Below are 72,089 nucleotides of genomic sequence, written 5' to 3' on the forward strand. Positions count from 1 at the left end.
ACAGAGTCCCACAAAATTCATTTGGCCACAAAAAGTGCTCTTCTGTCACATCCCTTATTCACTTGGCCACAAAAAGTGCTCTTCTGTCACATTACTTGCAGGACATTAAGAAGCATCTCCACTAACAAGTTTGTATTCATTTATGAAAACATGCACATTACACAGAAAAATACCTAATATCACGCCTCTCAGCTGTCCCTGATGTTGGTAGAAAATGCTGCCCTCTCTATGTTAGAACCAGAAATTTTGGAAGAAATAATAGACTATACTTAATAAAAAATTACTAAGTTACAGACTTCTTTTACTTCAGAAAATGCATGTTAATTCACATTCACATATTGTATGAACTTTTCAAGTCAACAGTACTAAAGTATCCCCCAGTGATTTCTGCTTTTATCCCTGATTCTAGATGCAAGAGGTTTCAGAGCTCTTTCCAGTACTGACAATTAACATTAATCTTTTGCAAGGAACATTATTTTGAAACTAAGCATGATACAATGTTCAGTGCATTAAACCATTCAGCTCTTCAGAGAAACATCTTAGCTCTATGCATGATCACTTGGCCTGATCACAAATAAACTCTTTTCCAACACTATGTATCATAGCAGCACATTTTTTCTTGATTAGAAACACATTTCTGAAACCATAATTGCACAAAGAATTACAAAGGATGAAGTGCTGATCACATGGGATCATCCAATACCATAGTCAGAAATCTAGAAGGAAGAAAACCAGATCATGTATTTAAAGAAAAAAGAAAGGACAAAAATAGCATTGCCAATTAACAGTTAACATATCACAGTATTAAAGTAGAACAGAACACACCCAAGATGAAATGTTAAACTCAACAGCTTGTTAAGAGAGCAGAGAGCACTCCCAGTGAAACAGTTAACAGATCACAACACAATGGACCAACAGCATATCTCTCAAGTGCACCTGGGGAGTGTTCCTCATTTTGAGTCTTAAAATCTCCATGTTCCTCACAGATCAACATTGAAAGAGTTTCTCACGTATATAGTGTTAATTTAAGTGATATCCATTTTATATTATATTCATAGCTGCTTTAGGCATAGACCAACATATGACAATAAGGTGGCCACCTAGGGTGCCACTCTAGCTGGGGTACTTTTCCAGTATTTGTTTATTTTGTTTTGTAGTAAAGAAGTGGTTTCTTTAAACTATGTTGAATGAATTCAGAAAAAATGAAGATTAAGAAAAACTGTTAACCACAAACATGAAAACTAGGAAATTCAGGAAATAAAAGATGGAAGTCTAAAGCACCACAGTCATCAGGTTTAATCTTTGATTTTGTGCTTTTGTCTCAATGTAACAGACTTCTTCAGAATAAATAATCATTGCAATTGAAAGTTTAAATGCATGCCCCTACCACATGATAGGCTAACAAAATCCTAACTCCACCCACTTGTTATACCAGTAAAAACATTATAAAACATGACACTAAATTACACTAATAACTACATTAAAAACAGTAAGCAGATTTAAGTTTCAAGAAAAGACACAAGGAATTTTTGTCATTCAGACCAGATGGAACAGTGGCATTCAGCCTAACCTGCCATTTCATTTCCAGGAATTCCAGGTAGTCTTCAATTGGACCTCCCCTTTCCCCCAAATCAACATGGCTAATAACACAAAACTTAAAAGAATGAGTAGGGAACTCATTAATATGTTTAAAAAGGGCATTTTGTCATTTTTATTCATAATGTCATACAAATGTTGGTAAATTCTCTGCTTAATAGTCCTTTTTGTCTTCCCTACATAAAATCCGTCACATGACTGACAAAGACCAACATAAACAACCCCCTTTGAATAGCAATAATACTTTTTCTTGGGTTTAATTTTCCGATAGTTCTTAATGTGAATCTGAATCTTATCAATCATAAATTTACATCAAGGGCATCTACCACATTTAAAACTACCACCGTTCTCTACCCAAGATAGTGTTTTTCCAGTAGTCCCTTAAAGGAGGCTTCCTTCTTACAGACAATAATGGGAGCTTGTCCTAAAATGGACAAGGTGGCACCCTTAAGATTGAAAATGCTCCAATGTTTCTTACTGATTTTTCGAATGACATAAAAATCAATGCTGTATGGAAAAATAACAGCTCTCCCAAAACCAACATCGCTGTTAGTGGCACCTATCTGTCTTAGTTCCCAACTAGTACCTAGAAGGGTACATTAGGTCCCTTCCAGTCTTTTTTTCTTCACTTCCTCCATAATGTCCCCCACAAATTTTTCTGGAAATCTCCTCTTGGTCAACATACTTTGTAATACTCGACACTCACTACAGAAACCTTCAAGGTCAGAAATCATTCTGGCTAATCTGACATTTTTCCCCTTCACCAAGGCTTTATTTTGGTGAATGGGGTGCCAGGTACTGTAGTGCAAAAGCAAGTTAGAGTAGGTGGATTTTCTATATAACAGAGAGGAAAAAACTTTTTTGTCGTAATCCTTTTTTAATGTCACATCTAAATAATTGAGTTGATCCTTGTCCATACTCATAGTGAACTTTAAAAAAGAAGTAATGTTGTTAATGAATTCAAAGAACTCACCCAACCTGTCCTCCCCATCTTTCCACAACAATACAATATCATCAAGGTAACGTCCGTAAAGTGCCCACATGTCTTTATAAACTGAATCCAAAATATAAAGGTTTTCCCATTGGGACAGAACAATATTGGCAAACACATGGGAGCAGCATGCCCCCATTGCTACCCCCTGAGTCTGCCTGAAAAGTTGTCCTTCAAAAACCAGAAAGTTGCTTTCTAAAACCAATTCCATACAAGTTCTTAATGTAAGGATAGTACTATGATCAAAGTCAGTGTTACACAAAAAGTCATAGAACCATTCTAGCCCTTGTTCATGTGGGATTACTGAGAATAAATCATAGATATCAATAGTAACCTTTAACAAATTGTCATCATAGATTTCCTGTCTTATCTTGACAAAAAAAACATGAATCATTCAACAAATATGGGTTATCATCCAAGACATGCTTGACCTTGAAATCAACAAACTTAGCTAAACAGAATGTCTTGGAAGCCTTCTCGTCCATTATTGGACGAAGTGGGGGTCTGGTGATACATTTATGTATTTTAGGGATCCCAAATATGGTAGGGATCTGAGGATGTGGAGTTACTAAAAAAGAATGGTCATCTACAGTGATCTGTCCATTTAACAATAGATCGTCCAGGACAAGGTCTACATTTCTGTAAGTTATATTCAGTTCATTGCAGGAAATTTCAACACAAGTATCACTATACAAATTTCTAGCATCCTGTTAGTACAAACATCCACATCCATGATCACCAAACCCCCACCCTTGTTTGGTTTCATGACCCTAATCTGCTTATTAGAAATAATCTGTTGTAGCAAACTAGTTTCATCTTCAGTAAGATTATTTGGCTCATGTTCCATTGTTTGTCTCAAGAGGCTCCTAATATCTGTTTTACTTAACTTTTCAAAAAAGATGGACAATAGCGTGTATAGTGTAGGAAGATTAATTTAGCCCTATTTTTTAAGGACAATAATGGGGAAATGCCTATTAGACAGAATTGAAAAGGTCCAGTATTTTTAATACCCCTGTACACGCTATGGTCCATCTTTTTGAAAAGTTAAGTGAAACAGATATTAGGAGCCTCTTGAGACAAATAATGGGACATGAGCCAAATAATCTTACTAAAGATGAAACTAGATGAAACTAGTTTGCTACAACAGATTATTTCTAATAAGCAGATTAGGGTCATGAAACCAGACAAGCGTGGGGGTTTGGTGGTCATGGATGTAGATGACTGTACTAACAGGATGCTAGAAATTCTGTATAGTGATACTTCTGCTGAAATTTCCTGCAATGAACTGAATATAGCTTACAGAAACATAGACCTTGTCCTTGACGATCTATTGTTAAATGAATAGATCACTGTAGATGACCATTCTTTTTTAGTAACTCCACATCCTCGGATCCCTACCATATTTGGGATCCCTAAAATACATAAATGTATCAACAAACCGCCACTTTGTCCAACAGTGGACATGAAGGCTTCCAAGATCTTCTGTTTAGCTAAGTTTGCTGATTTCAAGGTCAATCATGTCTTGGACGATCACCTTTATTTGTTCAAGGATTTATGGGATTTTTTGTCGAAGATAAGACAGGAAATGTATGATGACAATTTGTTAATGGTTACTATTGACATCTTGTGATTTATTCTCAGTAATCCCACATGAACAAGGGCTAGAATGGTTCTATGACTTTTTGTGTAACACTGACTTTGATCATAGTACTATCCTTACATTAAGAACTTGTATGTAATTGGTTTTGGAAAACAACTTTCTGGTTTTTGAAGGACAACTTTTCAGGCAGACTCAGGGGGTATCAATGGGGGCATGTTGCACCCCAGTGTTTGCCAACATTGTTCTGTCACAATGGGAAGACCTTTATATCTTGGATTCAGTTTATAAAGACTCCTGGGCACTTTACAGATGTTACCTTGACAATATTGTATTGTGGTGGAAAGATGGGGAGGACAGGTTGGGTGAGTACTTTGAATTCATTAACAACACTACTTCTTTTTTAAAGTTCACTATGAGTATGGACAAGGACTGAATGAATTATTTAGATGTGACATTAAAAAAGGATTATAACAAAAATGTTTTTTTCATCTCTGTTATATAGAAAACCCACCTACTTTAACTTGCTTTTGTACTACAGAAGCTGGCACCCCATTCACCAAAAGAAAGCTTTGGTGAAGGGGCAATATGTCAGATTAGCCAGAATGATTTCTGATCTTGAAGGTTTCTGTAGTGAGTGTTGAGTATTAAAAAGTATGTTGACCAAGAGGGGTTACACAGAACAATTTGTGGGGGACATTATGGAGGAGGTGAAGAGAAAAAGACTAGAAGGGATTTATTGTACCCTTCTAGGCACCAGTTGGGAATTCAGACAGACATGTGCCACTAACAGTGATTTTGGTTTTGGGAGAGCTGTTATTTTGCCATACAACATTGATTTTTATGTCATTCGAAAAATCATTAAGAAACATTGGAGTATTTTCAACCTTAAGGGTGCCACCTCGTCCATTTTAGGACAAGCTCCCATTATTGTCTATAAGAAGGACGCCTCCTTTAAGGGACTACTGGAAAAACCACTATCTTGGGTAGAGAACGGTGGTAGTTTTAAGTGTGGTAGATGCCCTCAATATAAATTTATGATTGATAAGAGTCAGATTCATGTTAAGAACTATGGGAAAATTAAACCCAAGAAAAAGTATTATTACTATTCAAAGGGGGTTGTTTATGTTGGTCTTTGTCAGTCATGTAACGGATTTTATGTAGGGAAGACAAAAAGGGCTATTAAGCAGAAAATTTACCAACATTGATATGACATTATGAATAAAAATGATAAAAATGCCCCTTTTAAACATATTATTGAGTTCCCTACTCATTATTTTAAGTTCTGTGTTATTGGCCATGTTGATTTGGGGGAGAGTGAAGGTCCAACTGAAGACTACTTGGAATTGCTGGAAATGAAATGGCAGGTTAGGCTGAATGCCACTGTCCCCCTTGGTCTGAATGACATTTCCTTGTGTCCTTTCTTGAGACTTAAATCTGCTTACTGTTTTTAATGTATTTATTAGTGTAATTTAGTGTCATGTTTTATAATGTTTTTACTGGTATAATAAGTGGGTGGAGTTAGGATTTGGTTAGCCTATCATGTGGTAGGAGCATACATTTAAACTTTCAATTGCACTGATTATTTATTCTGAAGAAGTCTGTTACATTGAGACGCAAGCATTAAATAAAAGATTAAACCTGACGACTGTGGTGCTTGGGACTTCCATCTTTTATTTCCTGAATTAAGAAAAACTGTGAGAAAAAGGAAGAAAAAAGTCATCTGGATGGTGTAGGTAGACCAGGATGGGGGCACCTGGTGGTGTGGGGGGTGCTGTGGAACTCTTTTGCCTAGGGCACCATTTGACCTAAGGCCAATCCTGATTATACTAAATCACATTCATTTATCAAAAGAGCTTTTTGAAGCTATAAAATAATGCATTTTAACCATCCTGTGAGTTTCCTGGTTGAAGTTGTTAGTAGTCATTAGTAGGTGTTGCACATTTTGCCCATTTGTTCCACATTATGAAAGGTAGTAATACCCATTTTGGAGATGGATGATTGAAACCACTGGCCAACAGCTCACCCCCAAAATTAATCTTTTGTGAAAGTAGTGATGATTTTGCACTAAGCAAATAACTCTGACCTGGCACTATGTGCAAAACTACACATTATTCAGAGGATACCACCTGGTTATGAAGGGTGCACTCAGCTAGCAACATTTTAATTTTGCTACAGGTAAGTCAGTGGTATCCAAGCATGAAACTGTTAGGACAGGTCTTACATAAATATAGTTTTGATAGACTAGATCCTACATAAATACAATATTCTCTTTGAATAGGGTTGGAAATACGCCCATTTTAAGCCAGGCCTAGATCTTCATTTTATATTTCACATTTTATATGCAATTTCAGTAAATGCAGTTTGAGTGAAAAGCTAATAAACTTCAGGCCAAAGCACTGATAAATATGAAACATGCAGAACTCACACATTCACATGGGAATGTTACACAATGTGCAGAAGTCTCTCTTTCTCAAGGGAACATTTTGCTATATGTTAAAAAGACGTTACAGAAATAGAAACAGAAGACATTCACGGATAAAGCACCTGAGATAATAAACCTTATTTAGATGGTACAAGGCCTGAAAGCCAAAGCTGACAGAGAAATTTTAGAGTTCATAGGATCATAGAAGGTTACTAGTGTAATGACCCTAGGGCCTTTACAAGCCTAGTCAAGTATAACCCCTGTTCCCAAGAATATCAAGGTATTAAGTAGAACTAAATCAACTACTGCCCCTGTCCAAGAGGAACACAGGTGAAACTCCTGGGGTAACTTGCAGTTTCCCATCCGGTTATCCAAATTACACTTAAATAGGGGCAGCAAGTGGCTCTGCTTCACCTAACTTGGAAGTTTGTTCGAGAGGAGAGAAGAGGTAACCTCTGTGAGAGCTATCTGGCTCACCAGCAAGTCCTGTTGATGTCACATACTAGGTTGAATTCCCTATAACAAGTGCATTTTATACCACGTAATTTAGGAATGTGCAGCATTTCCATTACAGCTGGATATGAGATTGCATTATATGCAAGGCAGAGATCACCTCTGAGTAGTCTGTAAGATACAGAGTACAGTGACAGTGATTTCAGTCTGTCATCATATGACATATGCAGAAAACCCTGAATTCTCTTTGTAAGAAACCTTTGAGGTCTTTCCAGTTGCTGCAGGTGCTTGGTAAGGTACCATTGTACTCTATTATTGACTTGATGAGTGAGGAGTACAGGGGGTTATAACCTCTTTTGTTCTGGATGCAGTGCCCTTACTTATGAAGTGGGTGATGTAGAAAGCCTTTCTTATCTTTTTATATTTTTTATTAATTTTTAAATATTTTTTATTTCTGGAGCATTTCTCCCCGGGCCTCCACTGAAAACAGGATCTGTGTAACCTAGTCGGACATTCCCGGTCAACAAATGTTAAATAAAAAATAAATAAATAAATAAAAATCACTGTGTAGACATGGTGGTCAAAGGAAAAGTTGCTGTCAACCTGTGTGCCCAAATCTCTTACCACTGATTGTGTGCTCAGGGTGTTGTTATTAATGCGGTAATCTGCAGTGATATTGCCCTTGCTGAAGGGGATGATAATGCATTTCTTTGCATTGAGTTTTATCCCATGACTTTGGCATCAGTCATTTGTCTGTGTAAGTCCCTCTTGTAGGATGTTAATACCATTTGGGGACTTGATGACTGCACCCAGTTTGCAATCATCAGAAAACTTTTTTAGACAGAGGCCTTTTGTATTAGCCTATACATCCAAGAAGTAGATTCCATACAATAGGGGCCCCAGCACAGATCCCTGTGGAACTACACTGGTTACAGGTCTGCTGGTGGAGGTAGAGTCACCTATTTTGACTGTTCATTTTATCGGTGAGCCAGTTTGCAACTGACCTAACAATAGTTGGGTATTAAGAGATGATACCTTCAAGGCATAGGTTCAGTTTCAGTTTGAGTATGCAGTTTTCAGTTCTTCAGTTACAAAAGTCTTCAGTTTGAGTCTTAGTTCAGAATTTGTTCAAATCCCGTCTGAGTATAATTCAAAAAGTGCCAGTTATATGATATCATCTGTGCTGCTCTAATTGCTATAATATATTGCTGCTCACTTTATAACATCATCTCTGCATGATGAACTACATTAATCTAAGATAAGTTCATTGTAACTTCTGAAAAGTGCATTGAACTCTAAAGCAGTGAGATATGGCACTTTTTCAGTATGTTCTACAGATAATTGGTTCCTATCAATGGTGCCCGAACAGGGTCAGAGGGGTGGGAGTACTGAAGTGCAGTTCAAGTAATTCCCAGAACCCCTTTTCATCTCTGTGTCACAAATAGGTTTATAGGGTGCACTGAGTAGGCAGACTATATCTTAAAGAGCAGTGTTGTTACTCCAGAAGGATTGATTTAGTGTTACTTCAGAAGGATTGTCTTAGTGTACCTGCAAAATCAAATATCTCCAGGGAAGAAGACTTCCCTGCTAGTTGCCAGTGTGACGAGGGAATCCTTACAAGAGGAAGTGCAAAGAATTTGCAAGATGACCAGCCATGGACTCAACACTTATTTGATAAAGCTTAGGTAAGCATTCATTTTTATTACAGTGGACATTATAACCAAGTCAGACAGTAAATGTTAGAAAAATCTAAAGACATCTACAGTAAAAACACCAGTAAATATGTGGTCTAAAGTTAAAAATTGGGTAAAGCAGAAATGTAAGCAGTCTAATAAAAAATGCATTCCAGAAATGTAAATTCTAAAATTATCAGTTCAGGAATGTTAAATATTTCCAGACACAAACAGGTTACAAAGCAGAAGCAAGCTGTAGTGAAGGAGGTTAGCAACAGTATTTTGGCTTCTGATATCAGTATAGTTTCTGATTTAAATAATATGCAAATTGTAACAAATTCTAGCTTACAAGCTTTGGCAATCAGTGTAAAGGCTAGAGCACATGTAGTTCAGAATTTAAAGTTAAGTTACAGTATAGCAAATACAAAAAAGCCTGATGTAAATACAGCCTATGTACATGACATGCACATTTCAGGAAAGAACACAATGAACATATTTTTGATATCTTAAGTTTATGTTTTCAATATAATTTAAGATATAAATAATGTTCAGAATGTAACAGATTCAAGTTTGTTGTTTTCAGAAGGTAGTGTAAATAGTGTCTATATTAGAACATCAACACATTTGTTAATCGAACAGCTTTATAATCGAAAATGCTGGTATAAGAACGCGCTTGCCCCCCACACCTCCCTCTAATTATATATACCAACTCCGAGATCGCACTACAGTGAGGAAAGGGCACATTTTTCAATCTTCACTGTACCACAATCTCACAAAATATACTTCTAGTACTTTTTGAGTATAAAGCCGTTCGAATAACGGCTTTGTCGATGTTCTAATATAAACCCGTGCAAATACTGCACTAAGGGGGAAATCAGAGTGCATAATTTGAAAGCAATTCTATAGAAACAGATCAGTCTGATATTGTAAAAACTAGTGTGAATGACACTCAGACTTCAGGGCAAAATAAAAAAATAAACACTTACAGTAGCTCTGTAACAAGTTTTATAGAAAATTACTTTCAGAATATCCATGAAGGGTGTGGTAGTCCAGCAGCAAACCAGCTGATTTGTTTGACATCCTTTAAGGTAAAAAGGGATGGCAGATCAAACATTTTGTTGTTTACATAAAATGAATTATGTAATAATGTATTGATTGATACAAGGGCATCCGTTTCAGTTACAAACAGACCTCTCTGTCAGAGGACCCAAGTGCAGTTATAATGCAATCAAGATTTAAAGGATTAAAGGTTACAGCTGTGAGCAGTCCTCAGTGTGACAGCACCATACTAGGTATGGCGATGTTGTCAGAGTTAGATGTTGTTTTAGACTTCAATAATACGATTTTATGTAGAGACAAAGATGCTGCAATATGTACAGTAGTGCAAATGGAAGAAATGTGTAAGAAAGTTTGTGCAGTAGATTGTGTAGATATTGCACAAGGTTTAAAAGATCAGTTACTACAGAAATACCCAGATTCATGGACTAAAGATGAGACAGACTCTGGTTTAATTATCACAGATGAAGTACAGACAGACCACAATAAAAATAAGTTACCACCTTATCAGAAACAGTATTCCATCCCAAGTAAGCAATAAGAGACATTTGTGAATGTATTACAGACCGGAAAGAAAATGGTAGTACAGTAAAGGAATCAAGTCCATCAGTGCACCTTTTTGGGCAGTAACGAAAAAGGATGACAGTTACAGACTAGTAAATAAGCACATCATCCTGCTAACATGTTGTACCAGGTGTACCAGAAATGAGAGTCAGGTTAAATCCACCAAAGGCATGATTTACAGTTACAGATATGACAGATGAATGTTTTGCTATTGAATTGTTTCAACAGGCATTGTCATGAGTGTTAAGACTGTTGAATTATGGAAACAAAGTGTTGCACTGTATCAATAATATACTGATACAGACAGAAACAGAAGGAAATAATATACAGATATTAAATAATATTTTACTAGTGTTACAAAATGCAGAATTTAAAGTCGATGTTAAATTTTGGAAAGTGACAGTACAGTCATTTGCAATGTAATTCACTTTATTAGAAAACTTGTCATTCTTGTAAAGGACAGATAAATAAAGCTTCAGAATCAGATCAGTAATTCTAGTAGCAAATGTGTATATGTAAACGGTTCAAGACTGTATACATTTCATGTAAGATTTGCAGTTTACACAGATAGTACACCAGAACCACAGACTCACATGATTTAGTTGTCAGGGCATATATCACCTCAGCGAGCAGAACTTGAAGTCAGTACTGTATGCTAGAAAACTGTATAGTAAAGATCAGTTAAATATTATCAGTGACAGTTGTTATGCAGTAACAGGTCTTACTATTTATCTGGAGATTTGGAGATTTGGGCTACAAGAAATTTGTAGACAGTAGTAGTAAACCATTGCTGTACACAGAATACAGATAAAGCTAAATGACTTAAATAAGCATTTTATCTCAGTAAGCAGCGATAGCTCTACACCATAACTCTCAACTGTCCAGATTTTCTAGGAATGTCCAGATTTTTCCCTCATACTTTTTGTCAGTTGCTTACAAAATTTGAGGGTTTCTGGCAAATCATTGGAGATTGATTTCACTAAATAATGACAGGCATTTAAGTTTCAAACTTCATATCCTTCAGAAAATGCATGCTAATACAAAATATGTTACTCTAGAAATGTTCTAAGGTTATAACAGTAATAGTTCAAATTTTACCCTGATTTTGGATCATTTACCCCCAATATGTTTGCTTTCTCCACATTTATTGTACTAAGAAGTTGAGAGGTATGTTCTACAATAAGTGCAGAAATTCCTTTGTATGAATTATAGTCTGAGGATCATGAAGTAAGAGTAGTTACAGATGCAGTACCAGAAAATTCAACAGTTAAGATTTTTAATAAATGAGCAGAAATGTTACAAATGTTGAAGAATTAGCACAGTGCTAGATTTTCCATTTGATCCAGTAATGAGGCTACAGCCTTTCTATGTCACTATAGCACATTGTCAATCTGATATAGACCAACAGAAATGTATAAATAATATCAGTTTGTGGAGATCAAAGATGGAGCCAAACCTGTAAACACACATTTAGCATGGCTCTGTAAACTGCACACTTCAGTTAAATCAAGCCAAAATACGCATACTGGAGACTAAAAATGCTTACAAAAACTGGCTTAAATGTACACTAACCAGGAATACTTAAAAAAAACCCAAGCTATTTACCTGCGCAAAGTGAATAACTTACCTCATTGTGACCACGGCCTGCTGAGCTGAAAGAGAGAGAAAATAAAACTATTACTGAAGAGTAATGTACACCGGCAAATAAAACAGAAACAATGGACACACAAATAACTAAATCTAAGATTTCAGCAGAAAGTATCTCCGAACAACTGAGAATGATGAGACAACTAGAAAACCAAAAGGGTACAAATAAATCAAAAACAGACCATTTCCCCAATATAGAATATTTCAAAATGGTTTTACAACCACTGCAAATGGTGATTCAACAATTCACAGACCAACTACAAAATTTTGGTAAGACAATAAACCAAATAGAAGCCAGGTAAAAAAAACAGAAGCTGAAACTGTAGAAAATGAAATTAAAATGAATATGTTACAAAAAGCTTCATAATCTAACAATAAAACATTATGGAATTACAATAAAAAAAATTAGACCTAGAAGCAAGAAGAAGAAGAAATAATATTCTAATATGGTGGGGATGTACATGATAAATATGGGGTCTATATTAAAAGACCGAAGAGGTGTTTCAGCGAACACCTCTTGGTCGACACGAAATGAGCGAATGCACTAATGTGCGAACACTCAAAACAGCGATTTCTTTCCCTGTGTTTGCCCCTTTCCTCACTGTAGTGTGATCTCAGAGTTGGTATATTTAATTAGGGGGGGTGGGGGCGAAGTCCCCCATGTTGTTATGTTTTAAAGTGTGTGTGTGTGTGTGTGTGTGTGTGTGTGTGTGTGTGTGTGTGTGTGTGTATGTGTGTGTGTGTGTGTGTGTGTGTGTGTGTCTGTGTGTGTGTGTGTGTGTGTGTGTGTGTGTGTGTGTGTGTGTGTGCGCACGTGTGTGTGTGTGTGTGTGTGTGTGTGTGTGTCTGTGTGTGTTTGTGCTAGCAGTTTCTTTCTCAGGGAAAGAAACTGTTGTTTTGAGCGCTCGTGCTTTAGTGGGTCCGCTCATTATGTGTCGACCAAGAGGTGTTCGCTGAAACATCTCTCAGGTCTTTTAATATAGACCCTAAATATGAGCAAGCAAAATTAATGGAAATTATCTACAAGATTATAGGCTGCTTTTTGGAAGACAGGACAAACCCTAACCAGATCATCATAGAGATAGCACATTCTGCACTTAAGCTGCACAAATAAAGGTGAAACTGAGAGAAATCTATGTCAGACTTTTAAACTAATAAGATGCTTTTAAAATTCTGGCAACAGCAAAAAAGAAAAGAATTATAACATGGAATGTAAACAAAATTACATTTGCTCAAGACCTGCCCTACAAATTAAATAAGATAAACAAAAACTGTCACCATTTTGTACATTTTTGGTCTCAAAAAGAATTAAATTCCAAATGAAATACCCTTCCACTCTGGTATTTCAAAAGAAAGGAGTTAAATATTCAGGCAGAATGAACAATGAAGCTCTGTAAGCCTTCATTAATGCCTTTAATACTACTCCCAAGTGAAGTATGACAGAAAAGGGTAAGAAAGAAATTGATTCAATTGATTCCATTGACATAATGGAGAAGGCCTAAACCTGAAGAACATAGGCCTGTGAATGAATGATAATTGCAGGAACTAAAAATAATGGTTTATGTACTTGAATGACTGGTGGGGACAATTTTGTGCCCTTTGTGGTTGTGGAGGTGTCTGGGTCATTTTCCTGCTCAATGAAGAATATGCAGTGTTTCTAAATAAGTAATAATTTGTACAACAGCTTGCATGTATTGGCTTGCATGCACTGAAAATATTTCTAATGTGAGAAAGCAAATAGTAAAGCTGTTTTGCTCTTGCACTTATAAAAGGGCTGTATGTATTTTTTTTTTATATCTTAAATAGAAGAATTACTATCATTTTATTGAAGTGGACTCGGTCAGATGATCACATTATCGATTCACGTCCATCAAAAGTTACTTTGACAAATTCCAATATAGCCAAAATACACTCTGAATTTGACCTATGAACAAGGGTTAACATGGACTGAAATAGCGGTGAGATTTGTACTTTAGAAATATCAGATTTCAATGTTGTTAATGTTCAAGTCTCAGACTTTGCGTAAAGTGATTCGAGAGTCCACTTCAATAAAATGATGGCAAACCTAAATAGAATGAATATAACATGTTTTTATAGTGTTCTTATAAATGAATATGACTGCATTAGATCAGGGGCTGAGTGAAAAGCTATGCGAATTTATAGGAAAGTTAAGCTATTCTCAACCTTTTCTAAAATACTTTTTACACTAATTAACTTGGTTAAAATGTTAAGACACAAAGAACATAAAGGGGTTCATGATTATTATGATGGTTACATATACAGTTCTTTACACATTGTTTATTGTTTATTCTCTTCCTGGCTGTATGGGGGTGTGGCTAGGCACTGGGATTTAGCAGGAACAGTTAAGTGCTATGTGTCAATCTTGCTAAATTTGTGTATTATAAAATGGAACATATGTTATGGTGATATACCAAAGTCCCACCCAACCATATTCTGATAACAGAGGTACTAAATGTGGATAATAGATTCACGGAATGTTAAAGGTTTACAAATGAAAAAGAAAAGAAATTTATTTTTTCATTTAGCATTTTAATCAAAAGTGGAAATAATATTTGTGCGAGAGACGCAAATGATGGGAGGCTAATGGACCCATAATATGGGGAAAGGATGGACTAAAGCAATAACTGAATCAGGCAGTAAGTCGCGTAGTTCAGGCATGGCAAATATTATTAAGAAATCTTTAAATGATATTATATTGAGACAAAATTCAGATACTGAAGGGAGATGGTGTTATGTAATTATTAAGAATACATCTTTTGATAAACTTATTCTGTTACTGAATTTATATGCACCCTGTATCAAACAACAGGAATTTATCATGTCAATCTATAAAATATTAAGTTGATATCCTAACTGCTACTATATCATAGGGGGCATTGGAATGCAGTTTATGATTCCACAACAGATAGGTCAGGTAGAAGTAAAATGTACAATGCCTATGCTTCAATGGTGATCTCTGACCTAAAAATAGTTATAACTCATTTGATCATTTTTATTTTCAAAAAAGGGATGCGCAATCAGAGAAATTTGCTTTCTATTCTCACTTTCATAAAATTGGGGCTTGTCTGGATTTTTTCTTGATATCAGATATATTTTTAAGAAACAACCTCGACTTTTGTATAGAACCAAGATATTTTTCTGATCACTCTAGAATTATGCTGACTATAGACTGGACTAATAAATGCAATACCAGAAAATGTAGTTATAACTGGACTTTAAAGCCTACCTTACTCCAGAAAGATGATAGTAATAAAGCAATTAATGAGGTTCTGGATGAGCTTCTATGCAAATACACTAGCTCCCAAATTGCATTAGACTTGCAATGGGCTGCCATAAAAACACAAATCAGAGGTATACTTATTAACAAGGCATCACATCACAAAAAATGTCGACTTCAAAAGAAAAGAAACTAAGATATCTGCAGACTAGAGAATAAACTATAGATACACTATAGCACAAAAACAGTAAAACATGATCTTCAAAAATAACTGTATTTGTTATATACCAAGCAATTATCATTTAATGAGATGAAAATGTTAGCTAGATACTTTGAATGGGCTCAGACTCTGTCAAAACGTCTAGTGAGAATGATAAACATTAACAAATCCTCCCCTAATAACCAAAATAACATATAAAAACAAAATTTACAGCATGAATGATGAAATTGTCCAAAATTTTGAACAGATATATTCTCAGACATATTGAAAACAGAGCTTATTATTCTCAATCCAGGAAAATGAACAATTTTTATACCAATTAGACTTTCCAAAACTCTTCCAAAATAAACAGGATGCTCTTATAAAACCATTTATCTAACAATAAAGCCTATACATTACACAAAATCTTAAACCAGGCAAACCTCTGGGACCTGATGGCTATATTGCAGAGTTTTATAAAACATTTAGTCAAAAAAATCTTAAAAATCCTGCTGCATTTATTTAACTATATAAAAGTAAATGGTATCACAGGCCTATGTCTTAACAACTCTAGAACAATTCTTATTCCAAAAGCAAACTCTAAATTCCAAAAACCCTCTAAATTGCAGACCAATGTTTCTTATAAATATAGATATCAAAATATTTGCTTCACTACTAGCTAACAGATTGAAATCCTTGCTACCAAATATAATCTCACCTAACTAATCGGGGTTCCTTAAGGGCAGACAAACTTGTGATCACACAATAACACTAGATGCAATGATTTTACTTAATAAATAATATAATAATGGAATCTTTGTACTCACACTTGGTGCCTTTAAGGCCTGTGATAGATTTAACTTAGACTTTATTTTTTCAATTATACCATATTTTGACATACTGCAAGACTTTATAAATTTAATAAAAGCTTTATATGCCAATGCTTGCACAACCTTAAATATAAATAAAACTCAGTCCTCCCCAATAAAAATTATAAATGGAACAAGACAAGGTTGCCCACTATCCCTGTACTTATTATTTAATATATAGGGCCTTTTTTTCTTCTCATAACACAAAAAAGTTTCATCATATTCCTGTATTAAAGACAAAACTTGTACTAACTTCCTTTGCTGATGACCTAAATCTCTATTTTACTTTACCTAATACTGATCTTCCAAAATCTTACATTTTGAAATTGAGATATTTTCAGAATTTTCTAATTATAAACTTAATTTGAATAAATCCTATATATTTTTAAATCCTAATTGCAATCTAATCAACTGCTTTCCAGAAAATGAGATTAAATTAAAAGATTAGCTGAAATATATAGTGATAACATTGTTATGAGGATTTTCATTTGCTTTATCAGAGCAATTTAATAGAACTATGTGCAAACATTGAACAAGACATTCTTAGACAGAATAAATTAAAATTCCTTTTGTTGCTGAAATTAGCAATTATCATGATGAACATACTACCAAGATTGCTATTTCAATTTAATGTATTCATTATAATAATTCCAAACAAATTCTTTAAGACTATTATTAAAAGTTGGGCACCCAAATCAGTTCATATTTGTTAAGAAAAACTAATTTGTCCCAAAAAGGTTGGGGTTTGGGCCTCCCAGACTTTATAAACTATATTAAGATATAATAAACATTTGTAGAATTATAGCAATTTCAGATTATAATCCAGTCAAAAATGAATGGAGCCCAACCTGGGTTAAGGTCTGGTATAATCATATAGTCAACTATAAATATAATCCTAAGGCCTTACCTTTTCTTACCAAGCAAAATATCAAAGAAGTTAAAATAAATAAATATATAAAAAATAAAATAATAACTTTTCAAAAAATAATTGAATCACTTAACCTGACAAGTCCATTCAAAATGTTACAATCAATTCACCTCAATCCAAATTTTAAACTAAATAATTCTATGCTTAACCTAAACAAGTATCAATTAATCAAAGAAAAGATTCTACTAGACATTTATATGTACATAAACATTTCAATTAATCGATTGAGAAACACTTGTAACTTTCCTAAAAATTATTTGATCATGCTGAGACAAATAAAAGAAATGACCTCAGCCTTACTAGAGGAGCAAAATGTTAACAACAACAACATAAAGCTATGTAAGATGTTATGAAATACCTTTGTTCAGAAAAAAAATGATATTAAGCACATATAAACTAACTGCATCAGTCAAATACCAGGATGCTATTCTATATTCTAATTACTGGACCAAACTGAAACCAGCAATTCAAAACAGAAAACTTAGTCGATCCAACAATCTCTTAAACATCTCCCTTTCAAAAAAAATGTTTATATACCCAGCTAATGATAAACAACAATACATACTTAACTCCCATGATACTTAAATGTTACTCCACACCCTCCCAAATTATTTATACTGCAAAGATCAAACAGCTGATATATTGCACATTTTTTGGAGTTGTAAATGCTTCTGTAAATTATGGTGTTCATTAAAAGTCAAGATAGAGAAAATGAGCTATGAAAAATCCACTGCCTTTTGGGAATTTGCAATTTTACACATCCCTCATATTGGTCTAACCAAGCAAAAAATGCATGTTCCGATTACCTTGTTCTCACTATTGAAATTGTATGTAACACAAAACTGGCTTGACAGATCTAAGATGTTCTGGGATGGTTTTAAACAAGTGGCAATCAAATATAGAACAATTCAGAAGGTTATAATAAAAAACATAGCAAATGTTCCTACTATTTACAATTTTGGAGTACACTTCTTGATCATATGCTGCAATAAATTAGTATTCTTAATTAACTACAACCTGAACTAACTTTTTTAATAGACATGGTATGAAGGATCTAAACTTAAGATTGTTGTCTTAATTTGCTTACACTAGATCTTCAGTATATCAAATTATTTATGACATATAGCACTTTTTGTACATAGTATCTATAGTACTGTTTGTTTTTCCAGTGTGTTAATCAGATTATTTTTCTGTAAAATACTCATCGGATGGTCGATGAAGTCTGTAACTATGATATTTTAAGTTTAAAAAAATAAAATCTGATAAAGATATTTAAAAAAATAATAATATACGTCCGCAACAAGCAGGTGAAATGTATATAGTTTAAACTACTACAGTTAAAATCAGGGCAACAAGTAATGCTAAAGACATCTAAATCAGCTTAAGATTATTAAAGCTGCAGGTGTCACTGAAAGAATTCAAAATTGCTTTTATATATTTTTACAAATATTCAGTACTAATTGTATTCAGATATTCAGTAATAATTGTACTGGGTTTAGGGTTGATTGATGGGGTCTTTAGCCTATGGCTATTTTAGATGGAAACATGTGACCTAACAAGTTTTATATTTAATCAAGTCTTTGATATTTTTAAATAATTCTAATGAAGTCCTGAGGCGAATGCCAGACGAAAGCACTTAATAATAAAGAGGCTCAGTGGTTCGACAGAGAGTCTCCTTGCTTTATTAATTTCTTAGTTTATGTGTGCTTTGGACTTTTAGTTTATAAGGAGGAAGGAGTCAGAGTGGATGCCACTGGTATAGTTCCCCTACAAGAGCTGACAGCGTCTATTGGGAACTTGTCAGCATTGATCGAGGTGCTGACTGCACAGATTACTGGCTTGGGGAGGAAGTTATCGGTTGTTCTTACTACCTTTGGGCTGAACAACAGCCCAACACAAGGTACGAATGCATCTCAAACTGCTTCTATCCCCCTAGGGCAAGGAAGCCCTATTTTCTCATCAACACGAGTGAGCAGCTCTTCCATTGGCTACAACCTTGCGGGAGGTGGGAACAACAATGGCGGCCACAATGGAATGGACACTGCCACAGTATTTTCGTTTTCTGAGTGGATTAACAATGGTACACAGTGAGACTTTGGGGCAGAAAAAAGCAGGCAAGATCGAGGAACCTTGGATCAACAAATAAAAGGATTCAAAAAAGAGGTGACAAAGCTGCGTAAGCTTCAGATGGAGAACTGTCACCTCACAGAATGTGTTCACAGGCAACAAGTTCCAAAGGGACTAAGAACTTGGAAATTTCCTACATGTACTGTCTCTGGGTCTGATTTATACAACAAATTACTTGCCATGTTCAACAGGCATGGATGTGAGCTACTTGGAGTGCTTATTAGAGACAATGACAAGAAAATGATCAGTTTAAAAACTAGAATTGATGTCATGAATGAAAGGTTGCATAATGACTTGTTGTTTCAAACTAAAGTTAATGAATACAATGCTGTGTTGGTTAATGTAGATAAAGTTATGACTGTGTTAAAAATAAAAAGGGTAAAAAATTAGAAAGAGATAAACTTGATTATGAGCAGGGTAGAGCTTACCCATTACCCAATAACAACACAACAAGAGCACAGGATAGGGGTGTTGACAACTATACTATGGGGGACACTGGTATGACTAAAAAAATTATGAGTGAGGCAGTAGAACAAACAGCCCCTTTAGCTATGCCCTTGAGGAGGTCAGAGTGCCTCCAGAATTGTCAACAACACTATTACAACCAGGAGAGAATGGGCAATGGCAATTCACATAATTACTATTCCAACAGGAGCAGACCATACAGGGGGAGAGGGAAAGGGATGCCGAACAGATGGTAGGAGATGAAACAAGACAACCCTGCACTATTGTTACAAATGAATTTGGGGATTTTAAAATATATAATTACAGTGATGTTGATATCAGTACATCATGGGCTAACTTATTTCAAAAAGGTTTGAACTTTGTGCTCACTAGAACATCTAGTGTAGAAAGTTCTTTACTTGAACTAACATTGTTTGTTAGGAAACTTAATTTTAGGATGTACTTTGACAATGACAATAGATACAGGAATATAGGAGAAGGTAAAAAACCACCCTTACATCCAACCCTACATGTATTCAAGAATTTATGCATGGAACAAATTAGAAAGTTACATTACAACAAAAGGATGGAGGGTTCACCTAATCTCTCCGACAGTGAAGTTGACTTGTTAAACAAAATAGTCAACAGTAGTTCCATAAGGGTGATGAAACTGGATAAGGGTGGGGAACTGGTTATCATGAACCCACATATGTGCACAGATAAAATGCAGACACAATTGTTTACTGATTCTTATGAGGAAATACCAAAAATGAATTATATATTTCCTATAGAAACATCAACATTTGTTTAAATGACCTGTTACTGAGCAACCAAATTTCTATCAGTGAGCATGGTTTCTTAACACAAAAGTATCCACGTATCCCCACGACTTTCGGCATCCCAAAGATACATAAGAGTATGGTTGACTCCCCCTTAGGCCAATAGTGGATGCCAAAGCCTCAAAAACTTTTAATTTAGCAAAATTTATTGACCATAATTTAAAACATGTTTTAGATCAACATATGCATGTATTAAAAGATTCCTGGGATTGTCTTAAAAAAATACAAGGGAACATATATATGGACAACATGATATTCGTCACCATGGACATAAAAGATCTTTCACAGTGATACCCCATGATGAGGGTATCAACATGTTTTGCGACTACCTGTATACCTACTCCTCACATTGTCACTCTAGGATTTCAATGTATAGGACTCTTATGGAATTAATCCTACACAATAATTTCATCGTATTTGAAAACCAGATATTTAAGCAAAAAATAGGAGTAGCAATGGGGGCTGCCTGTGCCCCCCTTTTTGAAAATATTAATTAATTCAGTGGGAACTTAATATAGTGTTTAAACATGAACTTTTCAAACATTGTAGATTCTATGGGAGATATCTAGATGATTTATTAATTTTCTGGGATGGCACAGGTGATCAACTGCAGCATTTTTTTGGGGTTCTTGAACTCGAGTATTGGGTTTTTAAAACTCACCGTGGAATCTAATTTTGAGTTTATCAACTTTTTGGACATTACTATACAAAAAGATACATATAGTCATAGATTCACTTCCACGTAGTTTAGGAAACTAACATACTCTAACACCCTGTTACATTTTGACAGTTGTCATCCTATACACCAAAAACAATCTCTGGTAAAAGGACAGGGTGTTAGATTAACAAGGATGATAATTAAATTCACTGTGTTTATACAAGAGATGGACAACTTAAGGACAATGCTTGGTAGGAGGGGTTACCCAGTGACATTTATTGATCCAATTTTGGATGAAGTAATAAGAAAAAGAAGTAGTGGTCACTTTGCCCCACTTTTGGGAGTATTGTCTGATACTTCACCCAGGGGGGGGGGGCAATGGTTAATTTATCGATTGACACCCAGGAAAGGGGTATTAAACCCTTTATGGATGCTATGATTCTCACATTTAACCCTTGTACTATAACATTAGAGATGTTCTACACAACAACTGGAGGATATTAACTACAGCTGAACTTTGTAAATCAAGATTAGGTGACAAGCCTTGTGTAGTACACAGGAGAGACTTATGTATAAAAAAATCTCCTGGAAAGTAACCATGCAAGACAGAGGGAAGGACAAATGAGAAAATGTGGACACTGTGCAAAATGTCCTTATATAATTGAATCTAGCAGCATTTATATAAAGGGGTATGGTAAGGTTTGTTTGCATAGAAAATTCAATTATCAAAGCAAATGTTTAGTGTACATTGCAATCTGTCAAGTGGGTGACCAATTTTATATTGGTAAAACAATCAATAGCTTGAATAAGCGTATCTATCAGCATGCTTATGATATTAGGAAGGGCAATGTGAACAATGCTCTGGCCAAGCATATAATGGAGTTCCCACAGCATTATTTCAAATTTTCTGTATAAGAACAGATACAAACAGAGGGTAGCAGGGGAGGGCCAGTAGATTTATTCCTTGAATACAAGGAACTACTCTGGCAGCTCAGATGTAATGCTACAAAAAACCTGGTTTAAATGACATGTTGTCTTTTTCACATATTTTGAAAATCAAGTCTGAGTTTCATTTGTAGCAATTGTTATTATATTAAGCACTGGGTCAGACACAATGTTTTCTAGGTTAATTGGAATTTTAATGTAGGTTAGAGTTGTTTTTATGACAAAAAATATATATTTTAAATTGTATTATTATAAAACAATTTATTTGCGATGTGTTTATATTATAAGGTCGAGTTACAGGCCAATGTCAAGTGTTTTAGGAACTGCATGTTAATTAATTATTTTGTTTACCTGCTTTGGGTTTTGAATGATATTGAGTACTAATTGTACTGGGTTAAGGGTTGATTGATGGGGCATTTAGCCTACGGCTATTTTAGATGGGAACACGTGACCTAACAAGTTTTATATTTATAGGTTCATAGGTAGGTAGGTACTAGGCTATCTGCCCGAAGGCATTTATAAGCTTAGCCAGAATGTGTTGGCTTTCGCCGCCCCCTTAAATTAGTTCCCCATGCCTCTGTCCAGCAGAGCCATTGAAGTGATACCCGGGGTAAACTTTCCGTTTCCCATCCACTCGTCAAGGTTTCTTTTGAAGAGTGTTAGCGAGGAGCTCTACCTGATGTAGATAGGAATCTTGTGCAAAGCATGGGAAGTCTCTGGGACAGGAATCTATCCCTCCAGCACATCCCATTTATTGTTGTGGTGAGGTTTAGATCCCTAGAGCATGTGGCTCGAGGGGATAAGGTTTTCTTTAGATGGAGCATGTCCATCAATTCTGGGTTGGACATGGCCTTGTATGTTAGACAGAGATCACCTATGAGTAGGTGGTATGCAATCGAGTACAGCTGGAGTTTCTTCAGTCGAGCTGCATAGGGCATCTGTTTGAGGCCAGTGATCCTCTTGGTGAGGTACTTCTGTGGCCTTTCTAGCTTTTGCAGGTGTCTTGTAAGGTACATCCCAAATGGGGCATTGTACTCTATGATGGGTCTGATGAGTGATGAGTAGAGGGGTACAATGACCTCTTTTGATCTGGATGCGAACCCTTTTGTGATTAGGTGGGCCACGTAGAACGATTTTCTAACCACTTTGGCAATGTGATTATCAAAGTTGAGATTACTATCTACTTGGGTCCCCAGATCCCTTATTACGTCTTCCGTATTTAGGAGACTACCACCTATGTGGTAGTTTGTGGGTACTTTGTTTTTTCCAAAAGGGATGACTATGCACTTTTTGGCATTTAGCTTGAGGCCATGATTTTGACACCAGCTGTCCATCTCAGTGAGACCCTTTTGGAGGATGTCTGTGTCAGCCAGAGAGTCAATTATAGCCCCTAGTTTGCAGTTGTCTGCGAACTTGGTCAGCCATAGTCCTCCTGTGCTTGCCTGTACCTCTGAGAAGTATATGCCGAACAGGAGGGGTCTTAGGACTGAGCCCTGGGGAACTCCACTTGTAAGCAATTTAGAGTCGGACCTAGCTCCTACAACTCTCACCATGTGGGTTCTGTCCATGAGCCAGTTGGCAACCCATCTTGTGACGTAGGGGTTTATGTTCAGGCTGGTGAGCTTGTCTATAATACCAGAATGGGGAATGGTTTTGAAGGCCTTTGTGAGGTCTAGGTAAGCTAGACTCATCTATAGCCTTGGTAACTGTCTCGAAGAAGTCCACCAGATTTAGGAGGCATGATCTGCCCTTAACAAAGCTGAACTGGGTAGGGTCCAGTGTTTGGAGGTTCCCAATGTCTCTGTTAATGAGTTCCATGATGATGCACTCCATAGCCTTACAGACCAAGATAGTCAGGCTTATAGGGCGATAGTTCGGGGTCTGTTGTGGCTCCACCTTTGTGGAGCAGAATAAGCGCTGCTGTGCACCACTCTATGGGTACATAGCCTGTGGAGAGGCTGAGTTTGAACAGTGTGTTTAGGTGAGGGGTTAGTTTGTCTTTGAGCTCATGTAGGACGCAGCCTGGGACGCCTTCCGGTCCCATTGATGCTGTGTGTTTGGCTTTGGAAAGGGCTGTTTTAACCTGAGTGTCTATGATTTCAGGGACTCTACATTCTTCTGGTATGGTTATGGGCCCTCTTGGGGGTGAAGTTTGCGCTGAACCTGTCTGCCAAGATGTTGGCGATATCGGTCGGTTCAGTGTATTTTGTGCCGTTCTGCACTAACTCTGAGCAGATCTGAGCATTGCCACTTAGATTCTTGACCTAGCTAAAGAATGCCTTTTGGTTATCTTTGGAGTCCTTGGCAATTTTTCTTTCAAAGCTCACCTTGGATGATTTTATGAGGGCTCATAGTTTTGTGCTGATACTGATCAGGGATGTCTTCTCTTCTTGGGATTTTACTCTTTTCTGTACTAGTTTCCTCCTTCTGTTGTATAGCTTGTTTATGGCAGGAGTCCACCAGACTGGTTTCCTTTTCTTGGAAGAGTGAGTCTTGGTTTTGCTTGGGATGGCATGATCCATGCATTCTTGTAGGTGCCCATAGAATGCATTAGTAAAGACTTTTGCAGCTTGGACAGCGTTATCCTTCAGCATGGGGCTTTGAAACTTTCCACCTCGGTCTTAAGTAAAGTGAAGTTAGCTTTTGAAAAGTTTTTCACTGTGGTTTTCTTGTCCAGGGTGGGGTCGGAATGTGGATATCCAAAGTGATTTGTTTATGGTCAGATCAAGTCAAGTGAAGTGATTTGTTTATGGTCAGATTTAATCAAGTCTTTGATGTTTTTAAATCATTCTGATGAAGTTCTGAGGCAAATGCCAGATGAAAGTGCTTAATAATAAAGAGGTTCAGTCGTTCGACAGAGTGTCTCCTTGCATTATTAATTTCTTAAATTCTTTAAGACTATTATTAAAAGTCGATCCAGATTTTTATGGACACCCAAATCAGTTCATATTTGTTACCAAAAACTAATTTGTCCCAAAAAGGTTGGGGTTTGGGCCTCCCAGACTTTATAAGCTATATTATGATATAATAAACGTTTGTAGAATTATAGCAATTTCAGATTATAATCCAATCAAAAATGAATGGAGCCCAACCTGGGTTAAGGTCTGGTATAATCATATAGTCAACTATAAATAAAATCCTAAGGCCTTACCTTTTCTTACCAAGGAAAATATCAAAGAAGTTAAAATAAATAAATATATAAAAAATAAAATAATAACTTTACAAAAAATAATTGAATCACTTAACCTGACAAGTCCAGTCAAAATGTTACAACCAATTCACTTCAATCCAAATTTTAAACTAAATAATTCTATGCTTAACCTAAACAAGTATCCATTAATCAAAGAAAAGATTCTACTAGACATTTATATGTACAAAACATTTCAATTAATTGATTGAGAAACACTTGTAACCTTCCTAAAAATTATTTGATCATGCTGAGACAAATAAAAGAAATGACCTCAGCCTTACTAGAGGAGCAAAATGTTAACAACAACAATATAAAGCTATGCAAGATGTTATGGAATACCTTTGCTCAGAAAAAAATTATATCAAGCACATATAAACTAACTGCATCAGTCAAATACCAGGATGCTATTCTATATTCTAATTACTGGACCAAACTGAAACCAGCAATTCAAAACAGAAAACTTAGTCGATCCAACAATCTCTTAAACATCTCCCTTTCAAAAAAAATGTTTATATACCCAGCTAATGATAAACAACAATACATACTTAACTCCCATGATACTTAAATGTTACTCCACACCCTCCCAAATTATTTATACTGCAAAGATCAAACAGCTGATATATTGCACATTTTTTGGAGTTGTAAATGCTTCTATAAATTATGGTGTTCATTAAAAGTCAAGATAGAGAAAATGAGCTATGAAAAATCCACTGCCTTTTGGGAATTTGCAATTTTACACATCCCTCATATTGGTCTAACCAAGCAAAAAATGCATGTTCCGATTACCTTGTTCTCACTATTGAAATTGTATGTAACACAAAACTGGCTTGACAGATCTAAGATGTTCTGGGATGGTTTTAAACAAGTGGCAATCAAATATAGAACAATTCAGAAGGTTATAATAAAAAACATAGCAAATGTTCCTACTATTTACAATTTTGGAGTACACTTCTTGATCATATGCTGCAATAAATTAGTATTCTTAATTAACTACAACCTGAACTAACTTTTTTAATAGACATGGTATGAAGGATCTAAACTTAAGATTGTTGTCTTAATTTGCTTACACTAGATCTTCAGTATATCAAATTATTTATGACATATAGCACTTTTTGTACATAGTATCTATAGTACTGTTTGTTTTTCCAGTGTGTTAATCAGATTATTTTTCTGTAAAATACTCATCGGATGGTCGATGAAGTCTGTAACTATGATATTTTAAGTTTAAAAAAATAAAATCTGATAAAGATATTTAAAAAAATAATAATATACGTCCGCAACAAGCAGGTGAAATGTATATAGTTTAAACTACTACAGTTAAAATCAGGGCAACAAGTAATGCTAAAGACATCTAAATCAGCTTAAGATTATTAAAGCTGCAGGTGTCACTGAAAGAATTCAAAATTGCTTTTATATATTTTTACAAATATTCAGTACTAATTGTATTCAGATATTCAGTAATAATTGTACTGGGTTTAGGGTTGATTGATGGGGTCTTTAGCCTATGGCTATTTTAGATGGAAACATGTGACCTAACAAGTTTTATATTTAATCAAGTCTTTGATATTTTTAAATAATTCTAATGAAGTCCTGAGGCGAATGCCAGACGAAAGCACTTAATAATAAAGAGGCTCAGTGGTTCGACAGAGAGTCTCCTTGCTTTATTAATTTCTTAGTTTATGTGTGCTTTGGACTTTTAGTTTATAAGGAGGAAGGAGTCAGAGTGGATGCCACTGGTATAGTTCCCCTACAAGAGCTGACAGCGTCTATTGGGAACTTGTCAGCATTGATCGAGGTGCTGACTGCACAGATTACTGGCTTGGGGAGGAAGTTATCGGTTGTTCTTACTACCTTTGGGCTGAACAACAGCCCAACACAAGGTACGAATGCATCTCAAACTGCTTCTATCCCCCTAGGGCAAGGAAGCCCTATTTTCTCATCAACACGAGTGAGCAGCTCTTCCATTGGCTACAACCTTGCGGGAGGTGGGAACAACAATGGCGGCCACAATGGAATGGACACTGCCACAGTATTTTCGTTTTCTGAGTGGATTAACAATGGTACACAGTGAGACTTTGGGGCAGAAAAAAGCAGGCAAGATCGAGGAACCTTGGATCAACAAATAAAAGGATTCAAAAAAGAGGTGACAAAGCTGCGTAAGCTTCAGATGGAGAACTGTCACCTCACAGAATGTGTTCACAGGCAACAAGTTCCAAAGGGACTAAGAACTTGGAAATTTCCTACATGTACTGTCTCTGGGTCTGATTTATACAACAAATTACTTGCCATGTTCAACAGGCATGGATGTGAGCTACTTGGAGTGCTTATTAGAGACAATGACAAGAAAATGATCAGTTTAAAAACTAGAATTGATGTCATGAATGAAAGGTTGCATAATGACTTGTTGTTTCAAACTAAAGTTAATGAATACAATGCTGTGTTGGTTAATGTAGATAAAGTTATGACTGTGTTAAAAAATAAAAAGGGTAAAAAATTAGAAAGAGATAAACTTGATTATGAGCAGGGTAGAGCTTACCCATTACCCAATAACAACACAACAAGAGCACAGGATAGGGGTGTTGACAACTATACTATGGGGGACACTGGTATGACTAAAAAAATTATGAGTGAGGCAGTAGAACAAACAGCCCCTTTAGCTATGCCCTTGAGGAGGTCAGAGTGCCTCCAGAATTGTCAACAACACTATTACAACCAGGAGAGAATGGGCAATGGCAATTCACATAATTACTATTCCAACAGGAGCAGACCATACAGGGGGAGAGGGAAAGGGATGCCGAACAGATGGTAGGAGATGAAACAAGACAACCCTGCACTATTGTTACAAATGAATTTGGGGATTTTAAAATATATAATTACAGTGATGTTGATATCAGTACATCATGGGCTAACTTATTTCAAAAAGGTTTGAACTTTGTGCTCACTAGAACATCTAGTGTAGAAAGTTCTTTACTTGAACTAACATTGTTTGTTAGGAAACTTAATTTTAGGATGTACTTTGACAATGACAATAGATACAGGAATATAGGAGAAGGTAAAAAACCACCCTTACATCCAACCCTACATGTATTCAAGAATTTATGCATGGAACAAATTAGAAAGTTACATTACAACAAAAGGATGGAGGGTTCACCTAATCTCTCCGACAGTGAAGTTGACTTGTTAAACAAAATAGTCAACAGTAGTTCCATAAGGGTGATGAAACTGGATAAGGGTGGGGAACTGGTTATCATGAACCCACATATGTGCACAGATAAAATGCAGACACAATTGTTTACTGATTCTTATGAGGAAATACCAAAAAATGAATTATATATTTCCTATAGAAACATCAACATTTGTTTAAATGACCTGTTACTGAGCAACCAAATTTCTATCAGTGAGCATGGTTTCTTAACACAAAAGTATCCACGTATCCCCACGACTTTCGGCATCCCAAAGATACATAAGAGTATGGTTGACTCCCCCTTAGGCCAATAGTGGATGCCAAAGCCTCAAAAACTTTTAATTTAGCAAAATTTATTGACCATAATTTAAAACATGTTTTAGATCAACATATGCATGTATTAAAAGATTCCTGGGATTGTCTTAAAAAAATACAAGGGAACATATATATGGACAACATGATATTCGTCACCATGGACATAAAAGATCTTTCACAGTGATACCCCATGATGAGGGTATCAACATGTTTTATGACTACCTGTATACCTACTCCTCACATTGTCACTCTAGGATTTCAATGTATAGGACTCTTATGGAATTAATCCTACACAATAATTTCATCGTATTTGAAAACCAGATATTTAAGCAAAAAATAGGAGTAGCAATGGGGCTGCCTGTGCCCCCCTTTTTGAAAATATTAATTAATTCAGTGGGAACTTAATATAGTGTTTAAACATGAACTTTTCAAACATTGTAGATTCTATGGGAGATATCTAGATGATTTATTAATTTTCTGGGATGGCACAGGTGATCAACTGCAGCATTTTTTTGGGGTTCTTGAACTCGAGTATTGGGTTTTTAAAACTCACCGTGGAATCTAATTTTGAGTTTATCAACTTTTTGGACATTACTATACAAAAAGATACATATAGTCATAGATTCACTTCCACGTAGTTTAGGAAACTAACATACTCTAACACCCTGTTACATTTTGACAGTTGTCATCCTATACACCAAAAACAATCTCTGGTAAAAGGACAGGGTGTTAGATTAACAAGGATGATAATTAAATTCACTGTGTTTATACAAGAGATGGACAACTTAAGGACAATGCTTGGTAGGAGGGGTTACCCAGTGACATTTATTGATCCAATTTTGGATGAAGTAATAAGAAAAAGAAGTAGTGGTCACTTTGCCCCACTTTTGGGAGTATTGTCTGATACTTCACCCAGGGGGGGGGCAATGGTTAATTTATCGATTGACACCCAGGAAAGGGGTATTAAACCCTTTATGGATGCTATGATTCTCACATTTAACCCCTTGTACTATAACATTAGAGATGTTCTACACAACAACTGGAGGATATTAACTACAGCTGAACTTTGTAAATCAAGATTAGGTGACAAGCCTTGTGTAGTACACAGGAGAGACTTATGTATAAAAAAATCTCCTGGAAAGTAACCATGCAAGACAGAGGGAAGGACAAATGAGAAAATGTGGACACTGTGCAAAATGTCCTTATATAATTGAATCTAGCAGCATTTATATAAAGGGGTATGGTAAGGTTTGTTTGCATAGAAAATTCAATTATCAAAGCAAATGTTTAGTGTACATTGCAATCTGTCAAGTGGGTGACCAATTTTATATTGGTAAAACAATCAATAGCTTGAATAAGCGTATCTATCAGCATGCTTATGATATTAGGAAGGGCAATGTGAACAATGCTCTGGCCAAGCATATAATGGAGTTCCCACAGCATTATTTCAAATTTTCTGTATAAGAACAGATACAAACAGAGGGTAGCAGGGGAGGCCAGTAGATTTATTCCTTGAATACAAGGAACTACTCTGGCAGCTCAGATGTAATGCTACAAAAAACCTGGTTTAAATGACATGTTGTCTTTTTCACATATTTTGAAAATCAAGTCTGAGTTTCATTTGTAGCAATTGTTATTATATTAAGCACTGGGTCAGACACAATGTTTTCTAGGTTAATTGGAATTTTAATGTAGGTTAGAGTTGTTTTTATGACAAAAAATATATATTTTAAATTGTATTATTATAAAACAATTTATTTGCGATGTGTTTATATTATAAGGTCGAGTTACAGGCTAATGTCAAGTGTTTTAGGAACTGCATGTTAATTAATTATTTTGTTTACCTGCTTTGGGTTTTGAATGATATTGAGTACTAATTGTACTGGGTTAAGGGTTGATTGATGGGGCATTTAGCCTACGGCTATTTTAGATGGGAACACGTGACCTAACAAGTTTTATATTTATAGGTTCATAGGTAGGTAGGTACTAGGCTATCTGCCCGAAGGCATTTATAAGCTTAGCCAGAATGTGTTGGCTTTCGCCCCTTAAATTAGTTCCCCATGCCTCTGTCCAGCAGAGCCATTGAAGTGATACCCGGGGTAAACTTTCCGTTTCCCATCCACTCGTCAAGGTTTCTTTTGAAGAGTGTTAGCGAGGAGCTCTACCTGATGTAGATAGGAATCTTGTGCAAAGCATGGGAAGTCTCTGGGACAGGAATCTATCCCTCCAGCACATCCCATTTATTGTTGTGGTGAGGTTTAGATCCCTAGAGCATGTGGCTCGAGGGGATAAGGTTTTCTTTAGATGGAGCATGTCCATCAATTCTGGGTTGGACATGGCCTTGTATGTTAGACAGAGATCACCTATGAGTAGGTGGTATGCAATCGAGTACAGCTGGAGTTTCTTCAGTCGAGCTGCATAGGGCATCTGTTTGAGGCCAGTGATCCTCTTGGTGAGGTACTTCTGTGGCCTTTCTAGCTTTTGCAGGTGTCTTGTAAGGTACATCCCAAATGGGGCATTGTACTCTATGATGGGTCTGATGAGTGATGAGTAGAGGGGTACAATGACCTCTTTTGATCTGGATGCGAACCCTTTTGTGATTAGGTGGGCCACGTAGAATGATTTTCTAACCACTTTGGCAATGTGATTATCAAAGTTGAGATTACTATCTACTTGGGTCCCCAGATCCCTTATTACGTCTTCCGTATTTAGGAGACTACCACCTATGTGGTAGTTTGTGGGTACTTTGTTTTTTTCCAAAAGGGATGACTATGCACTTTTTGGCATTTAGCTTGAGGCCATGATTTTGACACCAGCTGTCCATCTCAGTGAGACCCTTTTGGAGGATGTCTGTGTCAGCCAGAGAGTCAATTATAGCCCCTAGTTTGCAGTTGTCTGCGAACTTGGTCAGCCATAGTCCTCCTGTGCTTGCCTGTACCTCTGAGAAGTATATGCCGAACAGGAGGGGTCTTAGGACTGAGCCCTGGGGAACTCCACTTGTAAGCAATTTAGAGTCGGACCTAGCTCCTACAACTCTCACCATGTGGGTTCTGTCCATGAGCCAGTTGGCAACCCATCTTGTGACGTAGGGGTTTATGTTCAGGCTGGTGAGCTTGTCTATAATACCAGAATGGGGAATGGTTTTGAAGGCCTTTGTGAGGTCTAGGTAAGCTAGACTCATCTATAGCCTTGGTAACTGTCTCGAAGAAGTCCACCAGATTTAGGAGGCATGATCTGCCCTTAACAAAGCTGAACTGGGTAGGGTCCAGTGTTTGGAGGTTCCCAATGTCTCTGTTAATGAGTTCCATGATGATGCACTCCATAGCCTTACAGACCAAGATAGTCAGGCTTATAGGGCGATAGTTCCCGGGGTCTGTTGTGGCTCCACCTTTGTGGAGCAGAATAAGCGCTGCTGTGCACCACTCTATGGGTACATAGCCTGTGGAGAGGCTGAGTTTGAACAGTGTGTTTAGGTGAGGGGTTAGTTTGTCTTTGAGCTCATGTAGGACGCAGCCTGGGACGCCTTCCGGTCCCATTGATGCTGTGTGTTTGGCTTTGGAAAGGGCTGTTTTAACCTGAGTGTCTATGATTTCAGGGACTCTACATTCTTCTGGTATGGTTATGGGCCCTCTTGGGGGTGAAGTTTGCGCTGAACCTGTCTGCCAAGATGTTGGCGATATCGGTCGGTTCAGTGTATTTTGTGCCGTTCTGCACTAACTCTGAGCAGATCTGAGCATTGCCACTTAGATTCTTGACCTAGCTAAAGAATGCCTTTTGGTTATCTTTGGAGTCCTTGGCAATTTTTCTTTCAAAGCTCACCTTGGATGATTTTATGAGGGCTCATAGTTTTGTGCTGATACTGATCAGGGATGTCTTCTCTTCTTGGGATTTTACTCTTTTCTGTACTAGTTTCCTCCTTCTGTTGTATAGCTTGTTTATGGCAGGAGTCCACCAGACTGGTTTCCTTTTCTTGGAAGAGTGAGTCTTGGTTTTGCTTGGGATGGCATGATCCATGCATTCTTGTAGGTGCCCATAGAATGCATTAGTAAAGACTTTTGCAGCTTGGACAGCGTTATCCTTCAGCATGGGGGCTTTGAAACTTTCCACCTCGGTCTTAAGTAAAGTGAAGTTAGCTTTTGAAAAGTTTTTCACTGTGGTTTTCTTGTCCAGGGGTGGGGTCGGAATGTGGATATCCAAAGTGATTTGTTTATGGTCAGATCAAGTCAAGTGAAGTGATTTGTTTATGGTCAGATTTAATCAAGTCTTTGATGTTTTTAAATCATTCTGATGAAGTTCTGAGGCAAATGCCAGATGAAAGTGCTTAATAATAAAGAGGTTCAGTCGTTCGACAGAGTGTCTCCTTGCATTATTAATTTCTTAAATTCTTTAAGACTATTATTAAAAGTCGATCCAGATTTTTATGGACACCCAAATCAGTTCATATTTGTTACCAAAAACTAATTTGTCCCAAAAAGGTTGGGGTTTGGGCCTCCCAGACTTTATAAGCTATATTATGATATAATAAACGTTTGTAGAATTATAGCAATTTCAGATTATAATCCAATCAAAAATGAATGGAGCCCAACCTGGGTTAAGGTCTGGTATAATCATATAGTCAACTATAAATAAAATCCTAAGGCCTTACCTTTTCTTACCAAGGAAAATATCAAAGAAGTTAAAATAAATAAATATATAAAAAATAAAATAATAACTTTACAAAAAATAATTGAATCACTTAACCTGACAAGTCCAGTCAAAATGTTACAACCAATTCACTTCAATCCAAATTTTAAACTAAATAATTCTATGCTTAACCTAAACAAGTATCCATTAATCAAAGAAAAGATTCTACTAGACATTTATATGTACAAAACATTTCAATTAATTGATTGAGAAACACTTGTAACCTTCCTAAAATTATTTGATCATGCTGAGACAAATAAAAGAAATGACCTCAGCCTTACTAGAGGAGCAAAATGTTAACAACAACAATATAAAGCTATGCAAGATGTTATGGAATACCTTTGCTCAGAAAAAAATTATATCAAGCACATATAAACTAACTGCATCAGTCAAATACCAGGATGCTATTCTATATTCTAATTACTGGACCAAACTGAAACCAGCAATTCAAAACAAAAAACTTAGTCGATCCAACAATCTCTTAAACATCTCCCTTTCAAAAAAAAACATTTATATACCCAGCTAATGATAAACAACAATACATACTTAACTCCCATGATACTTAAATGTTACTCCACACCCTCCCAAATTATTTATACTGTAAAGATCAAACAGCTGAAATATTGCACATTTTTTGGAGTTGTAAATGCTTCTATAAATTGTGGTGTTCATTAAAAGTCAAGATAGAGAAAATGAGCTATGAAAAATCCACTGCCTTTTGGGAATTTGCAATTTTACATATCCCTCATATTGGTCTAACCAAGCAAAAAATGCATGTTCCGATTACCTTGTTCTCACTATTGAAATTGTATGTAACACAAAACTGGCTTGACAGATTTAAGATGTTCTGGGATGGTTTTAAACAAGTGGCAATCAAATATAGAACAACTTACAACATTATAATAAAAAACAAAGCAAATGTAGTTACAATTTTGGAGTACACTTCTTGATAATATGCTACAATAAATTAGTATTCTTAATTAACTACAACCTGAACTAACTTTTGTAATAGACGGCCTGAAGGATCTAAACGTTAAGATTTTTTCTTAATTTCCTTACGATCTTCAGTATATCAAATTATTTATGACATATAGCACTTTTTGTACATAGTATCTATAGTACTGTTTGCTTTTCCAATGTGTTAATCAGATTATTTTTCTGTAAAATACTCATTGGATAGTTGATGAAGTCTGTAACTATGATATTTGAAGTTTAAAAAAAATAAAATCTGATAAAGAAATTTGAAAAAAAAAATATAAGTCCATAACAAGCAGGCGAAATGTATATCGTTTAAACTGGTACAGTTAAAATCAGGGCAACAAGTAATGCTAAAGACATCTAAATCAGTTTAAAATTATTAAAGCTGCAAATGTCACTGAAAGAATCCAACACTGCTTTTATATATTTTTACAAATATTATACCAGAAGGACAAATTTGCTACATAAACTTTTTGAAAGTTTAAAAAAATAAGTACCCTACAGAACTAGAAAGTAGAATTATTATATTTTCGTATAGCCTTGCAATAGAACTGGGGGTAGATTCTGGAAAGCTAGATTAACAATAACTCATGAAAGGACTTTAAGGTGGCTTTCCCAGTACCTTAGCAGTGACTTGGACAATGCAGAGGCTTAATCTATTACTTTTTTATTTATTTACATATTTTTTTTTTATTCTGCAAGTGTGGACAAGTCAAGTATCTAGACTACTGGAATATGTATAGAAAAGCCAGAAGGGAAGACCATAAGTATTTGTGAACCAGTTTTGTATCTGCACTCCATTATTTTTATAAATGTTTCTTTAAATATTAATGAAATTTAGTAAACTTCATCAATTATTCAGTACATGAATATGATGATAATCAAATTTATCTATTCAAAGAAAAGTATTCTTTAGAGTTAGGACATGTGTATAGGGCAATTATGCATTCATGCAGATTAGTGATGTCACAACATGAAGTATTGCAAGATGAATTTAAAATTTAAGTTATGTCCATAGCATGGCAAAAAGAAAGTATTTCATTTCAATTCATTTTTCTATTTGTGTTCAGATGTTACTGTCAGGAAATTGTATTCCTTTAGTGTTAGATTCAGTTAGTTTTTAGGATATAACATTTATACACAGCTATTTCAGATGTTCAGTATGATAAATTTCTAACAGCATTATTAGTCAGTTTCTACAACATGCATAAATAGCATGCATATATAATTAAGACAGACTTACATCATAGCTCACATTACTCAGACATAAGCTTTAAGGGTAAAGTGGCAGAATTATTTGATTCAGGCTTATCAAGACAAAGTATATAATTATCAAAAGAATAAACAGAAATGGTTTTGAAGTTATGGGGCAAGAGTCATGGAAGCTAGGTTAAGAGGAGAGATGATGATTAGTGATCAGCAGTATGGTTTCATGCTAGGAAAGAGCACTACAGATGCAATGTTTGCTCTGCGAGTGTTGACGGAGAAGTGCAGAGAAGGTTGGAATGAGTTGCATTGTGTCTTTGTGGACTTAGAGAAAGCATATGACAGGGTGCCTAGAGAGGGGCTGTGGTATTGTATGAGGAAGTCGGGAGTGTCAGAGAAGTATGTAAGAGTGGTACAGGATATGTACGAGGGTAGTGTGACAGCAGTGAGGTCTGCTATGGGAGTGACCGATGCATTCAAGGTGCAGGTGGGATTACATCAAGGATCAGCTCTGAGCCCTTTCTGATTTGCAATGATGATGGACAGGTTGACAGACTAGATCAGACAGGAGTCCCTGTGGACTATGATGTTTGTGGATGGCATTATGATTTGTAGTGAGAGTAGAGAACAGGTTGAGGAGACCCTCGAAAAGTGGAGATATGCTCTAGACAGGAGGAGAAGAATGAAGGTCAGCAGGACTAAAACAGAATATTTGTGTGTGAATGAGAGGGAGGATAGAGGAATGGTGACATTGCAAGGAGTAGAGTTTGTGAAGGTGGATGAGTTTAAATACTTGGGATCAACAGCTCAGAGTAATGGTGAATGTGGAAGAGACATGAGGAAGAGAGTGCAGGCAGGGTGGAGAGGGTGGAAAAGAGTGTCAGGAGTGATTTGTGACAGACGGGTATCAGTAAGAGTGAAAGGGAAGATCTACAAGATGGTAGTGAGACCAGCTATGTTGTATGGGAGGGAGACGGTGGCACTGATGAAAAGACAAGAGTCAGAGCTGGAGGTGGCAGAGTTAAAGATGTTAAGATTTGCATTCGGTGTGACAAGGATGGACAGGATTAGAAATTACTATATTAGAGGGTCATCTCAGGTTGGACGGTTTGGAGACAGAGACAGAGAGGCGAGATTGCATTGGTTTGGACATGTGCTGAGGAGGGATGCTGGGTATATTGGGAGAAGGATGCTAAGGATGGAGCTGCCAGCTAAGAGGAAAAGAGGAAGGCCTAAGATAAGGTTTATGGAAGTGGTGAGAGAGGACATGCAGGTGGTTGGTGTGACACAGCAAGATGCAGAGGACAGAAAGAAATGGAAACAGATGATCACTGTGGTGACCTCTAATGGGAGCAGCCAAAAGATATTTAATAATGGCTAAAACATGATGGATTAGTCTTCATTGTTAGAGAAGAAAGTGCATATTACATAACGATGACTGTACATTAGACAAAGATTAAAAGGACACTGACAGAGTATACATAAAAAATAGATCAGGAATGCAGAAAATATAGGTTCTAGTACTACTACAACACTTAACAATCAGGAAGGTAAATATACAAAATTGTTCGTAAACACCCAGGTTAATCCAGTATATGGTAATTATGCTTTAAGACATATATATTATCTGTGTAAAAAGAGAGTTTATCTTATTGCATAGAATATGTAATACAATCAATAGCACATTTTAAAGAATTGCCCAATCAGATTAGCTTTAGAAATTATAAGGTTAGAAGAGACTTAAATATGGAAGATTTCAAGTGACACCTAATAGTCAAAAATTAAAAATTACAAGTTAATTTACCAGATGGAAAGTAATGATTTTGTAGCTGCTATATTATTATTATAGTATCTTTTTGCAGACTATATATTAACATATCCATAAAGTAATTACAGAAGCAAGTCCCTGTTCAGGGATTACAGGAGGAGTTGTAAGGATACAAATATAGTTTAATTAGACTCTATCCTACACAAATATAGTATTCTGTTGACATAGGCTTTACAATACAGGCATTTTAAAACACGTCTATATCTTTATTTTATAGTTTACATGTTACATGCAGTTTCAGTAAATGAGTTTGAGTAAAAAGTTAATAACTTTCAAGCCAAAGCATTGATAAGTATGAGATGTGCAGAACTCACACATTTCCAAGGGAATATTACAAGATGTGCAAAATTCTCTGTTTCTCAATATAACATTTTATTGCGTTGCAGAAAGACCATACAGCAACAGAGACAACAATTAGGGGACATTCACAAATAAATCTTATGTAGGTGGTACAAGGCCTAGAACACAAGGTTGAGAAAGCATGTAAAACTGACAGAAAAATATTACAGTTTGGTACTAAGAGATGTTACTTTCAAGACAAAAGTTTAGTTTCCATTTGGGTTTGCAGTTTTCAGTTCTTCAGCTACAGAAGTCTTCCGTTTTAATCTTCGGTTCCAGTCTTCGAACGGGATTTGTTCAAAACCTATTTGAGTACAATTCAAAACGTTTCGGTTATATGACTACCTATGCAGCTGTAATTACTCTAATATATTGCTGCTTACTACATAATATTATCAGAAGCACAGGTGGCTCAACCAGTGCCCTGTGCCAGTGCCAAGAGCTAGTTCCCCACTCACCACTAACTCAGTTCTTCAAGTGAACAAAAAAATGACTCCTGCAAAACTGCAGAGCCTTGCTTTGAAGCCAAAAACCTCCTCCAGCTCTTCAAGTGAAGAGCAAAAAAAAGTCTCCTTCTTCTCTGGTACACCAACCAGATGGCTAGATAGAAGACATGCCCCCTCCCTCCTATCCCATCTCGCCTTCCTATCATTTTGTATAAAAAAAAAAAAGAAAAGAAAAGAAAAAGCTTTCTTTTAAACCGGAGCAAAGTGCTTGCTTGTAGCAAGCGGTTGCTACAGTTAAGACCAGAAAAGGAGTGCTCCAGCACTCAGTTTTAACTGCAAATGCAATACCACCTTTTAAAAGTTGATATGCATTAAAGAGGGATTGGAATCAGACAATTTCATCCCCCAACACTTTGTACCTGGGCCAGTTGCCCCTTCACCCAACCATAGCTATGCTACCGAATATTATTCCTACATAACAAACTGTGTTATGCCAACTAAAATATGTTTGTTTTGACCTTTATTCTGAAAAGTGCACTGAAGTGTAAAGCAGTGAGATCTGGAACTTTTTCAGTCAGTTATGGACAGGTGAGTTCTTTCAGAAACATTACTACAATTCAGAAACACACATAGCTTACTCACAATTTGAATTCCATACCTGGTTACCTGTTTTATCCTATAGCTTAATTAATTTCAATAGTAAGCCAGTCAACTTCCTTGTAAACTGCTATTATAAATAAACATTCAAACGATATAACAGAACCTCCCTATGTTTAGTGATTGAATAACATGGTGAACTCACTTGTGGAAAGCTTAGCCAAGCATGGAAACACAGTGTGCTATAAATTAATTCCTAGAAACTAATTTCTGAGACAAACATTAGGCTGGAGTTTTCCATTGAATTTGAAGGATCTGGGTACTTAGTATGCCTGTAAACACCAACAAGGCTTGATCTTCCAATGTTTTAAAATGAATACAAGCAACTATAAAGTCACTCATCAGTTCTTCATTTACCAGTTATAAACATAGTCTCTTTATTTGTAAACCACTGGTCTCTCTCATACTGCAAAGCAAAAAAAAGGAAAGTATATAATTTATTCTAAAGTATAAGAAAAAGTAGTCTGACAACTTAACAAAATATCATCAATGATAGCAGCCAAAGAGGAATGGGAACAGCAACATGTCGTCTTCCCCAGACTCTGCTCAGTAGCAGTTCAGCTTGATTCTGCAAAATAAACAGTTTCATCTTCCCCTACAAATTACTTTATAAAGAAAAATAGAAATCTTTTAAACAAGCAGCTAGTTAACCCATCCACCCTGCCCATTCACCTAATCTCGTCACAAAAGAATTCTGAGCCGATTGGTATGAATTTCTAGCAGATTAACATCAAGATAGACCCAAGGTGTGATATGCCAAAGTAATTTACAATTTTGTGTATGGTATGGTTTTGTGTGTGAGTGTATGTGTGTGTGTGTGTGTGTGTGTGTGTGTGTGTGTGTGTGTGTGTGTGTGTGTGTGTGTGTGTGTATGTGTGTGCGCGTGCACGTGTGTGTGTGTGTATATGTGTGATTACAGCTGTGCACATAAACACACAGTTAAAAATAAAAAAGTAAGTCCACTGTCCAAAATCAACGCTGTTTAATACTTAAAAACAATAAGTACTTTCAGCCCTTCATCAGACAGGGTATTTTTCATTTTTTTTAAGTAAATTGCATAATTATGCTCAGAAACCATTCTGCTCAAAGTTATCTTTGTTCTCCCCACATAAAAAGCCTCACAAGAAATACAAGAAGGCATATGAATTAAGTTGGTGGACTTACAACTAAAATAACCAGGGGCTTCATAAGATCTCTGTGTTTGGACAATAAAAAGAAAGGTAATTTGTCATAAATCTACATCCTTTACATGAATGACAAGCTTATATGCCCTTACTTGTCCCTTTTAAATTTATTGAAAAACTGTCTCTTTCTGCCATATCTTTAAGACTGAACTTCTTATTTACAAAACAGGGGAGTTTGCCTACAGTGTCATGTATCTATGTGCTGTCTGCCAAAATGCCCTGTTTAAACCTTCTGTTGATTTTTCCATCTTTAAAAGTTGTTTTGTTTGTTGTTTGCTTGTTCGTTTTGTTTTGTTTTACAAGGGGATGCAAGTGATCTTAGGTTTTTCAGAAAAACAGAAGACAATCCAGTGAAGAAGATTTGGGACAGACAGGAACAAGGTTAGAAGAAATGAGGACATCCAGCAAAAAGATGTCTGGATTGTGTGAAAGAAGATCTGTGACAATCAGGCATGAGTGTCAAAGAAGACAGGAGTATGCCATTGAATCAAGAGAGATGGCAACAGTTAACATGATACCCCAGCGTCATGTAGAAAATGAGAAAAATGGGGTTGATGATGATGCTATTAATCCTTGGTCTTTTTGATTTAGAAGACCAATTTAATTCTAGGGAACATTACTGGCAAGTTCTGTTGAATGCAACGGTACCTCCAGGTATCAATGACCATTTAAATTTTAAGACCGTCTTAAAAAAGAGGCAGTTAAAACACAAGTAACTTTATTGGATGTGATATAATTGTTAAATATGTTATTTGATTATTAAATGTTTTTGGTTCTGTTACACTAGTCTGATGAAGTCTCCTGTGATGGACGAAAGTGCTTACTGTTAACTATTAAACAATGTTGGTTTTGGGCAGTGGTCGTACTTTTTTTTTTTTTTTTTTTTAGTATGATAAACATACAGTTACTTGCAGAGGTCAATGTTATTACACCCCTACCTTTTAAAAAATGTTTGCATCTGCGTAGACTATGTGTACCTGTGGATACCCATGGAAAGTATCATATATCCCAAGTTGCACAGCACATTCTTCTAAGTTTTTCAGTAAACTTGGGATTCCTAACCAGTTTCTCATGAAAATTACATTCACATGTCTCTTTTCTTCTATCCACACCTTTCTTATTTTAGCCAAGATTTGAACATGGTAAATTGGTGAATGTTGGAAAATTGTTGGAAGAATTTAATTTTAACAATCTTCTCTGTTGTTGGGAATATGGGTCTGTAAAGTGTTTTACCATCACTCAAAGATTTTCCCAGGCAATTTTGAGAAGAGCGGGGAAAAAGAGCTTCATAGAAGTGACTTCTTTTTAATTTATCCACCCTTCTTGCCAACAATAGATTGTTATTAACCATTTGCTGGAAGGGTATATCAGTTATAGTATAACCAAAGAAATAATGTGCTAAAGTAAGTCCAAACACTCAGAACTGAAGTAAAATCCTTTAATGAAATCACAGTTAAGCATTTTGTCCTTAGAGTGTTTAGGACTTCATCAGAACTTACAAGAAACTTGCAATCCACCATTAAATAACATTTAAAAAGTCACGTGATCAAATGTCATGTAACAACATCACACTAAACATGTCTGTCTATATATGTCAAAATAAATACATAAATAAAAGAACTGAATACTAAAAGAAACAACAAGATATTTAAATATTTGGCATTTTATCACGTACAAGATTAAAAGTAATTTTGTAGCTTCAGTATGATGGATATTAATAAGTCACATGGAAATCATCATCTAAACATACGTGGTACCTAGTTGCGTGCTTATTTTGTGTAAAATGTGTATCACTGAGGTTTGGAATATTTTGGTAGGAGTTGCCAACAAAATTTTAATGGGGCTTACATTCTCGGCAATGTTATACATGGATTCCACCATGAAGGCTCTTTATTGCAATGCGATGTACATTAGGCTGAGGGATATAACCACCTGTATGATCATGTAGGTGAGTGAATATACCTGCCTGAACACTTTTTTAGATTTTTAAAATGGGACAGAGTATGTAGTGCTAAGTAAACAACACCCACCATCTGCACTTGCTGGACTGCTTTGTTTATGCAAATGTAATTCACAAAAATCAAACAAATAGAAACACTCACAGTTTATGTGGAGAGCTAAGTAAATAAGTCTAAACAATCAAAAGCTTAGCTCAATATGACATGGAAAGTGAAAAAATAATTTTAAAACATCTAACAGAGAGTAATACATAAACAATAAATGCAAACAAGCTTCACTTAAAGTTTCATTAGCCATACCTACCATTCAGAAAACATTATCTGATATAGTACTTGTTGAGTCACATATATATACACCTTCCAATATAAAAAAGCTTTCTAAAACTAGATTGTACAACATCCACAAAAAACATGACTAAGAAAAGCTACCACTGGAAGTATAACTTTAAATGAGATGAAAGGATCGATCATAGTTGCCTGGCAGTTTGTAACTGGGCAGAATAGCTTAGCACCTATCTATCTAGAAGATCTTGATAGGCAGTGACACCAGTGAGATGTGTGTATGCATATACATATATAAATCACATTGTAGAAGGAACTAGGATAAAGATGTTAAAAGTAAGCTGAAAATGAGTATTAATGCTGTAGAGATTGCAGTGTGCATGCAGTGCGTGGGAAGATATGAAAGGGAGAGTACTAAAGTTCAATCATTCTAGGAGAGGGCTTTCCCAATGTTATCTTTAGTGCTCACTAATATGTGCATATGAGGTAAGAGTATGTTCTTGAAGTCAGATTTATATAAGGGGAGAATCTTTGCCTTAGTTAAAGCTACTGTTGCATATGGTATATTTTGCAAACTATTTCATTATTGATTTTGTACACTTTACCCCAAAAAAGTTCATTTAAGATTGAAAACGTGTGTGTGTGTGTGTGTGTGTGTGTGTGTGTGTGTATGTGATTTAAAAAGTTTTAGAGTGTCCACCTCTGTGATGTAGAGAGATGAAGCCCTAACATTTACATATGAAGGTACTGAAAGATTTGTCATAGAATGAGATTGCCTGTAGGTGGAGAAGAATTATTCTTCTACAAAAAGAGAATGAAAGCTGGAAAAAAGAGATGTTTGTTTCTCTGTGTATAAGGATCGCAAAGGGATGTAGTCAGCAGTCTGGTCAATTGTATATATATATATATATATATATATATATATATATATATATATATATATATATATATATATATATATATATATATATGGGTCTACCTGACAACACCGACACATCACAACACCGACAACGAAATCACCGACACCACATAACCGACAGTTCACAAACACGAAACCTCACATGCCCGACAACGAAATCACCGACACCACATAACCGACAGTTCACAAACACGAAACCTCACATGCCCGACACACCATAATAACGACAATCAACAAACAAAACAAATCCCCTGTCCAAAATGCACACACACAACACAAGCACACCAAAATCCTTACAAACCCACACTAAACCTCACATACACAACTATCTACAACCTTAACCCAAACCCTAACCCTAAGGTCCGTCACTATCGCACACTCACCTTACCCGCCCCCTAACCCTAACTCACTTAACCCGCCCCTAACCCAAAGACTATCACTACCGCACACTTACCTAACCCGCGCCCTAACCCTAACTCACTTAACCCGCCCCTAACCCAAAGACTATCACTACAGCACACTTACCTAACCCGCGCCCTAACCCTAACTCACTTAACCCACCCCTATCCCTACAGACCGTCAATATCGCACACTTACCTTACTCGCACCCTAACGTCCGTCACTACCGCATACTTACACAGCCTTTTCCCATGTCGGTGTTCTCAGCATCGGTGTTTTCATCCATCGGTCTTCTCAGTTGTCAATCTTCTGGCGTCGGTGTTCTCAGTGTCGGCGTTCTAAGCTGTCGACATTGTCAGGTAGACCCATATATATATAGATATATATATATATATATATATATATATATATATATATATATATATATATATATTTATATATATATATAGATATATAGATGAAAACCTAATATTCAGCCAAGGGCCTGCACAACAGAGTTATTCAGGTGGACACCTGGGATCAAGGCAAGGGACTCTTCACGAGAGGAATTTCACAGTCCCAAGCTAAGGACAACCATAAGGCCTCCTTTTACAATGTCTGAACCTCAAAGGCAGAACACAACAGGGTGCTGAATTGTTGGTAAATGGAGCTGCATTCACGGAACCAGGAAATACAGCAAGTCTTTTGTTTAACAAGTTCAGCTCCAAATTTACGCCCCATCCAGGCCACCACCCAGGAAATACCATCTAACATAATCCCTCCGACTATCAGTAGGGAGCAGATCATAGATGGTCTCACTCTCTCTATGGCCAAGAATACAGCTTTGATCAACCCCCAACTCTCCACTATAGACTTGGAATCATACATGACTTCTAACTTGCAGGCTCAGAGATTTTTCTACTTTATCAACACAAATGTCCTAGACCGGCCATGTGTCCACTAAGAGGAGTCAGCCTTCTTGGGTACTCCTCATCAACATATGGAAGTGACTAGCCCTTGCAATCACCTATGAATTTATGAACCTATAGAAATGTAGGTGTAATAACTAGTGAAGCATGAAAGAGTAGAGGCTAGAGTAGGAGGCAACATGAAGCCTGCAGACAGGATGGAGTGGGAAAAGTCATGGGGAGAAAGGCAAAAGACTCTAAGGAGAATAGGCAAAGGTTGTGACCAGTGTACAGGTAAGTGGGAGGCACATATTAAAGTTAAGGGAGAGAATAAGAGATGTAACCATGAAATGGAGGGAAAACAGATGGAAGACAGTATGAAAAGGAAACAAAGAGCAGACACAAGTGATAATGAAAAGTCAGAACCATAAGCGACCAAACCGGAAACAACATTGTAAGGTAAACAAGACAGAACTGTGTAGAGAGGAAAAGTCTGCCAGATGGAAGGGAAGAGGGTAACAGAGGCATTATACTGGGAAGGTCATATATCAATAACAAAGAAGGGATGAGGAAGACCTTACATGCAACAAAGGGAGAGAGGCAACCAGCACAGACAGTGCAAAGACTGAGAACAGTGGAACTGGAGTGGGAAATTTTTACAACTAGAAAGGCTAGTGACATGAGGCAGGAAGCAAAGGAGTGTAGAGCTAATGTGGGGAAGAGAAGAGGGTTTTGGTGACTGGAAAAACTCAAGGAAATCATGAGTCTAAGCAAGTGAGAAAGTGGAGACCAGAGCTCAGTACAACCAGATTACAGCTTAAACTGTGTAAAACACGAGAGATGGTGAACAAAGTGACCATCTAGGGAGAGGGAAGAACACATATTATGATGCATTTCAACATCACTAATATGTCTCAAGAGAAGCTGAGTGGCAACAAAAAGAGTCAGGGCAGAGAGATGATTCAATGTGTCCACACCAGTGACCAGCATGCAGCAGGAAGAGAAGATTAGGGAGTATAATGAGTGACTGCAGTAGTGCACAAAGAAGGAAAGATTAGGATGTGTAGGGAAGACCTGGCAGAGATACAAGAACCAGGAACCATTTTAGGATGTGTAGGGAGGACCTGGCAGAGAGACAAGAACCAGGAACCATTTTAGGATGTGTAGGGGGGACCTGGCAAAGGCACAAGGTCCAGGCACGATTTTAGTCCAGAAAGGATAGTTATGCTTAATGTTGATTGGAAAGGTACATCTCAGTGATCATAAAAGGGAAGGAAGTGTGCAAACCAGAAAAAAGACTGAATGTTTAAGAGGGAGATGAAGGTCAAAAGACATGCAGAATGTGGCAGAGGAGCACAGAAGGATTACATGGGCTGGGACTGGGTATTCTCCTTCAGTGATGCTAGGAGATTGGTGAGGAAGATGATGGTCCTGTAAGCAGTAATGTTTGAGACTAAGGTGGACATTGTTGGTGTCACCAAAACATAGACCATTGACAGGACATAAAGCTGCGTAAATATAACTTCTTCAGGAATGATAGAGAATGGAGAGGTGGAGGCAGAGTCACAATCTACATAAAGGAGGGCATCAGGTGTTGTCATACAGGAAGAAGAACACAAAAACAGCAAAGTCACAAGAAAAAAAATAGGGTTAGTAGTTAGATTAAGTGCCATGGAAGCTAAAGCAAAGAAAGGCAGACAGCTCATAGGTGATTATTTGGCTAACGGCTTAAGGGACCTTACAAACCAAGCCATTATTATACAAATATTAAACAATTTTGATCCCTAATGACTAGAGGATGGTTAAGGCCTATGAATATTTTACAGACTGCCCCTGGCTGTAAGAGACATGGGTTCCACCCCAGAAGTAAATTGATGATTCTCCATTCATTGATCATAGGAAAGTTCTACTTGTATCAGGATTATATCACCCTAGATGGGTCTTGAACTCACAGTCCTTGACTTAGGAGGCTAATGTCTTATCCATTAGACCATTCAGGTCTGACAATGGTTGAATGATATAATTCATTATCCACTAGACACAAACAACAGAGTAAGATGAAAGACTGGAGGAAAGAATAAGTGAATGGGGTAGGAAAAAGAGGATAATACACACTGGGGATCTGAATCTACCTGGAGAAGAGGTGAATATTCTAAGTAGAGAGAGAAAAGTGGAGTTAGTTGAGGTCTTGGACTCTGAAGTGTTCAGCCATCTGGTACAGGACTTTTCTGTAAAGGATAGAACTCTGGATACATCCTGACCAATACATTAGGTGCTTTGGGTATCCAGTTTTTTGAGACTGTTAGCCAAGAGTGATCATGAAACAAAGAAGGCTAATAACATTTTTAGAGAACAGCAATCTCTAGGACAGCAACAATAGGGTTCATAGCAAGTTTTATGGTTAGATTACAGGTGAATTTGACAGGAGAATACTTGTAGGCATAGCGTATTAGACTTCAAGCAAGGCTTTAAATGCTGTCCCACACTGGACAGTCGGATCATGGATGTGAAATTAGATAGCCTCATGGTTGAATGGTAGGACACAAAGGGTTGTGATGCAAGGCAGACTGCCTGTACTTAGGGAAGTAAGTAATAGAGCACCACATAGGTCAGCGAAAGATGGCAGCTGACATTCAAAGCAAAGAAATACAAATCACTTCAGCCATAATGATCCTGTTGAAAAGTATCAGCTTGGAGTGGTGGAGTGGATGGCACCACAGCAGGAAAAGGATCTGCTCCTAAGGTTCACATAGAATCTGGGTCAGTAGGAATAGAGTAAGAAGCCAGTAGCAACAGCAAACAGAATGCTGGAGCATAACTTAAGGGGATCGATTACAGAAGTAAAGAGAAGATGCTTTACTCTTCAGGACCTTAGCCACACCACACCTTGAGTATTTTGTACAGTTCGTCAGGTTCTATAAGGAAGAAGGCTATCAAATAGATATGTAGGACATAGATGCAAGAATATGACAAGAGAGTAGAAGAATTAGAGATCTTTTCACTTGAAGTCATAAGAAATGGAAGGATATGATACTGGTACATGTACATGACAGGGATATAAAATGAGTCATTCTAAATAGGAATACCAGAGGAAGAATGAGAGGTCACAGGCAGAAGATTGCAGGCATTAACTAGGGATTACATCTACAAAAGTACTTTTTTAATAGAGAGATTTGGGGGCCCAAGGAATGGACTATTGGAATGGGTAGTAGACAGGAAACCCACTGAGGCATTAAAGAGATCATGACACAGGTGAATAAAGGGGAAGGTAGATGGAAAGGTTACAGGGGTTGTAGAATGTAAAGGTATTTTAAAGAGCAGATTAGATAGGCTTATTCTCTCCTTCTTCCATTGAACAAATGTAGTGTAAAAGGGACCTGGTAGGATCATGCTTCCCCCTGTCAGGAGCATGTGTGGTAAGTCTTCAGTGTCATTTGGTGGCAGCATCACAAGTGGCCTGAGCTGCATTACTGTTGTTCTGAGAAGATGCACATGAGAACTGTATGTATGTATGTATGTATGTATACTATCCTGCACTGTCTTGCACTGTGGCACCTGCTTGTGGTAGTTGTTTGCCAATGGTGTATCTGTGTGTTATGTATGTCTTACTATGATAGTACTACATGGCTGCACTATAACTATCATGCATGATAAAGCTCTAAAAGTGTTATCAAAAGCTAAAACGACTGCATCGATGGGATGAACATAAATAGCATGAATCAAGCACTGCATTGTGTACCACAGTGCACAGATGAGCCAATACCCAGGAAGGAGATGATGCTTAGGGAAATGGAGGACTCTGTTTACTAGGTCATTGAAAGTGCTTATTCTTTCCTAAGTGTACTGGGAAGGCTGCAAAAGTGCAATGGTCTCAGCATTTAGGAGCCTCTCTATGGGCGAGTAGATCATTGAGAAAACATGTTTGATCTGACTGAATAGACACATGACATACAGCAACACATTTGTTTCCTCAGACTTTTTAGTGACCTGACAGGAGGTGACAAGGTCATTACCTTGGGGGACCTTGGAGGATCGCAGGGTCTCAAAGCTTACTCCGGTCCTGACCATGACTGTTCTGACAGAGACTGCTCCCCATCTCAGGCAGCAGTGACCACAGTGGTCACTACCTATCCTGCTATCATGGCTGACATTGAACTGCTCATCATTACACCTTATCTGTCACTCGCACAAGGAGAGGCCTGAAGATGTCATTAGTGATCATTGATCAAGGCCCCTGGCAAGCCAACTGACATGAATCCAGGGAAATAATGCCTTATGGTAACATAATGTAGTCTATACAATTTGTTAGTGTATGCATTATTAGTTATTGCCAAATATAAACATTTAACATTTGCATATACTCTTGGTGAATTGTCACTGCTGGGATGGTTATTTGGTGATGACTATTTCTTGGTTACTGTCCTCTTTCACATGTCCGTGCTTTGTGGTAACTGATAAATGCTCACCAGGGCACACATGTGCATGAGTCTATTTCTGGGTATTGATCTGCTTCACTCTATGGGGTCCTACATTATGTTTCCATATATGAGGTATCATGGCCTTGCCACAACACTAACTTTTTCCACAATTTTATCTATGCTACTCAGTGATCTGCTTTAGAAGGGGGTGATGAATCTTCCCTACCTGATACATAGATACTGTTCTTTCGCATGTGGATTACAGAATATGCTGTTTTTTCTACCTTATGTGAAACTTTAACACATTAGGCTGCCAGCATACACCTTTTCTGCATGGTCAGATGTCCACTGTGTATTTACATGTTCATGTGGTGGTGGCTATCTTCACTCCAACTCTTCCATTTCTTGTCCTGTGTTATCCTGATGTTCGCATAATGATTGCCAACAGTAATTTGGGTATAAAGCTTTTCTATAGTACTGCAATCTGGGGCATGATGGGATATGTGCATTGCTCTGTGCCTCACAGGTCATATACACACATGCTTACACACACGTGTGCGTGTGCATGTGCTTGCACACACACACACACACACACACACACACACACACACACATGCATACAGTCACTTCTTTCATTAGTCTAAATCATAATGGCATCTTCCACTGTCACTTATGCTTAACCTGATCTAACGGTACTGCGTCCACAGATTACAGATAACATGCACATTAGTATGTTATCATTATCTTGAGGTGTGATTATATTCCTTCTGTAACCTGACTTCCATCTGTGGTGGCAGGCATGTATTATCCAGTCACTTTCTTGTTGTAAAATTGATAATGGCCGTGCTGTGCATAGTTATATACCTCACTGTCTAAATTAAGAGCTGCTCTCTTTGTGTGCTAACATATTTGGGTTGACTCTTCACATGTGGAATAGGACTGAAAGGTTTTAAATATGAATACAATGCTTTACATTTGCATTCTGGAATCTATACACGTAAACAAGATAAATAAAATGAGTGTGCATGTATAAAAGTACACACACACACACATATATATATATATATATATATATATATATATATATATATATATATATTTATATATACACACACACACCCACACACACACACACACACACACACACACACAATCGGTTCCATATAATACAGTCTTAATTCAGAGCTGTAAATACAGCAACAGAGCTGTAATCCACTAATCGTATTTGTCAATTTCAAAATTCAGTTGTTTGTAAAGCAAACCATTAAAACTTTGGTGATCTCTAATGACAGGAATGTAGCTTTTATTAGTTTGCCTGGATTTCAGCTTTCAAATAGTCAGTGCTGCAAGAACTGTCATAAACTAATATGATAACTGATACCAGAAATACAGTTAACACATCTTCAAAGTGTTAACTGTTTTATCTTTCTTTTAAAAATTCTGAACTTTCAAAATTATTGCACTGAAATCTGCTCAGTGGTTACAAAGCACATATACAGTTTGTTTAATAATTGTCTAGAGCAGGGAATAGAAGACACATAGTACTAAACCATTGGCAGTGCTGTACAAAATTGGGGGAATACCATCTGGTCACAAGGGGACATGTTGATTACTCATGTGCAGGTGTGAAAGGCAACAAAGGAAAACAATAGTTTCTTTCTTTCTGCAAAATGATCTTGTGCACAGAAACTGATCTTTTTTAAAAAAAGATGAAACCAATAAAGTCTATAAAATGCAAATTCAGTTTTTACCTCTTTACTCATGCCAGCAAAAAAAAAAAAAAAAATATATATATATATATATATATATATATATATATATATATATATATACATACATACATACACACACTTGAGAAATAAACCTTCTTCCATGAACATATGCTAAAAAAAGCATGACAAATAAACTGAAAATCCAGCTATAAAGTGTACCTTTTATGAGCAGTTTTTAACAGTTTGAGAAAATATGAGAAGTAAAAAAATGAGGTTAGGCTTTTCCTTTATGTGTTTAAAATGTTTGCTTGCTGTTTGACAAATAGGTAGTCAGGCTGGTCAGTTAACCGTTTTCAGTTTTCAGTCATAGTCCTGGCCCCATTTGAGCAGCAGAACAAAAAATAAGATATTTCTGAGAATTTATTAGTACATTTACAATAAGTGGAAGATGTAGTGGTTATATAAAGATAATGAGCTTGTTATACACACACACACACACACACACACACACACACACACACACACACACACACACACACATTAATACTCAAAGTATGTGTTAATAAAATTAACAGTAACATTAACTACATAATCAGTAATGACAATGTAAGCATATTTGCTGAGAAGTAGTGTTCAGAGCACGCAGCACATCTGAAGAAGCCATTATTACACTGTGAAAGCATAAACACGTGGGTTCTTTAAGTAGATGCTTTTTCAGTTTGGCCTTAGAGACACCTAGGGTCTGCTGTTTCCTTACTTGATTTGGTAGTGTTCCATATAGCTAGTCCCTTCCTGGAAGATACCTTTTTCACCCATAGTTGATTTGAATCTGGGTTTAACTAATGTGATGGTATTGTACTGTCTATCTCTGAAAGAGTATCACTGATCCATGACTGATAGATATGTTTTTAGAGGTGGATATTGGCCAAGTATAAGAATTTTAAACAATACTTTTGTAAGTAATAGTGTCACTTTACCTGAAACTGGTAACCAGTTAAAACCATTAAAAAGGCGGCAGTGATGGGTATGCGCAATGGTAAGCAGCACACACCTACATATTTTATTGTGGAAGGGGATAAGCTTAAACAAAGTTTCTTCAAACTGAACATGATACCAAGAAAAGACCCTAACTGAACATAAGGACTGTAACAGACCATTAACTAAAAGACACAACTAAACACAGAACTGTAAAGATTAGAGTTCATCCATCCAAGATTATGAATTCCAGATAACTCCACCAGCAATGCCAGAATACTCACAGACCATCCACAGACTTTACTAGGCAAGGAGGGAAATGGAAATAGATTGCCTAGCCTTTCTTATGCACCACACACACACACACACACACACACACACACACACACACACACCTCTACCTACCTAATAATCAGGACACACACACACGCAGACACACACACACACACACACACACACACACACACACACACACACGGACACACGGACACGCACGGACACACGCACACACACACACGCGCGCATGCACACACACACGCACACACACACACACACACACACACACACACACACACACACACACACACACACACACACACACCAGCAAACAATTTAGAAGTCGCCAAACTGCTTGATACATGTTTTTGGAATATAGGAGGAAACCAGAGCACACTGAGAAAAAACATGAAAATGTAAGGAGGGTATGCAGATTTTTCAAGGAAGGTATACCAACTGAGAACCAAACCAGAGAACCTCTTGCTGTGAGAGGACAATGCTATTGACTGCCCCACTATGTCTCCTTAAAGAATCAGATCTCCTTTTATCATCTCTTTCATGTTCTTTCTGCATGTTTTTTTGTTTTTATACAAACCAAACACCTTCACAAAAATCAAAATGCACAGTTTCCAAAGAAAAGTTACCCTATTAATTATAAACACTACATTCTTTTTCTTGTTGTTGTTTATTTTCAGTTTATTAGCCAGATAGATGGGCTGGTCTACAAACCCTTTTAGCCATGATCCAGGCATCAAGAGCAACATAAAGGAAAATTATACACTCGCTTGGCTGCAAAGTCCTTGTACAGAGACTTCTACATTAAACAATAAGTACTCAACAGCAAATATTGTTCAAAAAGAGGACAACATACAAAACTCACTGCTCCACTGTGCATACTCCTTAAAAGAATTGACCCCATGACCTAAGCCAGTTTGGGTTCATCAAGGGTATTCAATGCCATCCCACACTCAACTATCACAGATAAACTCAGCTAAATGTAAATCCCTATGTAGCTCACTGGATAGTAAAATGGTGCACCAATAGAACCCTGTACCTTTTCCAAAAGACTTATCTGTAGTAGTGTACCACAGGTTTCAGTCTTTGGGCCATTCTTCTTTGGCATTTACTTCTCAGAGGTCAAAGCAAATGTTAAGGGTTTATAGCTGACCAAGTCTGCAGATGACTGTAAACTTGGTGCCATCATAAACTCCCCAAAGAAACCAAAATCCCCCAAAGGGCCTTTCCCTAACAAATAGCTGTCAAAACCATGGTATAAAAGTAAATGCCAAGATATGTCTAACTGTATCCTTCAACAACCATGACTTCCTTTTAAACTATCACATCGACAACACACCACTGAAAGCTGATTCCATACTCAGGGACCTTGGAACCTATGTCAACAACAGACTGTCCTTTGAGCACCATGTGTCCAGTTCTTTTTCATTGCACAGCTTATATCTAAAGGAATTGTATCCAGGTCAAAGAATACAATAATTCCATTGTACTCAGCTCTTATCAGGCAGATCATTGAATATAATGCCCATTCAGTATGTACTGTCCAAATACTTTCACAACTAGAGCAACCACAATCCTTTCTTACTAAAAAGATCACGGGCCTAAATCACAAAAACTGTGCAGACCATCTGAAAGCCTTGCTCCTCTTCTCAGTATCAAACATGCAGCTAAGATGCAATGTCTGTCTCATGTATAGAGCTTCAACAGACCCTATCCTGTCAGACCTACCACACATTTGTTAGTCTAATGGTAGTGTGAACATCCACAAGGGATCTCAATCTCTGTTACAACATAAACATAACATGTTGGAGGGAACGTACATATCACAGAGAATACTGTTTCTTTAAAACAATCTTCTACTCCACAAAAGGCAAAATACGTCTCTTAGTCTATTCAAATGTAATTTGTATAAATGGATGGGAAGTCACAAATTCACTATCAACATAGCAACTATATCCCTCATGGATAGGGGCAATAAGTAAATGTCCCAAAATACCCTTGTTCTGCCTACATCTGCATTATTCATACATACAAAGTATAAAGAATAAAAGTGGGTCTATATTACATACTTGAACGATTAGCTTGTGGAACACCTAAATGTTGACAGCTAAACAGTGAAAGCTTAAAACCACAAATGGCCACTTCCACAAATTTTTTCATAGGGAAAATATTTGCTTGGCTGTGGGACATTAAAACAAATGTTCAAATCCTAATTAAGTGGGGGGCTTTGCCCCCCACCCCCTAACTAAATATACCAATCTCTGAGATAACTTTACATTAGGGAAAAGGGCAAATTCCTGATAACGGCCAAGCAAATTTTTTCCCTATGAAAAAATTTGCGGAAGTGGCCATTCGCAGTTTTAAGCTTTCACTGTTTAGCTGTCGAAGTTTAGGTATTCAGCAAGCTAAGCCTTCACTGTTCTAATATAAACCCTTAAAAGCTACCATGGGAAGATAAAGATAGGCTTCTTATGATATTCATGGATCCATAGCCTAGTAAGTACCTATGAACATATGAACATATAAAAATGGTACAAGTAAACAACATATGCATGGTTGCAGTTAAGACATATTGCATATAAATATTACAGTTTAACAGTTTACTATCAAGTAAGTCAGGAAACTGCTAAATAAAACCAAAGAAATCCAAAAAAAATGCAGTATATACAGAGAGAATAGTCCACTGGAATCCACTTGTAGTAAGCCAAAAGCTTTTATTCCAACCACTTATTCACGAACAAAAATCCAAAATAAAACACATACACATGTGTATGTGTTTTATTTTGGATTTTTGTTTGTGAATAAGTGGTTGGAATAAATGCTTTTGGCTTACTACAAGTGGAATCCAGTGGACTATTCTCTCCATATATACTGCGTTTTTTTTGGATTTCTAACAGTTTACTATCATTACTGTGAAAGGCAAAACATTTGCCATTCGCAGTAGTGAAAATAAACACCAAAACCGGACTCTCCACTCCTACACAATATCGATCCAAATGATCGAGACATTTGAGTCGACATTGTCACCGAAAACATCATGTGATACCCGTATAGGAGGTGATGTAAATCAAACTCCTATAAGACATATCACATTTTTTCAGGGGAGCAAGCCCCCTTCACCCCCTCTTGTGGGGGGCTGAGCCACCCACACCCAGTGCTAATAATATATCCAACTCCGCGACTACAGTGGGGATATGGAGATATGGATTAATTTCCACTCCCCACTGTATCATGATCTCCGTACAATTTGTCGAACACAGTTATGCAAATGCACTAATGCATTCGCATAAGTGTGTTTGACTGCCCCATGCACTTGACATTGTGCAAACGACAATCTTATTTTCAGCAACATACGTGCTGACAGCTTGCCGTTCACACAATTAATAGTAAACCCAGTTTAATATATTGCAAGTTATTTATCAGATTAAAATTATCAACATATTATTTTTGATTTCACAAAGTTCCCTTTCTCTCAATATGCACTAACCAATGTCCTTAAAACAGTTGCATTCAATGAACAGAAGCCGTTTTATCATGAGCTGGAAGTATTGTAATATGGGAGGGGTTGGACCCAATCAGCAGAAAACGGATACCAGCAGGTTGGTTATGTTCTAGAGAAGGTCCTCCCCTTGATGGGTTATCAAAAAGACAACTTTTTTAATAACAGACCATTACTAGCATTGCCTCTTACAGTATAAATAGGTGTCTTAGTCATTGGTTTACAGTACTAAGGTGGGCATCATTGTAGATAATGTACCCTGAACAGCATTGTGGCAAATAGTAAGAATGGTCTTCTGTTATAGGTAACCAGTGTCAGTTCTGCAATAGGTGACATTGATGGGTCCTGAGTTTATCTCAGAGTATGACTCTGCATATTTTATTAACAGGCTTTGTACAAGAAGGGTGGGTATACAACCCTGTAAGATAATTAAAATCACAACATATTCCAGCTTAGGCAGCAATACATTTTTGTCAGGGCTCTTCTGGATTCTGGTGTTAGTAGGGTTGACATTTTATACCACAGGTATATCTACCCATCAAACTGAACTTCTCATCCCTCATGGTTTAAAACCAAAGCAGCTTGGTTTTGTTTGTCAGTTTATTTTTCCTTTCCTGGTTCCAGTAGTTCATTTTGCAGGTATATCCACTCCCTACCTAGTCTAATGCAAGTCCAATGAAGCATTTCAAAGACACTGTGGACTCATGGGTTAGGTCTAAGTGTTTTTATTGGAATACCTTTCTTTTGGTTTTATTTATGGAGTTTAAGTAGAATAAGATAAAAACGTCTCTTTCTTTGTGTCCAGGACCACTGAGACATACATCTAGAAAAGGATAAATCAAATGTTACATCTTTAAACAGAGACAACAGAATAATTTCTTAAAGGCATACAGCACACATGCTTTGATCTAGTTCAAATAAATGCACTTGAACATTAAATAATACATACTCAGTGCAGAATGGCAGCCATTAGGTTTATCTATTTAATATTTAATTAGTTCAGAATGAATTCTTGCCATGTTCAGTCTTAGTTGTATGCATAAATACTGTGCATGTGAATAAAACAAAACTTGAATTTAGCTCAGAATACAGTTTGAATAAATTGCATTTATTTAAACTTTGTTTTAATATTGCTACATACTCAAGTGTGCTAGCTTGCACTGCATTTGAATTGTTTTTAGTGCTGTTCTAGTGTAACAAAAAAAAATTCTAAGTTTGTTTCCTGCCTTTCCTGTAACTTAGTCTAGTCCAGATACAGATTTGCTGTATCCAGGACTGTTTGTAAGCTTCTGAACCCCCAAGCCTTTTTGTGTTGGAGGGAAGCCTTCTAGCTTATCAGTGGGAGTGGTAAGCACTAGGTAGCCTATCTACCACAAGAGTAGTTTCTGGCCCAGAAATTGTAGTTTATTGGCCGTTTGTGCAGTTGTTCCATCTCTTTCAACTTTCTGGTTTAGAAGCCCGCATTTGCACTTGTTTCCCACCTTTCCTGTAACTAGCCTAGCCCAGATACAGATTTGCTGTATCTAGGACTATTTGTAAGCTTCTGAGCCCCCCAAGCCTTTCTGTGTTGGAGGGAAGCCTTTTAGCTTGTCACTGAGAGTTATAAGCACTAGGTAGCCTATCTATCACAAGAGGAGTGGTTTCTGGCCCAGAAATTATAGTTTATTGGCCATTTGGGCAGTTTTTTCCATCTCTTTCAACTTCTGTTTTAAAAGCATTTGTGCTTGTTTCACACCTTTCCTGTAATTAGTCTAGTCCAGATACCGATTTGCTGTATCCAGGACTGCCTGCAGTTTCTGAGCGGTGCCAAAGTCTGCTCTTTAATTTTTTCCTTAGACCTGCTAGTTCTGTCCTCTCCTGCATTTGTACTAGCTTATCAGTCTAGCACTTTACCAGACCTCTTATAGCAATTATTGTAGCACATAAAAGTGCTACCAGCACTAAACGTTCTACAAGGAAACAGTCCCAGTACATATTATTAATACCCACCCGTCCAGGTAGGTCTAAAGGTCAGTTCCCTGTGCTTTCTCCTATTAACCTGATGAACTTGGGCATTCTGAGACAATGTAGCATCTGCTTTACGGACAACCCTCTCCTCTTACCTCCCAACACTCAGACTTGTCAGAGATGCACTTATATATCCAAATTGGAAGCCACGCACTCTCCAGCCAAGACCAAAATAGCTGGTGAAGAGGAGAAGGTCAACACTTGCACCACACCACATGGAACACATAGCCCTCCAGAACACACACCAACACTGCTTTCACATAAAAACACAAACCACACACGCACCTTTCCAGAGGCTCTCAATAAAAATCTACCCAAACAGCAGACACCTCCAAGGCAGAAATGCACTCGACCACCACAACACAACACTAATTATGAGACACATAACTCTCCTAAACAGTGTGTCACTCAACCAAAGCCCCTAAGGCAGAAAAGCATGCCCAACACACTAGTCATAGGTGGCTTGATAGTGAGACACACTGATGTCCTACTCACTAGGTTGAATAAGGAGAAAGTAACAGTCAGCTGCCTGTCAGGTGCCAGGGTCCACCACATAACGCACACACTCAGGTCCCTCAACAACAGGTACAAATATGACTCTGTCATTGTACATGTGAGTGTGAATGACCTGAGACATACCTCCCTGGAGTACATGAAAAGAGACATGGAGGAGCTCTTGAATTATGTAGCCCAGGCAGGTATGACCCTAGCCCTGAGCAGCATCTTACCATCACCCAGAATGATACCACAGTACAAGCAGAAAAAGATCGATTTCGACAATTGGCTAAGTTTCTGATGTCATTCTAAGGGGATCCAGTATCTGTCTGCCTGGGATGACATGATAAACAGACCTCGATGCTTTGCCAGAGATGGTCTGCATCTGTCACCCCTGGGCTTCTGGATACTGGCCAAGGCTCTTGCCACTGCTATAGTGCCTTTTTTAGGTGGTGTTCCAAAGACCAAATTACCACCATAACAGCTACAAACAAATGCAATCTGAGGGTCATGCTGCTCAAATCTAGAAGTCTAAATCTGAAAATGCACTCACTTGAAGCACTCCTTAAAATGGAGAACATCGACATTTGTTCTATAACAGAGACCTGGTTCAAGGCAGCAGAAAGCATCCCTGCACTACCAGGCTATAACTCATTCCATACCTTTTGGCCCCAGAACTTGGACCGAAGCTCCAAAGGCAGTGGTATTTCCATATTCATAAAGGATGCGCACAGCTCCAGACTGGTAGCTCAACATAACCCATCAGAAATACTTCTGGTGCAGCTAACATTGGGTAAGACAGCGATTCAGGTCATAGCCTGCTATAGGTCCCCAACAATGTCCCAAGATTCAAACTCCATGTTCCTAAGCATATTGGAAAATATTAGGGTCCAACCTAACACTCTCATACTGGGCAACTTCAACTACCCCTCTATTAACTGGGAAAACTACTCATGTACCAATACACTTGCCCAACGTTTTCTGGAATTCATTAATTCAAATGTCCTGGACCAGCTCGTTCATACCCCCACTAGAGGTAGCAACATCCTTGACCTGGTCATTACTAACATGGGCAACCGTTGCTCTACACCAGTAGTTAACTCCTCCCTGGTTAGGTCCGACCACAAACTAATCACCCTGGAAATCCACATATCTCCCAACCCCACCCCACCCCCACAAAGGTAACCACCATGAAAAATTTCTCCAAAGGTAACTTTGGGCTTCTAAAAACAGAGATGGCTAACTTCATAGCACCCATACAAATGGAGAATAGTTACATGACCGCCGAATCATACACCAGTGCACTGTACAAACACATACACAAATGCATGGATCTCGCCATACCCAATAGAACCAAGATGCTCTCCTCCAAAAAAAGGAAGCCAATCTAGTGGTTCCCTGCCATAAACAAACTCTACAACAGAAGGAGGAAACTGATGCAGAATAAGGTGAAGTCCCAACACTGAAAAAACTCCCTTATCAGCCTCAACAAAAATCCTCTAAAGCTAGCTATGAAAACAGAATTTCAGTAGTTACTAAAGACAACCACATGGCCTTCTATAGTTATGTAAAGAATCTCCATGGCAATACCCAGATTTGCTCTGAGCTACTGCACAATGGTACCTCCTATACTGAGCCAACAGATATTGCCAATATACTGGCTGACAGATTCAGTACCATCTTTAACCCTCTCCCCCCAAAGGACCAATCACAATGCCAGTAGATTTCTAGGCACTAAGAATTACTGCTGCACAGGTTAAAACAGCACTGTCCAAGGCCAAGAATACAGTTTCCATGGGACCTGACAATATCCTTGGCTGTGTTCTACATGAACTACAGAGTGAACTGGCACCTCACCTGTGTGAACTGTTCAATCATAACCTCACCTCAGGCTTTGTCCCTACTGAATGGTGCACTGCTACCGACATCCCTCTCCACAAAGGAGGACCAACTACAGACCCTGGGAACTATCGCCCCATTAGCCTGATGAGTCTGATATGCAAAGCTATTGAACGCATCATCATGGACCTAATAAACAAGGATATAGGGAATCTCCAAACTCTGGATCTCATGCAGTTTGGTTTTGTGAAGGGTAGATCATGCCTGCTCAACTTGGTCAACTTCTTTGAGTCAGTCACCAAAGCTGTGGATGAAGGCAAGGTGGTTCATAGAGCCTTCCTTGATCTGGCCAAGGCGTTTGATACCGTTCCCCATTCAGGAATCATAGAAAAACTCACTAAGCTAGGCATCAACCCCTATATCACTAGGTGGGTTGCAAACAGGCTTACAGATAGAACCCACAGTGTGAAAATAGCGGACTCCAAGTCAGACTGCCAGCCAGACACGAGTGGAGTCCCACAGGGTTCGGTCCTGGGTCCTCTCCTGTTTGGTATCTACTTCTCTGAAGTCCAGGCCAACACAAAGGGTCTCTGACTGACAAAGTTCGCAGACGATTGCAAGTTGGGAGCTATTATTAACTCCCCCAAGTGATGTTGACATACTACAGAAAGGCCTCACTGACACCAACGACTGGTGTCAGAACCATGGCCATAAGTTCAATGTCAAAAAATGTGTCATCATCCTCTTTGGGAAAAAACCCGGTTCCCATGAATTACCACATCCATGGTAGTCCACTGAACACAGAAGGTGTTGAGATCTGGGAACACAGGTTGACAGCAGCCTCTCTTTTGGCCACCACATTGCCATTGTGGTCAGACAGTCCTTCTATGTGGCACATCTCATTACTAAGGGTTTTGCATCCAGGAAGAAAGAGGTCATTGTCTCCATCTACTCTTATTAGGCCAATCATCAAATACAATGCCCCATTTGGCATGTACCTCACTAGACACCTGCAACAACTGGGAGGCCACAAAATACCTCACAAAGAGGATCCTAGGCCTTAAACACTATATGGACAGACTCAAAAAACTCCAACTATTCTCTGTCTCATATCACCTACTTAGAGGTGAACTCTGCTTGACATACAAAGCCATGTCTGATCCAGCTCTGTTAGAAATGGTACATCTAAAGAAATCCCAATCCCTTCGCACCACATGCTCTAGTGACCTCAGCCTCATTACCACAATCAACAGAACATGCTGGAGGAACAGGTTCATAACCCAGAGACTGCCCGTGCATCTCACTGGCCCTCTTCAAGAGAAATCTTGATGAGTGGATGGGAAATAGAAAATTCAACCCGGGGATCACTCCAGTGGCTCTACTCAACAGAGGCACTGGTAATTAAGGTCGGGTGGCATGATGTCAGGTTATTCCTATGGGCTAGGTTTGTAAAGGCTCCAGGGCCATTAACCTAGTACATACCTATGAACCTATGTACTTAGTTTAAACGATAATAAAGTGTTATTTTTAACAATACACTATAAATTACATTTTATCCATACATGAGCAGCATTTCTGACAATAAGTAGCTTTGATTGCAGAGAATGTCAAACAGAACAGATGAGAGTGGTTCAAGTAGGAGTAGAAAATCAGAAGATGATTTAGCTAAGAAGATTTGAGAAAAACGGGATGAATGCAAGAGGAAATGAGGATATCTAGCCAAGAGATAGAGGGATTGCATGGGAGAAGATGTACAACAGTCAGACATGACTATTGAAGAAGACAGGAGAATTCCACTGAATAGAGCGAGGTGGGAACAGTAGACAAGACACCCAACCAGAACTTGAAAAAATGGTTGCTGCTGCTGTTGATGATGATGATGATAATGATGGTGGTGATGATGATGATGATGATGGTGATGATGCTGATGATGGTGGTGGTGCTGATGATGATGGTGATGATGATGATGATGGTGGTGATGATGATGATGGTGGTGATGGTGGTGATGATGATGGTGATGATGATGATGGTGATGATGATGGTGGTGATGATGATGGTGATGATGATGATTCTATTAAATCCCCTGAAGATAGGGATGCAACTTTCAAATGAATTGTACTTCATAGTTATATATATGGTTTACTATGATGCAGAATCTTATGGTTTGAAACTGGGGGCTAAGGTCACTGTCATACGGTGATCAACAATCATTTATGCAAACATTGGTGTGCAACTTGCTCAGTTTCAAAACCCATTTGTCTGAAACAGTCTTTTGCAAAGAGAAAAGTGGAGATTCAGATTTTCTGGAGGGGATAAGGGACTGCTAGAATAGGGTCAGAAGAGATAAGGTCCCTTAAGTAATCATTATGTCTTATTTGGCTGTCCTTTGTTGAGAGAAAGGGATCCTGCCTACTTTTTGGAAAACTCCCTGACATTGTTTTTTAAATGTCTGGTTACCAGCTTTGTGCTGAAACTGTTTTATTTATTTTTGCCAAAAATTGGACGAGGGAACAGAAAATCGCTTGGAAAATTTAAAGAAGAAGGGCTGAAAGATCTGAGAGCTTCCCTGAATCAGCTTACCTCTCTCATCACACTTTTTGATAATATCTGCAGCAGATGGTACAAAAATGAAAGCTCTATCCAAAGGAGAATTCAAAATCTCAATTTTATATCTTCTGGGGGTTCTGAGTAAACCTCCTCAACACAGTGCCAGTGGCAACAGCACTGGATGCAGTATCTACAGTCATAAACACACTTTAAACAATGACTAGTGACCTGTAAAATGGAAGAAACCACACAAAACAGAATGTTCCTCACAAGAGGGAACTCCATATTCCTCATACTTTGACAATTAGTCAGAATAAAATTTTACACATGAGCCTGACAATTTTAAATTTTAAAAGTCAAAGATGTATAAGCACACATTTTTCCCAAACTTATCTATAGCTTTCCCATCCTTGTCAGAAGCAGAAGGATTAGAATTAATAAAATGTTTGGCAGTAGCTGGATTAATTGAAGCTATAGCTGTTAGGTCAGGTCTGGGATGATGAGTGTATATGAACTTGTGAGAGGAACATTGCACAGTCTATCTGCTTTCTTAGGTGCAGCAAGCTGGCATTACTGACATTAGTGGGAGAATGGGTGAAGGTTCTAGGAATTCCAGTTGTAACAATCCATGGTATTTTAAAGGGACTGAGAAATATCACTGTTCTCCCACTGATATCACCGGCACATTCTGGAAATAGTCTCAGAAAAAGAGAATCCTTCACAGGGAGATTCATATATCATACTCTCTTCCAAGTCTGAATCAGACATCTGAGGAGAAAAGTCTGCATCTATCCTTTCATGTTCCCGTACACACTCAAAATCTGAACCTTTTCAGGAAAAGAGGAATCCTTCTTTCTTTTACACAAATCCTCCTTATTAGAAAGGTTAATGCTTGTACAAGACCCTGAGCCAAGCCAAATTAATTACTCCTGTCTAGAGAAAATGGTGCAGGTGAAGCTACATTTTTTATGTGTTTTTTTAACAAAAAAAGTTGGGACAAACAGAATTATCAATGACAGCAACAGCTTCTCCAGGGATGAAAACAACATTCTTTTTGTAGACGGAAGAAGGTCCGACCAAGAAACTAGTAGTTTGTTCCATGGTTAAAGCAAAAATGGTGCTTCTTTCCTGGGGACGCCAGTAGCACTAGTCAGTAAAGTAATTTTTTCCCAGTAAAAACACAGTAAAAAACACTTTATTACATTTCACAGCCCCAAAAAGTGAATTAAAGATCATGTTTAAAACTTTTCTGAGCACTTCTTTTTGTTGTAATTATGTAGTTTCTACTTTAGTTAAATCAGTTGACCTATATTTATTATGTTTACTAAACTTGCATCTTCTGTATACTAAGCAGCTGCCCAATTATTTTGTGATCCTATGTTGTTGGTGGTACCTTCTGATAATGTCATAAAGGGGGCAAACATGTTGTAATTCAATAGATTGAAATATTGCACTGAAGGGCACTTCTGTATGTCAGGAACAGGTAATGAGATTGTATAGCATTCTATGTTATTGAAACTCAATACCTGTTCTTAGTATTGCCTGATTTTACCAGAGGACTCAGTGCAGACACTCAGTCTGGACAACATTACCTGGCTCAGCAATTCCACCTTTTTATCAGATCTAGTATTGCCATTGGGGACCAGGTCTTGCATATGGTTGTAGTTGCATGGCTATACCATGTCCAGCACAGGAGCTCCACTGTAGGACAGCATAGCCATTGTACCTGAATTCTCCCCAGCCAAGATGAGAATATGTTTGTGGGGCCACTAACCACCAGGGAATTAAATCTACTTTTAAAAACAGGAGTTTAGGGGATGGCTTACACTATGACCTGTACCCTCAGGACTTTGTGGGATGGCTTGCACTGCACCAGACTGCATATGTGAATGGTTCCAGGCCCTCTGCCTCTGACTCTTAAAGCCTACAGTATAGCTCCACCTGTATGTGAAATTTAGTACTACAGACATTTGTCTTTACATCAGGACAACCCTCACTACTCAGTCCCACATACAAGTGGACCTTCCACCCTGCCAAAAAGTCTATTAAACTTAAAATATATAGCTACATTGAAGAAACTAAAATAAAACTACAGATTTTGGCATCAGATAGTCCATTTTACATGAAGAGAGCATAATTACTGCAAAAAGAAACAGTAAGAAAAATACTTTTACATATGATCTTTAAAATATATAGTATCTTCCAGTTTTGGCATACTGGTTTGCCATAATCAAAAGGCATGCATTTACCTGTTAACTTTGGTAGTCATAATGTTCAAAACTGTCATTCATTAAAGATTGCACATTCAAAATGAGCTTTGATATAAATCCGAGTATTAGGTTTGAAATGTTTTAAAAAAGGAGAGCAAGAAGGTATGTGCGATTACAGTTTGTGAGTTATAAATTTCTATAATAAATAAATAAATTATAAATACATTTCTGCAGTTTTGTAATTATAGGACTGCATTTGAAAACGTTTTGCCAACTTATGGTAGGCTGTCTTCATCACCAAATAATAATGCAAATGTAGCCTGCCCATAGTTATAACAGGAGTATTGTTAATCATAGAATCACAGGATCATAGGAAGTTACTAGGTTAATGGCCCTAGGGCCCTTGCAAGTCTAGCCAAGTTCTAATTTTTTTTTCCACAATCAGCACCTACTGCCCCTGTCCAAGAGGGACACAGGTGGAACCCCCCCCCCAGGGTGAATTTATGGTTATCCATCCAATTGTACAGATTGCATTTGAAAAGGGCCAATGAGGTGCTCTGTTTGACATGAAGTGGAAGTCTGTTCCAAAGGTGTGGTAACCTCTGGGAGACAAATCTGTCCCTCCAGCAGGTTCTATTAATATCACATACCAGGTAAAGGTCTTTAGAGTGAATATGCAAATTTTGACAATAAAGCAGGGTCAGAGCTTGCCTTAAATGCAAGGCAGAGATAACCTCTAAGTAGTCTGTATGAAACAGAATAAAGTGACAGTGATTTCAGATGATTCATATAGGACAGATGCTGAAGACCTTGAATTTACCTTGTGAGGAACCTTTGTGGTCTCTCCAGTTGCTTCAGGTGCTTGGAAAGGTACATACCAAAAGGGGCATTGTAGTCAATTATTGGCCTGATGAGGGAAGAATACAGGGAGGTTATAACATCTTTTTTTTCTGGAGGCAATGCCCTTGCTTATGAGATGAGCAATATAGAATGCCCTTCATACCACTATGGAGACATGGTGACCAAAGGTAAGGTTGCTGTCAGCCTGTGTGCCCAGGTCTCTTACCACTAAGTGCATGCTTAGGGTTTTGCTATTGATGTGGTAGTTAACAGGAACATTGCTATTACCAAAAGGGATGATAACATATTTTTTGCATTAAGTTTAAGGCCATGACTTTGGCACCAATCATTTGTTTGTATAAGACCCTTTCATGGGATGTTGACATAATTTGCAGATTCTGTGACTGTTCCTAGTTTGCACTCATTGGCAAACTTTGTCAGCCACAGACTTTTAGTTTTTGCTTGCACTTTGGAGAAATAGATAGCAAACAATAGAGGTCCCAGGACTGCACCCGATGGAACACCACTGGTTACAAGTCTGCTGTTGGAGGTGGATTCTCCTATTTTGACTATATGTGTTTTATCAGTGAGCCAGTTAGTGACCCATCTAATGGTATATGGGTTGATACCTAGCTGGGTGAGTTTGTCAATGATGCCTGAGTGAGGGATAATGTCAAAACCCTTGGATAATTCTAGGTAGGCTGTATACACAGATTTCCCCTTGTCCAGGGCCTTGGTGACTTTCTCAAAGTAGTCCACCAGGTTTAACAGGCATAATCTCCCTTTGACAAATCCAAACTGAGTAGGGTCAAGTGTTTAGAGATTACCTATATATTTGTTGATAAGGTCTATGATGATTCGCTTCATGGCCTTGCAGATAAGGCTAGTCAGACTAATAGGTCTATAGTTCCCAGGGTCAGTGGAAGCACCACCTTTATGCAAGGGAATAATGGTGGCCATTTTCCATTCAGCTGGGAGGAAGCCAGGAGTTAGACTATGATTGAAAAAAGTACCTAATGGTGTCACTAATACTTTTTGGAGCCCATGTAGGATGCAGCCTGGGATGTTGTTGGGTCCCATAGATACATAGATGCTATGTTTTTGGGCTTAGAGAGGACATTTACAACCTCCTCTTTAGTGATGCAAGGTAGGGGACAGGTGGTAGGGCTGTCATGGAGTACATGTAGTGGGGACAGGGGAGTGAAGTTTTCACAGAACCTGTCAGCCAACTGGTTAGCTACGTCCACAGGCACATTATATGTGATATCATTAAATACCAGAGGTGGGGTCAGGTTTGATAGTTACTTCAAATGAGACTGATTTGTGGTCTGATCTTACCAGGGAAGACCTCACAATGAGGGTGCTACAGTTGTCCTCATATTGCTAAGCACCAGATGCAGGATGTTGGCACACCTTGTAGGGGTGTCAACCAGGTGGTCCAGGGCATTGGATTTAATGAAGCTGAGGAACCCTTGGCAAGTGAGTTTAAACAAGAGTAATTTACCCAGTCAATAGATAAGTAGCTAAAGTTGCCCAAAACCATGGTGTTCAGATGTATCTTGATAGAGTCAAGTAGATCCAAATAGGCAGAGTAGGTGTTCTGATTCATACATGAAAGGGGTCCTGTAGCTGGAGGTGCATTTATCTTTAATGAATATTGATACACCACCTCCTTTAGTTTTCATGCCTCCAGTTTGTGGTCTGAATGTGTGGAAGGAGGTGTATCCCAGTATGTCTGGGGTGCTCTCCACAGCCTAAAACAGGTGTCAGTGACTTCACAAATGTCTGTGTCTTCCAAGGTGAGGACTGCTTCCAGTGAGTGCAGTTTCATAAGACTTCTAAAGTTTAGCAGCATAGCCCTGAGGATGTTTTTAGATGGAGTTTATATGGTGAGAATTTTGTCCTTGAGACACTGCCTAAAAAGGCACTACTGGGGTGGCAAAAGCCTTAGCCAGAAGCCAAAATTCCAGGGGTGACAGATGAAGACCATCTCTGGCAAAGCATCGAGGTCTGTCGATTATGTCATCCCAGGCTGACAGATACTGGATCCCCTTAGAATGACACGAGAAACTAGCCACACAAAACCTCTGGAGGACCACATGCAAAGTGCTAAGGGAAAATTTAACAAGCAAAACGTTTACATCTATAACCACCAACAGTAACCACCGCTGCACAGCAGTGCACGATGGTGCACTACACACAAACTAGTGCAAATGTTGGGCTTAAATAAAACAAGAAATAACCCTTTTAACTCAAACTAGCCAATAAGAATGCTCTCTCTGAGCTCTAGTCCAGTCACCATCAATTAGATGGGACCCAGACAACACTCTCCTCCAAGGGTGCAGAAGGACCTTCACCAACAAAAATGGCTTGAATTTGGTGCTCAGAAGTTACAGAACAGACCCAGAAACAAGAAACCTAGAACTGTGCTATGCTACAGCTGAACTAGTACAGTATACAGTAAAATGTGGCAAAACAGTTCAGACAATGCAAAAAGACAATAGAATGTAAATACAAATTAAAAGTGCAATATAAGAGCAAAAGCAGGCACTCATACTTATTTGGAAGCAATGGATGCCTCAGGTCTTTCAGTATCTCAGCGAAGAGCAGGTTTTAATGCTCAAGTGATATCCAACAGTCTAGATTCAGCAAGTCTGAATATGGCCTGTGTTATAAAATGCAGAAGTACTAGAAATTCAAAGAGCATAAGATCACAGTCAAAACAGCAAAAACAGTTTAAATAAAGCAGCAATTTACCAGCAATTCCCAGCTTAGATGGGTGCAGGCCACACCTTCCCACCACAAGACTCTGGACCATAAACCCTCCTAATGTAAAGCAACTGGTTTTGGAGCCCATGTGCTTAAGTCAGAACTAAGACACTTCAGAATAACAGTCACAATATACTTTCAACTTGCAATTTCCAGTTTGGAAGGGTATAGGATATTCTGTCCTGCCACAAGAGTAGACCACAAATCTTCCTAATGTAAAGTAACTGGTTTGGGACCTGAGCACTTAAACCAAAATAAAGACACTTAGAATAACAGGCACAATAAGTTTAATTATGGGGCCCAAGTGCTTAAACCAGAACTAAGACACTTTCAGAATAATAGACACAATGAGCCTTCAATCAGCAATTCCCAGCTTAGAAAATTGTAGGCTATCCTCTCCTGTCACAAGAGTTTAGTCCACAAATCTTTCAAATGTAAAATAACTGGTTTGGAACCCAAGTACTTAAATCAGAACAAAGACACTTAGAACAACAGGCACAATAAGCATTCACCCAGAAATTCTGAGCTCAGAAGGGCAAAGGTTACCCTTTCATCACACAAGAGTGTATACCACAAACCTTCTTAATGTAAAATAAATGGCCTGAAGCCCAAGTCCTTAAACCAAAACTAAGAGGCTTACAATAACAATTACAATTTAATCAGGTTTCTAGCAAGCAACAATAAATGCAGCAGAATAAATACAATTGAACGCTTTTAAGAACAAGCAGCAAAAGCAAAATAAAGTAATAAAGTATTAAGAGATGCTGAATAAAATGTAATTTTTTATTGTTTTAGTAAAGGAGGAAACAGAAGATAATTCAAGGTTAAGAAACTAAGGGGGTGGGCCTTCCTAAATGATCTCATTTTACTCAGTAGAATGAGCTGATGTGATAGGACTGGGAGGAGTGTACAATATCAAATTTATAGTAGAGGTGGGCAACTCAAAAGCCACCAAGTTTTAAGAATACAACAACAGTTGGATGGGTAGGTGGGAAAAATAAAATGGAGACAGATAGAACAGAAGCAAGGCAAACAACAATCTAAGAGCAGTACAGTAACAAGCAAATGGAGTTTCTTTAACAATGCAGGCTGAAAAACAGTGATAAAATCAACCAAATAAATAAATGCAGCACAGAGTTATTAAATATCACTAAAACAGTTAGAGCAAGTGCAAAAATATACACTTGTATCAGTTTTGTATTTCCAGATGGTTTTAGAAGCAATCTAAATCTTGTAGCCACAAGTACAATTTCTTAAGTTTTAAAATATCATGTCTGCTAATTATAACTGTATCTGGCAGTTCACACAAAATATTAATACTATTGAGTTTTAAAGAGCTGCTTACTGTAGTCCAGGGTTTGATTTCCTTAGCCTCCATTCATCTACTGTATGACTTTGAGCAACTCACTTAACCACACTGTGCTCCTGGGTCATGTCTGAAAAGGCCCTAACCATAAACATAACTTTAGCCATAACATCTGTGTCCATTGGGTTTACCTGGTTAATACATGAATAAAAAAGTCATTAAGACAATGTCCAAGAATTGTATCTGGCATTTGCATAATATTTGAAAGTATTCCAGTATGTTTAGCCTATAAAAACTTAGGGAGATGAATTACACACATCACCAAGAAGGACCCTTTCTCCTTTCAAGTGCATACTCTTGTATATTTGCTACAAAAGCTGCCACTAGAGAGTGTCTCAGTGAGATATAAGCCCATCCCAAGAATATCCATTTACATCCCTGCCCATTGTCTAAGGTACTTAGGCAGTATGCATCTTTCTGTCCTTTGCCACCCCCATAGGCATGTCCATCTTCCCTTGAGAGCATTTCAGGCACTTGAGGAATTAACCAAACAGGACACCCAGGATGTAGCCAGGGCTTTATCCTTATAGTCCAGTAGAGCTGATTTTATAGGTAGGTTAATTCTGTTTAGCTGACACTTATTAAAAACTGTCCAACTACTCCATTGTGGTGAAAAGTGTTGCCTCACAGCACTTAGTTATCCAGTTCAGTCTCTACACATCCTCTCTCTATCAACAGAGGTTTTCTGGGTGCTCCATTTTCCCCCAGTATCTCAAAGACATTCTGTAGGGAAATGATAATCTTTCAGTTTATCCACTGATATGTGTTGCTTGCATGAGTATGAATATGTGTGTGTGTGTGTGTGTGTGTGTGTGTGTGTGTGTGTGTGTGTGTGTGTGTGTGTGTGTGTGTGTGTGTGCATGCACACATGCAGGCATATTAGTGTGTGTACAGTTGTGTGCATAGTGTTCATTGTGTGATGGGCTGACTCCCCATCCAAAATTAGTCAGGCATAATTTTGGATGATCTTCCTGAGGGCTGGAAAAAGATATGCCTTTCCCGTGAGCCTAAAATCCATAAATCAGAAAATTAGGGGATGAATGAATGATATACTAGTTAAAGAAGTATACCTTTAATTAGTGAATGGGATGAATAATTCCTTTAAGCACTAGTTTTTCAAAAATGATCATTCTTTTTCTATATCTCAATATGAATTCTCATTTAAAAACACTCAGTGACACTCAATAAACATAACCCCCATCTCTCACTAATGCTAAGATTTTTTGCCATAGCCACATGCTCCTGTCAGAAGACCAACATTTATTATGAAAACTGCAGCAAAACTATAACCTCACCTCAATGGGATCGTTTATGGCTATACCAAATGGGAAGGTCACCTCTTATGTTTATGAAAACGGACAGATGCTTGTTTATGTACTTGGCATCATGCTGTATATGTTCCTCAGGTTTGTCTGTTAATTATTGTTGCCTGTTTTAATTCAAGCCTATAATTCCTCCATACGTAACATTAGCACAAATGGCCTTCACTTTCATGGGATTACTGCTATGACTATGTTTTAAATTTAGAAGAACCCTAAATACCCATACAGATTACAATGAATTATCATGTCTTCATCCCAGCACAGGCTGAAGTTAAATGCTGTGTCACCCTTTACTTATAATGTATCTGAAGTATGTAAGCAGAAACATATAAAAGGGCCATGGATCCTAAGTGAATCCTAAATATAAATTCAAGGCAGCGTTAAGTAGGATTCACGTCCCTTTTCCTTGATACATCTCACAAGAGATAAACAAGATATGTTTTAAATCTCTATACAATGATTTATCATAACAGAAAAGGCTGGCAAGGAAAACTGTGCCCTGTCTGTATACACCAAAAGAGTTATGGCAAGAAACTGACAAGCAACTGTTAACCAACAGAAAGTGTTTGTCAATTAGCCTGTAGCATGCTCTGTTTGCTTCAGTCAGTTGCTATACTTGAGTTTAGTTATACATTTAACACTCAACTTAAAGTGTATATGCATACAGTTATTTGTAGTACAATTATGTTCTGCCTTGCCAGACATAATTAATGATGTACTTTTGAAACATTATAAAGCAGGCACAATTAGATGTGTAATGTACATTAAATGAGTACACACAGCTCTCTGTCAAGATACAGAACTTTGAAGCTTAGAAAAAAGTAGACTTTATGTCATGAAAAAAATGTTGGGTAAAACATAGGCTAGATTCCAGTGAAGGATGTGACATGGGAAAAAATAAGTGACAGTATAAGAAATACATCTGAATTAAGAGACAGCAGTACTTTTATAGTACATGGACTAAGCTAAAATTAAGGCTAAACTGTATGAAAGAGAGTACTAGAACAAATGAACCAGAGATTGGCTGGCTCTCTGCTGATAGTAACTGCATATAGATAATTTTTGGTCCACATCACTCTTAAGAAACTTTAAAAT

This window comes from Protopterus annectens, chromosome 6.part0, assembly GCF_019279795.1.
Source record: "Protopterus annectens isolate FY-2018-M chromosome 6.part0, PAN1.0, whole genome shotgun sequence".
Lineage (NCBI taxonomy): Eukaryota > Metazoa > Chordata > Ceratodontiformes > Protopteridae > Protopterus > Protopterus annectens.